General features: G+C 39.5%; 3 protein-coding genes and 1 non-coding gene across 4 annotated transcripts; 2 read left to right on the top strand and 2 right to left on the bottom strand.

The window, feature by feature from the left end:
• Positions 1-406: 406 nt before the first annotated feature.
• LOC142175536 (uncharacterized) lies at positions 407-796 on the top strand. Its single transcript, XM_075242505.1, has one exon. The coding sequence runs from the start codon at positions 407-409 to the stop codon at positions 794-796; it is 390 nt and encodes a 129-aa protein (XP_075098606.1).
• A 6,890-nt stretch (positions 797-7,686) lies between these two features.
• LOC142175531 (uncharacterized) lies at positions 7,687-8,267 on the bottom strand. The gene is made up of 2 exons (XM_075242498.1): positions 8,090-8,267; positions 7,687-8,006 (listed from the first exon to the last, which is right to left on the bottom strand). The coding sequence occupies exons 1-2, from the start codon at positions 8,265-8,267 to the stop codon at positions 7,687-7,689; spliced, it is 498 nt and encodes a 165-aa protein (XP_075098599.1).
• A 43,373-nt stretch (positions 8,268-51,640) lies between these two features.
• On the bottom strand, positions 51,641-52,647 carry LOC142175530 (uncharacterized). Its single transcript, XM_075242482.1, has 2 exons — positions 52,422-52,647; positions 51,641-52,371 (listed from the first exon to the last, which is right to left on the bottom strand). Exons 1-2 carry the CDS (start codon positions 52,645-52,647, stop codon positions 51,641-51,643), a joined length of 957 nt encoding a protein of 318 aa, XP_075098583.1.
• Positions 52,648-53,487: 840 nt separating this feature from the next.
• On the top strand, positions 53,488-53,592 carry LOC142179632 (small nucleolar RNA R71). Its single transcript, XR_012708176.1, has one exon. It is a non-coding gene; the product is annotated as a small nucleolar RNA R71 (small nucleolar RNA).
• Positions 53,593-61,139: the final 7,547 nt, after the last annotated feature.

The following is a 61,139-nucleotide window of genomic DNA, read 5'->3' as shown; positions in this document are numbered from 1 at the left end:
TTTAAATCAAGAACTTGGACTTCAAAGGGCAGGTGATACTCGGTGGGGTTCTTATTTTAAGACAGTGCGTAATTTTATTAGTTTATTCTCATCAATTGTTCATGTACTTGGAGTTCTTGCAATTGAGGGTTCAAATTATCATGAGAGATCAATGACAAAAAGTCTAGTGGATGACATAAGATCTTATGACTTTCTGTATATGTTACATTTGATGTTAAAAGTATTGACACTTACATATGATTTAAATATGGCTTTGCAAAAAAAAAAAGATCAAGATATTGTAAGTGCAATGAAGCTTGTTGGTTTTGCAAAGAGACAATTGCAAGATATGAGAGATTCTAGATAGAATTCTTTGTTAGAAGACGTCTCTTTATTTTGTGTCAAGCATGGTATTGTGATCCCCGAAATGGATATGAATTATGCTCGTGGAAAGTCAAAGCGTAAGAAATCAAGTGTTACATATTCTTATCATTTGCGTGTAGAGGTTTTCTATGCTATTATTGATTTGCAACTTTCGGAGCTTAACAGTCGTTTCAATGAAGTAAATACTGATCTACTTCTTGGTATGGCTAGTTTGAGTCCAGATAATTTTTTTGCAAATTATGATAAAGACAGGATTATGAAACTTGCTACACACTATCTAAATGAGTTTACTGATTCTATGCTTGAGGATCTTGGTTTTGAGCTTGACATCTATATTGACTATGTGCGAGAGGCGGGCAATGAATTTTCTAACTTGAAAAGATTTGGAGATCTTTCAGAGACATTGGTTAAAACAAATTTGCACAAGACTTGAAGACTTATTTATTTGCTTGTGAAGTTAAGTTTGATATTGCCTGTCGCTACTGCAACCGTAGACTTTTTGCCAAGTCAATATCAAACAAATTGCAGTAAAACGGAGGAATTAAAAATGGAGGGAAAGAGAGTCTACATGTAAAAGAAAAAGTTAAACATAATGTTGACACGTAACATAAAAAGAAATTTCAAGAAGCTTGATGTTTGTTGATAACTCCAAACATTTTCTTTTTAGTTTTTATTTTTTCTTAAATCCCATTATATCTTTTTTCACTAAGAATATATTCCAAATGATAACACTAAATACCATCCATACAAATTTATCGCCGTTCGATGACGTCGGGATTTGGCTTGACTTCGTCTACACCTTCATAGCTTTGGGCACAGTCATGGTAATTATGTATTTTAGGAGCACTAATAGGAATTATTTTGTTCCGTAAGTGCATTTCTATCCTTTCCCCAAGAAATATAGCATTTTGATAAATCAAGAAACATTTAAACTGAGCCCAAAATCATTACCTTAGGCCTATTTTATGTCAGTGATTTTTATCGGGAGAAATTCAAAAATAGCCATATTTACAAATGGTCATTCAAAAATAGTCACGATTTTAAAAGTAATCGAAATTTAGCCACTATTTATGTAAAGATAAATCTAAATAAAAATACTATTCAAAATCCGAAAAATACTTCAGCATAATATACTGGAACTCCAGTATATTATATTGGAGTTCCAACATAAGTATACTGGAACTCTAGTATATTATACTTATGCAGGAGTTAGTATATTATGTTGGAACTTTTTGCGTGTTGGAGTTCCAAGATAATATGCTGGAAGTTCATACACAGGTGCACCGATCTCCAGTATTTTATGCTGGAACTTTTCGTATTGCAGCAAAATAGTGACATTTTTTAATGACTTTGCAAACGTTGGTTATTTTTCAATGACCAGTGATGTTGTGCTTAAAGTATATATATATTTGTATGGATATCACCTCATATCTTCCTTTTTTTTTTGATTTAGGATGTGAAATGTGTTAATTTATGTTAATTTGATGTATTTTCATGTGTAGGAATGATCCGGGAGCAATCGGGGACGGGATGTGCAAAATTAGAGCCAAAACGGACGAAAATAGGGAAAGGGTATGTTTCAGCGCCAAGGTGGCACCCAGCCCTACCTGTGGCGCTAGAAACAGAATCAAAAATATTGGAGCGGCGTGGAGGGCGCCTGGTGCTAGCTAGGGCGCCAGTGACGTGAATTTTCTCCAATTTCGCCCTGGACAAGGTTATTTCGGCCCTAGACCTACCCAACACGTATAAAAGCAGGACTGAATTTATTTGTGAAGGAGAAACGCCACTTTGGAGGAAAAATACATACAAGAAACATCTGGGAGCAAGAACATCTCAAATTTCTTTATCTTTTCTAGTATTTTCAATTATTCAAAACTTATACAATTGTTTGGTAATATCATGTGTGGCTAAAACCCCATTTATTCTGGGGTTGTGATTTAACCATGAATATTGTTGTTTAACCTTGACTCAAACTTGATTACAATTCACTAATATATGGTTGTTTCTTCAATTCTGTGATTAATTGCTTAATTGTCTGGCCACCAGTTAGGTTCTATTTACTATCTATGCTATGCTTGGGAAAGCTGTGTTTAGATTAGAGAAGAATTGAAGAGAGCATGATCTTAACCCTTAGGGGGCAGATTTGTGGTTAGGATAAGAATATACCTAGTCAATGTGCTTAATTAAATATAGTAATCTTAATGCGTTCTTAATAGATTGATTTCATAGGAATATATGCGTTAATCTATTTTGAATAGGCGAGTAGTACTTTGGGAGAAGGCTATGAGAGCAATTATCGATTAATTAGCAACCATGAGTGAATTGTATGAGAGGGAGAGTTAACTAGAACACAATAGGATTGGTGAATCGATCACAACCCTAAAATATTTATCTCTATTGAATACATAATAATCAGTTTACTGCTTGATAATTTAGTTATTACTTAAAATTATAGTTTAGTATAATTACACTCTTGAACTCAAAGTTAGCTTGACTGAATAACAATATTGGTGAGTTAGTGGGTAGCTGATATAAATCTCTGTGGGTTCGGCACTCGATTTATCATTTTATTACTTATACAATCATGTATACTTGCGTGTGCGTTTGGGAGCAACAACCAGTCTGAAAACTAACTAGCTCGTGCTAATTTTACATTTTTATCGAGCTATACTACGTTAGAGGCCTAGTTCATGTTAAAAAGGTTTACCTTGAGTAAAGACGGCCCACTGATCAGCCTACATCTGCTCTCAAACGGGACAACTAAAACGGCCTGGGCTTTATAAATTTAATAGCTCAGTCCACGCCAACATTTGGAAAGGCTTTTAAGATCTTTGCCGATCAATGCCCCATCCTCTCTCTATATATATAACATGCAATTACTTTCAATCGACTGGCTAATTTTATATTTTGTCCTAATTTTTTCCACATCTTGGCACCACAATGATTCTAGGTTTTAGAATGCGGATAAAAAAAACATTAATCTAGACACATCCTCAAACTATATGATTTTTTCAATATATACATAAGCAATTCACTAATAAAGAATACGTAAATTGAAACTATTTATTGGCGAACTTGATGAATCACCTTAATCTTGTCTAAACTTTAGTTCTTTCTTTCACATTTCTAATGTAATAAAAACATAAATTGCCAGTTAAAGAAAGGTTGTATTTTCACATTTCCGTTTTCCATTACAGTGGAAAGTTAATTAATCATTATATCAGAAATTCTAAAATCTATACCCCAAGTATATAAAGGAAATGGACAGCCCTTTCTATAGGGCATCTTTGCCACTGCTTTTCAGGGGTCCAAACCTAATATGAACCATAGGTGTTAAATTCCATCATTATTGAGGGGAAGAAGCTCATGTAAGAAATCGAAGAAGAAGAGAAAGTAGAGGGAAAGTCGGTTATAACCGCTTTTCTAAAAAATGTTAGAAAAATACATAAACTCCCCCACATATATACATCAGCTCCTATCTCTACAACTAACTTCTAACACCTCTAACAAAAACTAATACAGTTGTACAAAACTATTAATCACGTGTGTATTTCTACACCCCCCTTCAAGCTAGGTGAGGTAAAAATATTTAAAACGCCTAGCTTGGACATCAAATGATAATGTTGAGCAGTCCCCAGTCCCTTAGTGAGTAAATCAACTTCTTGTTCTTCTGTTGGCACATATGTAGGACATATCAGCCCTTGCTGCACCTTTTCCCTTACGAAATGGCAATCTATCCCTATATGCTTGGTCCTTTCATGAAAAACTAGATTATTGGTTATTTGCATAGCTGCTTTACTATCCGTGTGGAGCTGAATTGGAGTTGAAATCTCTATTCCCAACTCTTTGAACATTCCTACCAGCCAAATCAGCTCAAAAACAGTCAAGGCCATGCTTCTATACTCAGATTCTGCTGAACTTCTTGCCACTGTGGTCTGCTTCTTAGATTTCCAAGAAATCAATGATCCATCAAACTTCACAAGATATCCAGTAACTGACCTTCTTGAGTTAGGACAGCTTGCCCCGTTTGCATCACAATACACATTAAGAGTCATGTTCCCAATTGAATTCATAAGAATCCCCAGGCCAAACTCATTCTTCACATACTTCACTACTCTGTATGTTGCTTCCAAGTGAGATTGCTTGGGAGCTTGCATGAATTGACTAATAAGCAATGTCAGGTCTTGTTAAGGTCAGATATAAGATCTTCCCAATCAATCTCTGATAGCCCCTCACATCTGTCAGTGTTGGATCATCATCCAAATGGCAATATTCATCATACTCAACAATTGTGAGCGTTTTATTCTGCTCCATTGGTGTAAGGCAGGTTTAGCACCAGATAATCACAGTTCTGCTATAACTTCTAAAGCATATTTTCTCTGTAAAAGAATTCCCTTTCCAGACCTGCATACCTCAATGCCTAGAAAATATTTCAAATTTCCCAAGTCCTTGATCTTGAAAGCCTTGTGCAGTTTATGCTTTGCTTCTTGAATTATTGCGATGCCACTCCCAGTGATAAGAAGGTCATCAACATATACTAGTATGATGACCTGCTGTCCATTTTCTTCCTTGATGAACAGAGAATGATCATGTTTGCTCTGAGTGAAACGTGCTTGTAAGAGAGATTCTATGAGCTTCAAGTTCCATTGTCTTGAAGTTTGCTTAAGGCCATAAAGGCATTTGAGCAATCTGCAGCCCTTAGAATCCCCCCTTGGCTGCTAAAACCAGGTGGTAACTGCATGTAAATATCTTCTTCAAGGTCACCTTGAAGAAAAGCATTGTAGACATCCATTTGAAAGAGTGGCCATTGATGCATAGCAGCCAGTGCAATAACAACTCTCACTGTAACCATCTTAACTACTGGAGAAAAGGTCTCCTGAGAGTCTATCCCTTCTTATTGGTTGTACCTCTTGGCAACAAGCCTTGCTTTAAATCTCTCAACTTCTCTAGTAGATCTGTATTTGATCTAGTATACCCATCTGCATCCAATAGGTACTTTACCTTTAGGAATATCCACTATCTTCCAAGTATTGTTCATACCCAAAGCATCCACTTCTGCCTTCATTGCTTCAACCCATATGGGTCCTTCATGGCTTTTGCGTATGATGCAGGTTCTATTTCCTGTGAGGTTGCTGTCAAATAAGATTGATAAGTGGCTGATAAAGTACTATAGCTTAGATAATTGGATATTCGATACATGCAGGCGGATGAAGATGCTCCGTTGAGTGGACAAACATAATCTTTCATCTAAATAGGTGGTTTGGAACCTCTATTGGATTTTTTGAGTTGTGCAACTTGAACATTTTCAGTGACCTCTGCAATTGGCATCTGCTCATGATGACCAGCTTTAGCAACTGGTGCTTGCCCAACAAGGTCTTGACCACTTTCTTGTTATATCAAGTCATGGTCATGCACAAAGTCCTGATTGACAGTCTCATGATCCTTTTCAGGCATATGAGTTTGTTATTGATGTAGGGAATGACCTTCTTCTCTTTGCTTCAGCTCTAAGAACATAGGGGTTTGTTGTGCATCATCCTTTCCCAGTTGCAAAGGAAAGATGTCCTCCTTAAAAGTAACATCTATACTAACAAAGAACTTTCTTTGCCTTAGGTCATACAACTTGTACCCCTTTTGAGACACTGAATATCCCATATGAACTGTAGTAATAGCTCTAGGAGAGAATTTATCCACCCTTTCAGTTACTGTGGCCAAACACAAACACCCAATAGTCCTTAAGTGTGCCATGTTGGGTGGTTTTTTGTGAAAGATCTCATATGAAGACTTCCCTGCTAGAATTGAAGAAAGCAATCGATTGATTAGATATACTGCAGCTAACACACTATCTCCCCAGAACTGCAAAGGAATAGAGCCTTGAAATCTCAAGGCTCTTGCCACCTCCAAGACATGTCTGTGTCTTCTCTCCACTACTCTATTTTGCTGTGGAATATGTGGACAACTACTTTGATGCAAAATGTCATTATCTGTCAAATAATCCCTGCATTCATGACTAAAACATTCTGCATCATTATCAGTTCTTAATACTTTCACAGTCTTGCCAAACTGTGTATGTACTATTTTAAGGAAAGAATTTAACACAACAATAGTGTCATTTTTCAACTTCATTAGAAAAATCCAAATCATCTTAGAATGTTTATCAACAAGAGTCAGAAAATATCTGTTTTCATTATAAGTAGGTACTTTATATGGACCCCAAATATCCACATGAATCAAATGAAAAATGTCTTCAGCTCTGTTTCTACTCAAAGGAAATGGCTTCCTTGTTTGCCTAGCTAAAGGACATATAGTACAATTATTGAGTTCACAATCAGAAAACTTCTTATTCTTAAAGAAATCTAATTGCTTCATGACTCTAACTGGCATATGCCCAAGTCCCTTATGCTAAGTAGTGAAGTCTACTTGCATTCCCTCTACCAGACAACTACTGACCCTTTGTGCCATTCTGTTTTTGTTGGATCCTTTTGGAATTGGGATATAGAGGCCAACTTTCTCCTTACCAATCCCCTTCACTCTCCCAGTGTATAGGTCCTAAAAGACACAAAATGTTAGGAAAAAATTAACTGAGCATTGCAGCTCTTTAGTTAATTTTGACATAAATAACAAGTTGTACTTGAAATCAGGCACGCATAATACATCATGTATCTCATCATGATATGTAAGATTGTAACTTACTTTACATATGACAGGCATAGTCTTACCATTTGGTAGATTTACATTACCTCCCTTGGAGTCAGGCAGACCAGTTATAGTTTTCAACATTTCATTGTTTGATTCCATATGATCAGTAGCACCGGTATCTATAATCCAAAAATCAGCTATAGTCTCTAATGACTGTAAATTAGCATTACCTGCCATATTTGCTGCATGCTCTTTTGACTTATCCTTGTTTATCATCTTCATGATCTGATTATATTGCTTATCTGTAAAGAAGTTCATCATCCCTTGGTTCATCCCAACATTATCCTCATTTACAGCAGCACTCTTACCAAAACTGTCATCACTCACATCCATGTTAGCTTGCCTATATTGTTGTTGTCTCTTTCCTTTAAAACCAGGTAGATATCCAACCAATTTGTAACAAGTTTCCCTTGTGTGTCCTTTGTTTCGACAATACTCACAATACAAATTATTGAACCTCCTAAACTTTGGCTGATTATCTTTCGAACTCATAAGGGCTATAGAATCATTCACTTCATTTGTTACATTATTATGTGAATTAATCTCAAACACTCTTCTTTGATTCTTCTCATTTATTACCATTGCATAGGCACGACTAACAGAAGGTGATGGGGATTGAAGTAGTATCTAACTTCTAATTGTATTATAAGACTCATTTAGACCCATTAAGAACTGAAAAAGTTTCTGCTGTTCCAAGTGTTTGATGAAATCCTTAGTACTAGCAGTAACATGGAGTGAAGATATCATAGAATTATATTCATCCCAAAGTGATTTCAACCTATAATGATATACTGAGATACTAGAGGTACCTTGAGAGATGGTAGCTATTTCACGTTGAAGGTTGTAGATCCTTGATCCATTGACCTTGTCAAATCGATCATGCAAATCTACCCAAACCTCATGAGCATCACTAGCGTATATAATTCCATTCACCAAATCTGGTGAAACTGTGTTCATGATCCACGTCAGTACAGTAGATTTCACTCGTTCCCACTTCTCTTCTAGATCTGCTGTAAATTGAGCTTTGTACAGCTCCCATCGATGAACCCTAGCTTGCGTTTTGCTCGCAACGCAATCACCATCGCCTTGCTCCAAACTGAGTAGTTTTCAGTTTCTTTGAGCTGTATCGATACAATGACATTGCTAGGATTATTGGAAGGTTGCAAATACAGAGGATGACAGGAATTATCAATGTCAAGATTCGCCATGGCTACTTTTCAGAAAAAGGCTTCAGATTTTCTATTGATGTTTTCAGAGTTTGAATTAACTAGTAATCCCTAACTTCGATTGATCTACTCGAGCTCTGATATCATGTTAAATTCCACCATTAATGAGTGTAATAATCTCACATAATAAAATCGAAGAAGACGAGAAAGTAGAGGGAAAGTCGGTTATAACCGCTTTTCTGAAAAATGTTAAAAAAATACATAACCCCCCCCCCCCACACACATATATATAGGCTCCTATATCTACAACTAACTTCTAACACCTCTAACAAAAATTAATACAGTTGTACAAAACTATTAATCACGTGTGTATTTCTACAATAGGCATATCGTGCACCAAATAACTTAACTTCTCCAAGCAAAAACTATGCATATTTTACAGATTATAACTTGATTTCACCAATTTTTTTCCTTTTGGGTTCATGGCATGTTTTGCGTTCACAAGTGATAGAGAATTTTGTCGCCATATCCACCCCTTTTTCTTTTCAGGAATACTAATGGCATTTTTATTCATTTCCTCATATTTTTCTTAGTTTTCTTAAGCCAATAATTGAAGGAAAAATGACATTGCTCATCTCAAAATAATAGCCGAAAAAATATATAATTTTTGTGTGTATATGTATGTATGTATGTATGTATGAATCTATCTCTATATATATATATATATACACACACACACACACACACACTCTTTTGCAGCTACCAAATGTAACCGCGGCCGAAGCTATTAACATCCGTTAGCCATAAAAATGTATTAAATTTGTGTATTTTTTTATATATAACATAAAATATATTAAAAATATTATTTTTTTCGATAATTATTTTAAGAGTGGCTATATACTGCCATTTTTTCTAAAATAAAAACTGTGCATCCCCTCTCAAAATAATAGCACAAAAAAATTATTTTTTGTTTATTTAAATGCAGTTTTAACCAGAATTCTGACGGAAACTTTCGACAAAATTTTTCTATCGGAAATACCAGTAGGAAACTAGTAGTTTTCTAGTAATGTCAGTACGTAAGGTAGAGTTAGAGTTTGTTATGACACAATATTCGTAATTATGCATAAGGTTGTTTACCCTAAAATCAGATAACAATTGAATTTATATGCGGTTTTAAAGACACGTGATATAACTTGGTACAAATTGAAAAGAAAAAATTAGAATTGAAATAGACAATTAATGAATAGATGCAGACCACACAAACTGAACAACCTTGGCACTCGAGTTCGGTCACCCTTGAACCAAATATGTATCAACTGGCTTAAGAACATAATACCAAGACAAGGATAACTAGAGAAAGACAGTATATTGCTTTGTATTGCGTGAATATGATGATTTTACAAATTATCAGACTCTTCTTTATATAGTAGGAGAGTCCTACTCTAAGTACAATTCTATATGAGGTAAGAAATCCCATGATTGGCTAATTAATCGGCCTCTTCTTGATACGTGCCGGGATTCGTGCCATGATCCTCGCCTGATTGCGGATATTTCGCCTTTCTATTCCTCGACTCAGTAAGCCTCCCTCGATCTATATCTTGTTTGGTCTCGATCTTGGTCAATCTATATCTCAGTCGATCTCGATCTTAATCGGTCTCAGGGCCACGAGTTCGGCAACCTAACTTTACATTATGGTTCGATATAAGACGAGGCTGAACTTTGGCTATCGCATTCCAGACTTAATCAGTCACAAAAGGGCAAGCCCAAATTTGACCGTATACAGATAGTCCCCTCGTCTCTTGGAGAGAAGTCAAAGAAAAACAATATAAATTTTTTCAATCCCCTATCGATACGCCATGACATAAGCGACGAGCCTGATTATGATGTAAGCGACAAGTGGGTACTGAAACGTCCTGCCAGTTCAATTACCGAGGCATTAAATGCTTGTCAGTTGCTAGTCGGCCACCATCAAATCTGAACCACCACCAGCAAGTTATAAGTACCGCCACCTTCTTCCACTTAAACTTTACGCTCAAAATTTCTTCTCATTGTTACTTCTCTTCTGAAATCTCTTTGCTTTGTAACTCTTGCTCCCATATCTCTTGAATCTTAAGCAAATGGCATATCATCCTAATTCCCTTCTCTTCTACTTTACAATGGCAAAAACTTCTAAAATCGTACTGCAAAGGAGACTACATCTTTTTCACGGCCTGCCGGCGATGGAGCTGCGGCGGAACCTCCCCTTGAGGATTTCGTTCCGGGAGGTTTCCCACTGGGTCAACAAACATGTTGTGGTACCTTCGCCTAGGGAGTCGATCACTACCCATGTGGAGGGTTTCCTAAGTGTTTACACTTACCCTTTCATGTTGGGTCCCTTAGACCTATCATCATCGCCTTCTGCAAAAGGTATGACGTGACCCTCAGCCAAATCCATCCTTCTTTCTTGAGAATAGTGATCCTCCTCCGATTCTTCGTGAGAAAAATCGAGGGATTTCATTTCACCCTTGATCACCTTATGTGCCTTTATAGTCTCTGACTCTATCGAGGAGGGTTGATCAAGCTTGTTTGTCGTGCCATTAAGGCCCTATTTTTGAGCATAGATGAATCTCATGACCGAGGTTAGATGGGCCGATTTGTACGAATAAGGACTTCAGACCTAATCTTGTCGAAGATATGTCATTTCCTAGGAAATGGAATATGAACCGTGAGTAGTACTTTGCCTTTTTCATTTTGTTGTTTTTACTTTTCCTCATCTATATTTTTTAGTGTTGTAGCTGTGGCCCAGGCGCCGGAGGTAATCCTCGATCTCAAGCAATGGGTCGAGAGCCTAATATTATGGAGACCGTACTCCGAGCGTGCTTGGATGGAATTATCAAAGGGTCGATAAGACGCCCGCAATAATGGTAAGCTTCTTTCTTTGAATGGTTATCATTCGGACCACTTTCTTGAGCTTACTCATCTTTTTTCCTTTGTAGGCCTCGGGAAGAATGTGGAAATGAGGCCCCCATCTAAAGAAGAAATCCTTTCCCAACCACCTGCTCCGAAGCAGGCCAAAGAGAAGAATAAAAAAGGGGATCCATGTTCCCCAAACTTGAAAAAGCAAAAGCCAAAGAAAAATCAAGCCCGTATACCCAAGGGGAGCACCATCGCTCTATCTTTGGACTCAGTCCATCGGTTAAGGGACGAGTCTGAAGATGAAGAGGAATCAAATTTGGTAGCCTGTGTGCGGGCTGGCACTTCGATACAAAAGCCCTCCATACCAGAGGAGGTTAATGAGGGAGCTTCGGCCGAGGTTCTCGAAGTAGAAAGCATTGAGGCAACTCTGTCCCAGGCTGAGATGGTCGAGCGAGAGATTAGGGGAGAGGCTTCCGAGTGGTTGAAGATGTTCCGAGGGCCGAGCTTGATGTGATCAATATTTCTGGGTCCCCTCAGATTTCGGACGCCATGATCCATAAGGCTAATATGTTGGAAGGTCACCCTTGCAAGGGTCCTCAAGGAATGGTCGATATCTATAGCTTCCTAGATAGGGTTGAGTTAGATGTTTTGGGAGATGCCATCAGACTTGGTAACTTATCGGTGCCGAAGAAAACATCATCCTCGGGCATTGCTGGGTCTTCGTCAAGCCCAAAACAGGTGGACTGATTCCCGGCCGCAAGTGTTAACCCTGACCATAGGTAGAATATAGCGTTTTCCGTACCGGAGGATGCCCGTGGCATCTCTCCCCCATGGGGATTGCCAGCTATCTGAGGTGCTTGGTGACGAGGAAGATCAAGTTGTGATTAATGCAGTGGGAGCCGCTTGCCTGTTCAACGAGGCCCAACATGCCCTAAATCGGGTAACTTCGAGAGTCATTCCATTATCTCTTTTAAACTTGGAGGCATAGGTAATTCTAACATTTTCTTCCTTGCTTGTAGGCTTTAGTGTCGCATCACAAGGCTTTCTTTCGAATCCAGGAGGAGCGTGAGGATGAGGTTCAGGACCTCACTCACAAAAATAACACATACAAGTTTCTCAGTGAGAAACTTCTGGCAGATTTAGTGACACTCGGGATGAGCATGCTAAGATGGCCGAATAGATATTGCGTGTGCTTCATGATAGTGAAGACGAATTGGAGATAACGACTAACAAACCAACTCTACAGGTTCAGTAGAGGATCGAACAGATCAGTGATCTTCAAAAACAAATAGATGCAATTCGAGCCGAGGCTGAAGAGTTCAAGAAGAATATGGATATCTTAGCGTCAAAAAAGGAGGCTGTCCAAGCAAAATTGGAGTCGGCTAAGTCCCATCTCCAAGTTGCAAGAGAGAGAACCTCAGTGCAAGCAAAGAAAATCGAGGAGCTTCAGTCCCAGTTAGCTAACTTGGCTAATGAGCTCGAGGCAGCCGAATCTGAGGTGGTCGCGGCCAACACATAAGCCAATGCTACTATGACCCACTATAAGGTTGATGTTGGGGCCATCCAGGCGCAAGCCAAAAGCATGGTGGATCATGTAAATTGGCAAGTTCGAAGGGAATCCCTCGAGAAAGTCCATGCTCAGGGCTTCAATATACAAGCTGCACTCGAGACACCAAAGTAGAGGAAGCTAGGGCTCGAAAGTTGGCCTTTCCCGAGGAAGACTCAGATAGTTTAAGTGAGTCCGAAGGTGGGAAAGATCTCGAGGATGGAGATGCTGCCTCTGATGATGACCAGGTTACTTAGGCCTTTAGGTTTTTTGTTTTTCTTTTGCATTCTTTTCAGGCCATTTCGGCCGTTGTAGATTTTGTATCAGGCCGATTTGGCCTTTGTTAAAAACTATTGTATATAAATATAAGGTTTTCTTTCCCTTTGAGCTCTCAATTTTTTTCCTTTTCTTTATCATTTGTATTCACAAAGGTTGGAATGCCTTAGCATGAAACAATAATGTTGTGTTCGAGGATTCGAACAAACCTTGCCTTTATTGCCTTTTTGGGTTAAGGCGTTATCGGGGTTCGATGTTACCAATGTTTTCTTTCGAAAATATCTTATGTTTGAGATTCTACTGAGGGTAGCCTTTAGAACCAGTTGTGAAAGAATTTTATTTTTTATTTTTCGAAGGCCTATTTTTGTTACGGATTTCGGACTTATTCGAACCGTGTTATATTTTCCGTAGCCTTTTAGTTCGGATGTAGCCCAGTGAGCTTGCTTTCTCGAGTTATCCAGGCTTGCCTAAGATAACAGTCCTCGAGTGGGTATGGCCGTGGCCTTTAAAATTCGTGGATTGCCTAAAAGGTCTTATGCCCTCGACGCTCAATAGTTCGATCTGTTCGAGATTATTTTTCGGATGGCAGTCCCGAGTATGGGAGTGATCATCTGAACTCTAGTTATAATTGGACCTTGAGCTCGTTTCCATAATAGATCGAAAGTATGGAATTGTAAAGTAGAAATTATTTTTCTAAGGCATGAGATAATTGCATGGAAAAATGCTTCTCTTTATTCTTGTGAAAAATGATTACACATGCATACATGTTTTGTGCCAGGGCTCGAGCAACCTATGTGGGCACAGTTCGTTTGACCGTTAGGCCCTTATAATGAATCTCACCTATCGAGTCCCCGCTATTATGAAGTAATTTCCTCGCAAAAAATTGACATCCAAGGGAAATGCCCCTAGTATTCGAGGTTGAATGTAAAGGAATCTCGGATACTATTAGTGCTGTCTTTGACACCGATTCATGATCGGACTTTGACTCTAAGTTAGCACGATCCATTTTTGCCTCATAAAAAATGTTGCCGAAAAACCCAATTGGGATAAAAATGGTTCAAGGGGAAAAGAGTGCAACGCATGCTTTCAGACCTAAAGGCTTCGTGCCGCCCCTTGTCGATAAGCTACAAGTGTTCGTCAAAAAATAGAAAGAATTGAAATAGGGTCATACCTCAGCAGTAATATCGTTTAAGATGAGTTACGTTCCAATTGTTCGGTAGTTGTTCTCCGTCCATCATTTTCGAGCTTATAGGACCATTTCCCTGTGATCTCGAGAATTTGGTATGGCCCTTCCCAGTTCGGACCCAATTTCCATTCGTTTGGATTTTAGGTGTTTAAGGTGACCTTCTTCAGCACTAAGTCCCCAACATTAAAATAGTGAAGGTTGACCCTTCGATTGTAATACCTTTTGATCCGTTGCTTTTGGGCAGCCAATTGAACAAGGGTGGCTTCACGCTGTTCATCCAATAGCTCCAGGCTCGTATTCATGGCCTCGTCATTTCCTTCGTCGCATATCAGAATCTGATGCTCGACTCCCTAACTTCAATCGATATTAAACTTTGGTTCCGTAAACCAATGAGAACAGGGTAGCCCTAGTACTGGACTTCGAAGTTGTGCGATACGTCTAGAGAACTTTGGGCAAGATCTCTCTCCATTTTCCCTTGGCATCGGTCAATCTTTTCTTGAGGTTTTGGATTATGGTTTTGTTAGTTGATTTTGGTTGTCCATTCTACTAGGGTGATAAGGTGTTGATCAAATCCTTTTGATCTTATGGTCTTCGAGTTGTCCCCTTGCTACCAATAAACAGTTTTCTGTTATCACATGCAATTTCGGATGGTATTCCAAATTGACATATGATATTGTCCCAAATGAAGTCGATGACTTCCTTCTCCCTAATCTTCTGGTAGGCCTGTACTTCAATCCACTTAGAGAAAAAGTCAGTCATAAACAAAACAAATTGAGCCTTACCTGGTGCCGATGGAAGAGGGCTGACGATGTCCATCCCCCACTTCATAAATGGCCACAGCGATAAAACCGAATGCAGCAGCTCCCTGGGTTGATGAATCATCGGAGCATGTCTTTGATATTTATCACATTTTTGCACAAACTCCTTCGCATCATTTTCCATATCAACCTAGTAATACCCGGCTCTGATTACCTTTCTAACCAATGATTCGATGCCTGAGTGGTTCCCACTTGTGCCTTCATGGACTTCCCTTAAAATGTACTCGGTATCTCCCGGTCCCAGACATATTGCTAGCGGACCGTCGAACGTTCTCCTGAGTAAGGTTCCATCTTCGTACAAGCTAAATCGAGTTGCGTTTATGCGCAGGGCTCTCGATTCCTTTAAATCTGAGGGAAGTTTTTCGGTCTTCAAATATTCTATGTATTTATTTCTCCAATCCTAAGTCAATCTTGTGGAGTTTATTTTGGTGTGACCTTCTTCTACTACTGAACTCATAAGTTGTATGACTGTCCCCGAGTTGAGCTTGTTGTCCTCGGCCGATGATCCACAGCTCACGAGGGCATCAGCCTCACTGTATTGATCTCAAGGCACGCGCTGCAAAGTCCACTCTTTGAACCGATATAATGTTACCTATAGCTTGTCTAGGTATCTTTGCATTCACTCATCTCATACTTTGAACGTTCCATTAACTTGGTTCACTACAAGGAGAGATTCACACTTAGCTTCGATCACCTCCACCCCTAAGCCTTTGGCCAGTTCGAGTCCTGCAATCATGGCCTCATATTTGGCCTCGTTGTTAGTCAATTTTATATTTCTAATAGAATATCTAACTATATTGCCTGTGGGTGGCTTCAGCATGATGCCAAGTCCGGACCCTTTTACATTCGAGGCACCGTCCATAAAGTGGGTCCAGATTCCCGAAGATGTTCCCGAGTTAATCAATAACTCTCTTTCGACTTCGGGTATTGGGGCCGGTGTAAAGTCGGCCAAGAAATCTGCCAAAATTTGAGATTTGATGGTTGTTCGGTGTTGATATTCGATATCGTAACACTAATTTCTATGGCCTTTTTGGCCAGCCGTCCCGATAGTTCGGGTTTATGCATTATATTTCGTAAATGGTAGGTTGTCACAACACATATAGGATGGCACTGAAAATACGGTTTCAGTTTCCTAGAGGCACTTAGCAAGGCGAGTGCCAATTTTTGTAGGTGAGGGTATCTAGTTCAGCCTCACCTAAGGTCCTACTGACATAATAAATTGGAAATTGCGTACCTTGTTCTTCTCGAACTAGGACTCCACTTACTGCTATTTCTGATACCGCTAGGTACAAGTATAGTCGTTAATCCCCCTTGATGTGTGAAGTAATGGTGGGCTCGACAAGTATCGCTTAAGTTCCTCTAAAGCCCGTTGACATTCTGGGGTCCATGTGAAATTGTTTTTCTTTTTCACCAACGAGAAAAACCTATGACTTTTATCGGATGAACTCGAGATGAGTCGCTACAAGGCTGTAATGGGCCCGATTATCCTTTGTACAACCTTCACATTATCCACTACCGTGATATCCTTGATAGCTTTGATCTTATCAGGGTTGATCTCGATCCCTCGATTAGATACCATGAATCTGAGAAACTTGCCGGTCCCGACCCCGAATGCACATTTTTTTGGATTCAGCTGCATGTTGTACTTCTTCAATATAATAGAGGTTTCCTGCAAATGCTTTAAATGGTCCTCTGCTCGAAGGGACTTAACTAGCATATCGTCAATATAAACTTTCATGGTTTTTCCTATTTGTTCTTCGAACATTCAGTTTACTAGTCGTTGGTAATTAGCACCGATATTTTTTAATCTGAATGGCATTTAGTTATAGCAGTATGTGCCATATTTAGTAATGAAATAGGTTTTTTCTTGGTTGCCTGGGTTCATCCGTATTTGGTTGTACCCGGAATAGGCATCGAGAAAACTTAGAGTCTCGTGGTCGGCCGTGGTGTCGATCATGCGATCAATGTTAGGAAAAGGGAAATAATCTTTGGGGCATGCTTTATTTAGGTCTTTATAATCTACACACATTCTAAGTTTGTTCTATTACTTAGGAACCACGACTATGTTTTCTAACTATTCCAGGTATTTGACCTCCCAGATGGATCCTATTTTAAGGAGTTTAGTTACCTCGTCCTTGATGAAGGCATGTTTGATCTCGGACTGGGGTCTACTTTTTTGTTTTACCGGGCGGAACTTCGGGTCCAAGCTTAGTTTGTAAGTAGTGATCTCTGGTGGGATCCCTGTTATACTGATATGGGACCAAAAAAAATAATCCATATTAGCTATAAGAAATTGAATGAGTTTTTTCCTGAGCTCGGAGTTACCCCGTGCCCAGGTATACCTTCCGATCGAGCAGATGTTCGATCAGCACGACATGCTCCAGTTCTTCGATCGTGATTTGGTAGTGTCATAATCATCGGGGGCGATAAAAGATCGAGGAACCCCGAAATCATCATCTTCGTCAATCCCTTGCTTGTCCGATTGGGTTGAAGCTGGCTTCGATGATTACTATTTGGCTTCCTATTTTGCTTTCGAACCTGAGTCCTTTGTCGATGAGAGTGTTGATATCAGAATTACTTCATCGACGACAAATATCTCCTTCATAGTAGGTTGTTCCCTATAAACCATCTTTATCCCCTCTGGTTTGGGAATTTTAATACCTTCTGAAGGGTCGAAGGTACGACCCTCATGTTGTGGATCCATGGTCTCCCGAACGGGGCATTGTATCTCATGTCCACCTCGATTACATTGAACTTGGTTTCCTGGGTTGTACCAACAACGTTTACCGGAAATGTTATTTCTCCCTTATTAGTTTCGTAAGCCATGTTGAATTCATTCAACACTCGGGCCGTTGGTATGAACTGGTCTTGCAAGCCGAATTGTTCTACGACCCTCGATCGAAAGATGTTGGCTGAGCTACCTGGATCAATTAGCACACGTTTAACTCTAGTTTTATTCATAAGTACATAGATTACCAGTGCATCATTATGAGGTTGCATGATTCCTTATGCGTCCTCATCGTTGAAATATAGAGTCCCTTCTGGTAAGTAATCCTGAGTTCGTTTTTCTCTTGTGATTGACATTTGGTGCGTTTCATCATTTGACCTTGAGGAACATCGACCCCTCCGATGATCATATAGATGACGTGCTGGGGTTCGTCTGGTCTATTTTGTTTGTTGGAATCCCTGTTTCTAAAGTGATTCTTGGCTCGTTCACTCAGAAATTCTCGAAGATGGTCGTCGTTGAATAAAGGGGCTACTTCCTCCCTCAATTATCGACAATCCTCTGTCTTGTGGCCATGTGTGCCATGATATTTGCATATTTGGTTGGGATCCCTTTGTGCTGGACCGGTTTGTAAAGGTCGAGGCCACTTGGTATCTTTGATGCATCCAATGGCTGATACAATGGCAGTTGCATCCACATTAAAGTTGTACTCCGACAATCGTGGTGCTTCTTTGGGACTGATAGATCTATCGCAGCCGTTTTTACTCATGAGTCCCCGTGAACTTTGACCTCGATCATTTCTCCTCTCATTCCGTGCAAAATTTCTCCCAGATCTGCTGCCTCTACGCTCTCTATTATAAGGCCGATATCGATCTAAGTTCTCGGTCTATATCCCTCTTGATTCTATCGATGGGTTTAATAGGATTAACGGACCCCGAAGGAACCCCAAGTTGTCTTCCTCAACCCTGATCCTTGAGTGATACCGATTATGCACATCAGCCCAAGTAACGATCGGGTATTCTATCAAACTACTTTAATTGTTGTAAAGCCATAGAGCTTCGAATGTTGAGCCCTTGAGGGAAAGATTGAACAACCCAATCATCAGCGACCGGTGGGAAGTCCATCCGTTCCATTTAGAATGAAGACACAAATTTCGTGAGCATTTCTTTCTCCTTCTGCCTTACTTTGAAAAAGTCCGACTTTCTGGTTTTGACCTTGATGGCCCCGACATGTGCCTTTACAAAAGAATCTGCAAGCATAGCAAATGAGTCAATAGAATTAGGTGGTAAATTATGGTACCATATCGTAGCTCCCTTCGATAGAATCTCCCTGAATTTCTTCAGCAAGACGGATTCGATCTCGTCATCTTCCAATTCATTTCCTGTGATAGCACACATGTAAGAGGTGACGTGTTCATTTGGATAAGTCATTCCATTATACTTAGGAATCTCGGGTATGCGTAACTTCTTGGGAATTAGCTTCAGAGCCGCACTCGGGGGGAAAGGTGTTTGTACGAAATTTTTGGAATCTAGTCCTTTCAATATTGGGGTGCCCCCGGGATTTAGTCGACCCCGTAGCTGTAGGTTTCCACCTTCCTGTCATTTTCCTCGATCTTCTTTTACCCTGTCTCGATTCACTTTATCAGTTCTTCGAGCATCTTTATGATAGCAGGACTGGTCTCCGATTCCTTCTCATTCGATTTCCTCTAAACCGGTTCGACATTGTGTACGATTTCCTGGGATGGCTCGAGTTCCACATGCTCGATGTGTAATTCTAGTTTTGGAGATGGGCTATTGCTGCCTACTAAGCCTGCAATATTTCAAAGATCACCCGCAGGTTAATTCCGCCATCTTCATCGCCACGTGCGCTCTGAGTAGCTGATCGGGCATCCCCGCGGATGCTACTTTCGGGATTGACGGCCATATTTCCATTGATGGCTACATGTGAACTGACGTCGATTAGATCTATAATGGGAATTCCATCAAGGCCAATAGGGGGTACAACATTTCCTGGTGCATATTCTCATTTTTGCCGTGGTGGCCTAGATCATTGTTAATATGTTGAGGTGATGACTGAGAGTTTGACATTTTTTAATCCTGTAATCAAAGATACTTCAAAGAACAAGTGTAAAATAGTGTGTGTCACGAAAGTTTGCACCAGGTAATCACTATTATCCTTAGCCCCACGATGGGTGCCAAACTGTTTACCATAAAATCGGATAACAATTGAATTTACACGCGGTTTTAAGAACATGTGATATAACTTGGTACTAATTGAGAAGAATATATTAGAATTGAAATAGACAATTGTGCACTGTGAAATTGGAGGGACCAATTTCCTCGTCATTATGATGCCCCACGAACACACTTCCCAAGGTTCGAGACCGGGGTCAAGTCTCACCCTCAAGGGTTGTCGAGGCAGTCTATATCAATAACTATATTAGATGGGAGAAAGTTTGTCAGGCTAGACTGAGGCTAGTCTGAGCCCGCATCATGACATTAGTTGGCTGTCGTATCCCTCTTCTTTTCTTTGTAATCAATGCGTATTGTACTATGGTGGGATTCCCCTCATATATAAAGAGGATCCTTTCCACTTTGTAGGCCTCTATTGCTTCAGTTGCTCCACACGATATATACAAGAACTTTCTATTTGCTCTCTAACACATTCTCTCGATATTATTGCTTTCATTTATTATCTTCATATTTGTTCATCATTTGTTGTTTATCATTGTCCAGAAAGAGCCTCCGTTAATTTTATTATAACTGTTAGTCACATAGCAACTGCCTTCGATAGCTCATAGTTGAGCTCCGAGATCGACCTCGAGGCCCCGAATCTACGAGCTCAAGGCCCCGATAGTTGGCCTAACAGTTTGATTTTCGCCCTATCCTTAACTCTCATTTGTTCCTAAGTCGCACAACATCGCATCAACTACTTAACAAACTAGCATAAAAATAGATCACGTATTTTTAGAGTCCCATAAACAAATTTAACTGTTATTACCATTTTCACGGTAAACAGTTTGGCGCCCACCGTGGGGCTAAAAATAATAGTGATTATTTTCTTGCTGGTTTCGTCACGTAATACAAGTTATCTTTCACATCTGTTCTTGTCCAAGATCTTCAAATTTCAGGTTGAAATGCCTAACTCATCAGATAGAGGTGAAAACAACTACCTGGAGAACCGGGGAGAAAATGGCGTGGATGTTCCAGCCCGGGCACCAAAAGAGATCCCTCGGCATGTCGTTCATATGATTATTGGAGGGATCAACATTCCCAAAGTGCCCATGATCAAGCGGACAAAATATCCGCCGCAATAGAAGGGCCTATCTGAGATCGCATGGTCGAAGATACCCTTGCGTTCAGCGAAGAAGATCTCGAGACCTTGACAAAACTGCACAACGACGCGTTGACAATCTCATTTCTTTTAAACAACGTCTGAGTTAAACATGTGCTCGTGGATCCAGGCAGCTCGACCAACGTAATCAGGTCATAGGTAGTAGAACAACTTGGGTTACTCGACTAGATCATACTTGCCTCCCAGGTCCTCCACGGTTTCAACATGACCGGCGAAGTAACAAAGGGAGAAATCACCCTCCCATTTGACACGTCCAGCACGGTTCGGAACACAAAGTTTCAAGTCATCAACGACGACATAAGGTATAATGCATTGCTTGGCAGGTCGTGGATACACAGCATGAGGGTAGTACTATCAACCTTGCACGAGATGATTAAATTTTAGACAAAGGATGGCATAATGACTGTATATGGAAAACAACGTGCATTGAAAGAAATGTTCGTGGTTTACCAAGAGGAGTCGATACCCGTACTCCCGACCTCAGACATGTCTAGGAACACACAGACCCCCGAGGATGACGAAGAAGATTTCCTCGCTCCTCGAACTTTCGTTGCCCCCGAAGAGTCAGATGCAATGAAATCGACGATCGAAGATCTGGAGCAAGTTGTTTTGGTCGAATACCTCCCCGATCGTAAGGTATACCTAGGAACGAGATTAACCCCCAAACTCAGGAAAAAATTCATCCAATTTCTTATCGATAATATTGACTGCTTCGCATGGTCCCACTTAGACATGACAGTTATCCCGCCAAAAATAACCTCCCACCGACTGAGTGTCGACCCCATCTTTAAACCGGTGAAGCAAAAAAGAAGACCCTAGTCCGAGATAAAACACGCATTCAACAAGGATGAGGTAACGAAACTCCTTAAAATAGGGTCCATTAGAGAGTAAAGTACCCCGAGTGGCTGGCCAACGTTGTAGTGGTACCCAAAAAGGGAAATAAGCTAAGAATGTGCGTAGAATATAAAGACTTAAATAAGGCGTGTCCTAAGGATTCGTTCCTAGTGCCTAACATTGATTGTCCGATCGATGCTATGGCCGGCCACGAGACCCTCACCTTTCTCGATGCCTATTCAGGGTACAATCAAATTCAGATGAACCCCGAAGACAGGGAGAAGACCATTCATCACAAAGTATGGCACCTACTGTTACAATGTAATGCCTTTCAGACTGAAAAATGCAGGGGCTATATATCGGCATCTAGTTAATAAAATGTTTGAGAGTCAAATAGGAAGATCCATGGAAGTTTATATTGACGACATGCTAGTTAAGTCCCTGCGCACAGATGACTATTTAACTCATTTGTAGGAAATATTCGACATCCTCAGAAGTTACAATATGAAGCTCAACCCCGAGAAATATGCCTTCGGAGTGGGTCCGGGCAAATTCTTAGGCTTCATGGTATAAAACAGGGGGATCGAGATTAACCTCGATAAAATCAAGGCCATCGAAGAAATTATGGTGATAAACAATGTAAAGGCCGTGCAACGGCTAAAAGGCCGGATAACGGCTCTAGGTAGATTCATATCTAGGTCATCCGATAGGAGCCATCATTTCTTCTCCTTACTCAAAAGAAAGAACAACTTCGAATGGACTCTAGAATGCCAACACGCCTTAGAAGAGCTGAAGCGATATCTGACTAGCCCACCTCTGTTCCACACGCCAAAGGAGGATGAAACATTATATCTACACTTGGACGTATCCGAGATAGCGGTAAGCGGCGTGCTAGTTCGAGAAGAGCAAGATACTCAATTCCCTGTTTATTACGTAAGTTGGACCCTAAGGGATGCTGAAACTAGGTACCCACACCTCGAGAAATTGGCTCTTGCGTTAGTAAGTGCATCACGAAAATTGAAACCCTATTTTCAATGCCAGCATATTTGTGTTCTAATGACATACCCCCTCCGGAGCATATTGCACAAACCCGAACTATCGGGTAGATTGGCCAAATGGGCCATCGAACTCGGGGGGTATAATATCGAGTATCAACCTCGAACAACCATCAAGTCCTAGATTCTGGCAAACTTCGTGGCTGATTTCTCGCCCTCCTTCATGCCCGATGTAGAAAAGGAACTTTTACTGAACTCAGGCACGTCTTTTGGGGTATGGACCCTGTTCATTGACGGTGCCACAAACGTGAGAGGTTCTGGACTAGGTATAGTCCTAAAGCCACCTACGGGCGGCGTAATCAGGCAATCCATAAAAACTGCAAAATTGACTAACAATTAGGCCGAGTACGAGGCTATGATTGCAGGTTTAGAACTGGCCAAAAGCTTGGGAGCTGAGACCATCGAAGAAAAATGCGATTCACTCTCGGTAGTGAGCCAAGTGAATGGGAGATACAAGGTCCGAGAAGATAGGATACAGAGATATTTGGACAAACCCCAAGTCGCATTACGCCGCTTCAAAGAATGGACTTTAGTACATGTACCTCGAGAGCGGCGAGGTCGATGCCCTTGCAAACCTGGGATCATCTATTGAAGAAGATGACCGATTCCCTGGGGCTGTCGTTTACCTATCTAAATTAGTAATCGAGGAAGGTCATGAGGAGATTAATTCCACCAGCCTAACATGGGTCTGGAGAAATAAATATATTGATTATTTGAAAAATGGAAAATTGCCCGAGGATCCAAAGGAATCGAGGGCCCTGCGAACCAAAGTACCCCAATTCTCGCTCGATGAAAACAAGACTTTGTACAGAAGAACTTTTGATGGCCCCCTAGCTGTATGTTTGGGGCTAGGGAATACAGATTATGTACTCTGAGAAATTCACGAGGGCATCTGCCGAAATCATTCTGGTGCCGATGCCTTAGTCCGAAAGGTAGTCAGAGCAGGACTATTGGGACAACATGGAAAAGGACACCAAAGAATTCGTCCGTAAGTGCGACAAATGCCAGAGATTTGCCCGATGATTCACCAACTCAGTGGAAGCTACTTTCGGTCTTACTATTTTGTTTATGACTAACTATTTCTCCAAATGGGTGGAAGCGCAGGCCTTCGAAAAGATAAGAGAAAAAGAAGTCATCAACTTCATCTGGGACCACATCATGTGCCGATTCGGGATTCCTTCCAAGATAACATGTGATAACGGGAAGCAATTCATTGGGAGCAAGGTAACACAATTCCTTGAGGATCACAAAATCAAGAGAATCCTATCGACGCCCTACCACCCGTGTGCGAACGACCAGGCCGAGTCCACAAATAAAACCATCATCCAAAACTTAAAAAAGAAACTGGAAAGTGCCAAGGGAAAGTGGAGGGAAATATTGCCAGAGGTGCTGTGGGCATACCGAACAACTTCAAAATCGAGCACAGGTGAAACAACTTTCTCTATAGTATACGGCACCGAGGCTTTGATACTAGTAGAGCTCGGGGAGCCGAGTGCCAGATTCCAACACGCCATTGAGAGCTCGAACAACGAGGCCATGACAACGGCCCTCGAATTTCTAGATGAAAGACGAGATGCCTCGCTGGTCTGAATGGCCGCCCAAAAGCAAAGGATCGAAAGATATTATAACAGGAGAACAAACCTCCGACATTTCGGAGTCGGGGACTTGGTTCTAAGGAAAGTCACCCATAACACCCAAAACCTTAACGAAGGAAAGCTAGGCCAAAATTGGGAAGGACCGTACCACACCCTTAGAGTAGTCGGCAAAGGGTCTTATAAGCTCGACACCATGGAGGGCGAACAACTTCCAAGCAACTGGAACATATCAATGCTAAAACGATATTATTACTAGGGAATCCGATGAAAAATTCAAGAACATCCTCTATCACCAGTTGCACTCTTTTTCTTCAACTGGATTTTGTCCCTAGAAGGGTTTTACCGGCAAGGTTTTTAACGAGGCAACGTCCATATGGCACCTAAAGGAGACCCAACAATTATTCGAGATTTCTTTTGCAATCCACTTCAAATACTACCCCCCGAAGGTCATCTACTCAGGAAAGCCAAGGCACCCAAAATGGGGACTCGATAGGGAAAGTAATGTACCGGGCCAAACGGTCGAACAAACCATGCCCATATATAGCAACCAAGCTTGAAACGGCAAAAACATGTGTACTTGTACAAGGTAATCAAAGAACACTTTTCATCAAAACACTTCACGTTTCAAAAGAAATTCGACGTTTCAGCAAAGAGGACTCCTCTGTCAAAAATGGCCCGAACACTCGGAGACTGGTATCAACAATTCGGCACCTGAACGACCCCCGGGTCAAAACTCCAAAATCATAAGCCTTCAACGAGGCAACACCAAGATCATAAAACGTTTCCAAAATCGAAGGTGTCATGAACACTCAGAGACTGACACCGAAATCTCAGAAAACACACGACCTCAGGGTCGGGATCTCCGAAATTGTAAGCCCTCAATGAGGCAATACAAAACTTACAAGTAACGACTTCTGAGCCAAGGTACCCTCGATGACTCGGGGAATGTCGCCAATCGCCATCTTTTGAAAAACCCGAGGCTGTAAGACCCCGAGCGAGCAGACTCGGTCTCGTAAGACCTACATAAGGCAGCAACTATAATGTAAGACCTCAAGCAAGGCATGAACTACACTTGTACCAAGTGATGATATCTGTAAGACCTTAAGTAAGGCATGAACAATACTTGTACCAAGTATCCAAAACTATAAGACCTCAAAGGCATGTAAATTTTGTAAGACCTCGCTAAAGGCATAAACCTGATCTCAAAGCTTCGGCTATATATCGAACGTGTAAGACACCTAAAAAGGCATACCCTTGATATAGATGCTAAAACTACCTCATTCGGGACTCAAAGGCTCCAGCCGAACACAAATGACTCCGATCACATGGTTGTACCAGTCGAACTAACACGACTTGGGGATGCCTGACCGTTGCTACAAAATCACAGACCTTCAATTACTTCAAATCTACTTCGGAAAGAATCGGTTAAATAGGCTACCCTCGATATAGGCAAAAGAGCTTCGACCATGTCAGCTCCTAAACATCGGCTTTGAGATACTCGACCTCTGAGCCAAAACCTCCCGAGGTGCTCGATCATCACCATATAATGGCTCATAATCGAGGTTTTTATTAAGCCATCGAAGAGTCAGGCAAACACTATTTCAAAAATCCTTATCGAGGGAAAGATAAAGCCCACATAAATAGTCGCATCGACCAAGCGCGTAAGAGCCATTGTTGCCAGCCTAATGAGCCTTAGGGCCACACACATAAAAGGTCGCATCGACCAAAAGCGTAAGAACCACTGTTGCCAGCCTGAAATCTGAAAACTTGAGGGTTAAAATGAGCTCGAGTTGTAACCTGATTCGGAGACTCGACTCAAAACAGTTAACCAAATATGCCTAAGGGAAAAAGCGTAAAAGCCATTATCACCAGCCCACACTAAAAGGCCACATTGGCCCAAGGCGTATGAGCCATTATTGCTAACCCACACAAAAATTGAGGGTCGAATGAGCTCGAGTCTGAACCCGACTCAGAGATTGAGCCCAAAATAGTTAGTTAAATATGCCTAAGAGCAAAGCGTAAGAGCCATTGTCGCCAGCCTAATAAGCCCCAAGGATATACACATAAAAGGTCGCTTCGACCCAAGGCATAAGAGCCATTATCCTCAGCCTAATGAGCCCCAGGGTCACCCACATAAAAGGTCGCTTCGGCCCAAGGCGTAAGAGCCATTATCGCCAACCCACACATAAGGTCGCTCCAACCCAACGCATAAGAGCCTAAGGGCCAGCTTGAAATTCTAGAAATTAGAGGGTCAGATGAACTCAAGTCGAGATCCGACTCGGAGACTGAGCTCCATCTAATAAAAATGCCTGAAAGCAAAGCACAAGAGCTCAAATGCCAGCTTACTCTAAGAAGGGGGAACCAACTCAGTATGTACGAGTCACTGTCACCAGTCTCGATGATAGCGAAGCCCGAGGGTCTAACCCGAAGATCGGGACCTTGGGTCGAAAGTCAATGTACATCATATAATATTTTCGAAAAGAAAAAAGGAAGGAAGGAATAGGAAATAAAAAGCCTTCTTATAATCTCCAGGGGGATGTTTACAAGTCTTGAAAAACCCCTTACAAAGAGAAAATCGAACAGAATCCTAATCTGCCATCGAACCTACATCTTTGATAAAGGCTGCACTCCGACAATTACGGGTCCTTCAGTGGCCCCTCTTCGACGACCTTTTCCCCTCAGGGGGCTCCACCTTCTTTTCTACCACCTTCTGAGCCACTGCTCGACGCACCTACGAAAGTAAACAAGGCAGCATCTCTCTTCTCCAGGGTCTCCACTCTCTCAAACTCGGCAGACAAACTGATATCTCCCACATGTATGTCCCTAAAGGTCTACCCCCGATATCCTGATCGAGCACGCTCCACTGTTCGAGTCAACCTCAGCTCGGCCCCCTCGGGTGCCCTTCCGGCTTGAGCGTTTGTCACAGTAGCATCTTCTCCATGCAAAGATATAAGCGTCTCGGCTTCGGTCTTGATCCTGGATAATGCAGCCACCAGCTCGCAATGGAGACCTCTGTACTTGCTACTATCCTCCCTCGCCTCACTACACTGAAGCCCAACTAAGATCACCTTCCCCTAGAGGGCATCCCTCTCGAAAGTTATCTCTCTCTCACGCCGTTTGAGTTCGGAGACTTCAGAGTCTCTGGACCGAAGCTCCTCCCTCAGTAGGGTGCCTTCCTTCTCAAACTATACAAATCAGATCTAAGATGTTAAAACACGGGGATCTGGCAAAACATTCAGATAAAGACAAACGAGGACTAGATAACCTATTCAGTAAGGATAGCCTTCTCACGCTCGAGATGGGTCACCTCAACCTAATACCGAGTGAAAGTCTGATTGTAAAGCGCCTTGGCCTAAAGCCACGAAAAAAGACAATTTAAAAAGACAAAGGTCGAGGCAACCGAGGCCCGAGCGACATATAGGGTCAACAAAGATTACCAACTCGCAAAGCCTGCTAATTTCACCAAAGACGAGGGAAGCATTGATCTCATGAACTCCCTCGTAAATGGTTGGGAGCCTTTCGAGCACATCTCCGGCTTAGACAGGCATCCCCGCATCGGGAGATTCTTCACATGAGGCATCTTGCACTCCTTTAAAAGGTAGGGTTGTTCCCTGAGGAGAATCAATCACGACCACGGCACTAGCAAGATCAGTTAGGATCATCCCTTGTCCATTCGGGGCCCCTAAATTAGGCTCCTCCAAACCACCTAACAAAGGCACCTCAGACCGAGGGGAACTCTGACCACCGACAGCTCGGGGCAGAACCCGATTCTCCCTTAGTTGTCTCTTCGCCACGAAGTGGGACCGCAATGGCATTAGTCTCTGGTTCGGAGGCATTATCTCCATGGCCCCAGGGTCGGCCAGGTTTATCCTTCCCTCAGGTGCTATCGAGAAGCTATTTTCCTCTTCACCCTTAACTCGAGGGTTTTCCACCATTTCCAGGGTTAGAGTTGTCGGGTCAGCCTTAGCTTCTTCCGCCTTAATCTTCTTAGATTCAAAAGGCCCGTCCAATGGATCCCTTTGTCTCTTCTTCCCTTCATCGGGTACCAAATCACTCCCCCCACCGGGTAACGCTCCCTTCATCAAGGGGACTTCCCCCAGACCTACACAAATGCAAGAGGTAAGCACAAGGAACGAGAGCGCTGCCAGTAACGATTTAAGTCGAAGAGGATGACTACAATAATGGTAGAGGCTCACCATGATCCTTAGCTTCCCACTGAGACTGGGATAAATTACACCACACTCGCTCAGCATACAGGAAAATCGAGTCCAGGTAGCCGATCCAATCGGGGAGGTCCGAAACCGCACCGGGGTAAAGTTTTGCGGCTGCATTAGCAAGAAAGGTTAAGTGTGTGGAAGAACTTATTCAAAGAGAAGCGAGGGAATGTTAGATAATGTGTTCACTTACGTTCCACATTCCACCTTTCGGGAAACGACATACTTCTCATTGAGATCAGGTCAGAAGTCCTTACTCGGACAAAGCGGATCATCCATCCACCATTCCCGGACTCCTCGATGCAGGCAAAGAGGGCCCTCGGGGCTCAGCAGCAGAGTTTGATTAGACCCCCACGGAAGAGATGGGGGCTGTACATCCTGACCAGATGATCAAGGGTGAAGGGCACCTCCCTGATCATGTTCACGTAGTACCTGATCATGTAAACAACACACCAGAATGAAGGATGAATCTGGCCAAGGGATACTTGGCATCGTTGGCAGAAGTCGAGAATCATGGGTTCGATCGAGGGCGAAGATGGCCCCACCATCCCTATAGTAAATGGATAAGTGTACACACTGAGGAAACCTTTTTGTGTGTCGTAATATCCTCCTCCCAAAAAGGGATCTCCACAAGCACCGCGTTCCCCCAACAACAATCAGCTTTCACTCTTCCGATGTCCGTTATCGAGCTAATATACTGAGTCACAGGCTCACTGCACCTCGGCTTCGAAGAAGGCCTCTCGGCCTTGAAATCAGAAGCCATCGCGAAAGATCCTGGAACACATTCCTCTGCACGAGGAGGCATTGTCACTTCACCATGAGAAAAAAAAGAAGAGGATGAGGACATATTCTCCTGGGAAACAGAGGCGAAGGTTTTCGCCATTGCTAGAAAATGGGAGAGAAAGGGGAGTCACGTTCCTAGAAAAGAACAAGGATAAAGGAAGAAGGAACCTTTTTGGGTTTTGGAAATGTAATGAGTTGGAAAGAACAAGGAATGGAATATTTATAGGAGCCGTGCGTGTGCATTGAAGAAAACCAAGGGGTAGCTAACTGCCATAATCAATGCGGAGACTTTCAAGGGCTATGTACACCGTCTTTTGGCACCTTAAGACTGCCATCACTACAAGAATATCCGAGGGGGAAAATGTTCAAAGTCGTTTCTTATCACTTTCACTCTAAGAAACGCGGAGACTATCTGTGCACGGTAAAATCGGAGGGACCAATTTCCTCGTCATTATGATGCCCCGCGAACACACTTTCCAAGGTTCGAGACTTAGGTCGAGTCTCGCCCTCGAGGGCTGTCGAGGCTTGGCCTCAGGGTAGTCTATATCAACGTCTATATTAGAGGGGAGAAAGTCTGTCAGGCTAGACTGAGGCTAGTCTGAGCCCGCATCATGACATCAGCTGGCTATCCCATCCCCATTGTTTTCTTTGTAATCAATGCTTATTGTACTATGGTGGGATTCCCCTCCTATATAAAGAGGATCCTTGCCACTTTGCAGGTCTCTGTTGCTTCAGTTGCTCCACACGATATATACAAGAACTTTCTATTTGCTCTCTAACACATTCTCTCGATATTATTGCTTTCATTTATTATCTTCATATTTGTTCATCATTTATTACTTATCATTGGCCATAAAGAGCCTCCGTTAATTTTATTAAAACTGTTAGTCACATAGCAACTGCCTTCGATAGCTCGTAGACGAGCTCCGAGATCGACCTCGAGGCCCCGATAGTTGGCCCAACAGTTTGATTTTCGCCCTATCCTTAACTCTCATTTGTTCCTAAGTCGCACACACATTGCATCAACTGCTTAACAAACTAGCATAAAAATAGATCACGTATTTTTAGAATCCCATAAATAAATTTAATTGTTATTACCATTTTCACGGTAAACAACAATCAAAGAATAGATGCAAACTACACAAATTGAACAGCCTTGGCCCTCGAGTTCGGTCACCCTTGAACCAAATATGTATCAACTGGCTTAAGAACAGAATAACAAGATAATGATAACTAGAGATGACAGTATATTGCTTTGTATTGCGTGAACATGATGATCTTACAATTGATCAGACTCCCCTTTATATAGTAGAGGAGTCCTACTCTAAGTACAATTCTATATGAGGTAAGAAATCTCATGATTGGCTAATTAATCGTCCTCTTCTTGATACGTGTCGGGATTCGCGCCGTGATCCTCGCCCGATTGCGGATATTTTATCTTTCCGTTATTCGACTCGGTAAGCCTCCCTCGATCTCTATCTTGTTCGGTCTCGATCTTGGTCGATCTCGATCTTAGTCGGTCTCAGGGCCACGAGTTCGACAACCTAACTTTGCATTGTGGTTCAATATAATACGAGGCTGAACTTTGGCTTATCGCGTTCCAGTCTCGATCAGTCATACAAAAACGGCAAGCCCGAATTTGACCGTATACATCAGTACGTACGGTAGGAGTACAGCTTGTTACATTTTATTCTTAATATGCAATAATCAGAGTTTGGACCACTTCTCATTTAGATGTATTATCATTATTATTATTATTATTATTATTATTATTATTATTATTATTATTATTATTATTATTATTATTATTATTTTTATTATTATTATTATTATTATTATTATTATTATTATTATTATTATTATTATTATTATTATTATTATTATTATTATCCACCCCCGGCTGGACTGTACTGAATCTCCTCATTTTTACTGCTCAAAAAGTTGAATGGGGAACTTCTCAATTCTGCGTACGGTAATATGAGTACGTATGATAGAATTAAAGATTATTACGCGTTATTTTAATATGCAGTAATCAGAATTTGGACCACTTCTCATTTGTATGTATTATTATTGTATACTTATGCATATGGTAATACAAGTTGTACGTACAGTACGATCAAAGTTTATTACCATCACGTATTTATTTATTTTTAATTTTATATATGCACCAATCAGAGTTTGGATCACTTCTCATTTATATGTATTATTCTTATTGTTAGCATGTGAAAATACAAGTATGGGCCGTAGAATTAAAGCTTGTTCCTGGTGTTATTCTTAAGAGAACTGACCAGAGTTTGTAGTTTGAAAGTTGTACTCAAAGTAGCATAGATTACGTAAAAACGTACAAATCAATGAGTTTAGAATGGATATATACTTATATTAATGGAGCTTCTACCTTGCCTTTGGTGTCAGCACAGATTCAACACATATACTTAATTACAAGTCTAATTAAGACTCAATATCTAACAATTTAAGAATCTTTTACACACCAAACCTCATCCGTTCATCAGGTGGAAAAGATACCATGTAGCCACTTTTATTGTTTAAAATATATCCAGTTTATAATATATTTAAAGATTAACCAATTCGCTCAAACTTCAGGACACAACGACGTTCTGAAGTTTAAACCTCAGGATATCGTATCCTAAAGTTCAAAAATTGTGTCCAAGAATTAGAATCTTATGTCCTGAATTTTAAATAAATAGTTCAGAAATTTAGGACACTTAGGGTGTGTTTGGTATAAAGGAAAATATTTTCCAAGAAAATATTTTCTTGGAAAACAACTAGTAATCTTATTTATTTTTTGGTGTTTGGTACGCAAATCAAGAAGAATATTTTCTCAAGAGTATTCATAAATAATTTTGATACAATAAACATGAAGCCATAAACTTTCGAACCAACAACCTTTCAAACCCACAAATTTCATAAACTTCTGAACCGCAAAACTTTCAAAACCGCAAAATTTCGAACCCGTAAACTTTGTAATTTCTAAACCCGTAAACTTCGAAACACATAAACCTCCGACCTCATAACTTTGGAACTTGTAAAATTTTGAACTTGTTTCCGGAAAGTGTTTTCCTTCATACCAAACACACCTTAGTCCTAAATTTTAAATCAGCAGCTAAAAAATTTAGGACACTAAGAGCCCGTTTGGACATAAGAAAATTTCCTTTTTTCGATTTTTTTCTTCTTCAAAATAGTATTTGCTTATCAAAATCTTACAATTTTTCAATCTTACTTGAAAATGCATTTTCAAATTAAAAAAACTAGTGAGAACCAATTTTCAATTAAATTGGATAGTTGCTATTTTTTACTTTTAGAAATTTACCCTATATTTATAAAATTTATAAAAAGACCCCATAAGTTATTAACCTAGGTAACCTTCAACTACCCACTTTCCCTTCCATAAAGTCAGAAACACAAAACGCAAGTAGCTTGTCTTCTTCTCACCAAAATGTGCAGATGCGTTTCCAACTAGTCCTAGTTGATTCTTGAACTCCGCCTACTAGAAGTTTGATTATATGATTATGATAAATATGTGGCTATGCCTGCTTTTATACCTTCTCTGTGTGTCAGTAGAATTAGAATATGTGATATTGATTGCACATCTTCTGTGTGTTGTAGTAAAGCAGAATATGATAACAATTAAACAATAGCATGTTTGATTGTTTGTTTCAAGTATGATAATCAAATTGGGGTGATTTTGATATTTTCTTTTACAAATTGTGGGGTATAAATCATGTTTCATGGTATTTTAGTAAACATAAACTCTAGCCGGAAGCTCTCTTCTCATGCTTTCAGCACAAGATAGTTAACCTGCACCGACGTGGATAATCATGGCAGGAGGGCGCGGACGAGGCTGTGGAAGGGGACGCGACGGAAGAACAAAGAAAGTTCCCCTAGTTACCTTTGGAAGCTCTGTGGGAGCGCGCATGCAACCGGAATCTACAAATGAGGAATCAGTATTAATTATGCCAATTCATCTTAGTGAATTGAGAAACCTTAATGACTCTGGATCGTCTTCGAAATCAGCTGGAACTGCTAAAAAACTTCAATTGAGCCTAGATATGGCTAGCGAGAAACGAAATGAGGTTGAAGTAACAACAATAACAAGTCCACTCAGTCGATGAAGAAAAGCCACAAGAATCCAATGGAACAGTACTACATACTACAGTACAACAACTAGAATAGCAATGGGTGAATCCATTTGCGAAGAACAGAATAATGGAGAACGGTATGGCTCTTTCCTATATTGCTCCTCAATTAGTTAATGGCAAAGTAGTGATTCAGCTGGAAAAAGAGGAAGTTGAACGAGAAACTAAAAAATGGAGAGGAGCCCTAATTGCATATGTAATTTAGGATTGCCCAGGGTATAATACTATGCGGCGATATATAGATCTAAAATGGAATAAAATTGCAAGTCCAGATCTGTTTATGCATGATGAAGGATACTATATCATCAAATTTCAATCTACAGATAATATTCAAAAAATCCTGTATACTGGCCCTTATACTATCAATAATCGACCTATCATTTTGAAACCTTGGATAGCAGATTTCGATTTTGATAAGGAGTTCCAAATTGAAATACCACTGTGGGTAAAATTTCCAAAGTTACCAATGAATTGCTGGGGAAATAACTGTTTGAGTAGGATTGCAAGTGCTATTGGGATACCTATGTATGCAGATGAATGCATGGCTAAACAGACGCGGGTTTCCTTTGCTCGAATGCTGGTAGAGGTCAATGTGAAAACCCCCTGCCAGATGGAATAGAAGTTATGGATCCTAATGGCAGAATTTTTCAACAAGCTGTGACATATGATTGGAACCCACTCTTCTACAACAAATGCCAAGTAATTGGCCATGTTTGCCCAAAGGAGCAAAGAAGAAATGAATAACAGGCAAAAAAGCAAGGAGGACCTAAGAAAGCCATCCAGATATGGGTAACAAAAGAACAAGTAACAGAGCAACAAAAAGACAACAATAAAGGGGCAGAGCATATTGTAGAACAAGAGGTGGACGGAAACAAAGAAGCAATTGATAAGAATATAAAAGATGCTAAACAAATACAAAAGACCGTAGTGATGCAGGAGCAACAATCCATCAGCATGCTATCACCCAGTGCAGGAAATGAGAATATTACACCTAACAAAGGGAAAGCAATAAGTAATGTACCTCAACTCAACTTGCAAGATTTCCTATCTTATTTTCAGTATCATCTAAGAATGACTTTGAAATGTTAAATAGAGGCTATGGTGGATCACAATCAGCACCTCCTAACAAAAGAGGTGAGATTACCTTTAATTAATGAATTGACTGTTCTGGAATGTAAGGGGTGCAAATAAAAGGTATAAGTAGAAGGAATTGAGGAAATACCTAAAGGCCAAACACATTACTTTAGCAGGATTTATTGAAACTAAGGTGAAAGAGCATAAAGCTCATAGTGTGAAAAACGTTGTGGCTACAAATTGGGAATTTCAAAATAACTATCTTAGTGCTACTAATGCCAGAATTTGGTTACTGTGGGACAGTAATTTATACACTGTTGATAAACTGAGAGAAGAGGCACAAATATTACATTGTCAAGTTACTATGACAACAACTGGTATGCCATGTGTAATAACTGTTATTTATAGGTATAACACATGTGAACAAAGAAAGAATTTCTGGGAAACACTAAAGGAATTGGCTCAAGGAATAAATATGCCATGCCTGATTGTTGGAGATTTTAATGCAGTTCTATACCCACAGGATTGACTCTTTGGAAATCCAGTTCAATATGCAGAGATCAAAGACTTCACTGAATGTATACATGAATTGCTACTAAATGAAGTTAAATGGACAGGTGATTAGTACACATAGACAAACAAGCAACAAAGCAGTGACATAATATGTAGCAGACTAGATAAGGCTTTTGGCAATCATGAATGGATGATGCAATGGGGTCACATAGTGATGGAGTATGATGTACCTCTAATTTCAGACTATTCCCCAATACTTTTTTCTCTGGAAACAAACCAAAGTAATGTCAAAGTACCTTTTAGATTTTTCAATTCCTGGGCTGAGCATAACAACTTTCTGGTCATAGTTGAAAAGGTTTGGCAGCAGAGATTCACTACTTGGAAGATGAAGAATATATGGATAAAACTGAAAGCCCTTAAACCATTGCTCAAGCAACTAAATAATGAGGAGTTTAAATACATCTCACAGAGAGTAGACAAAATAAGAAGTGACATAGTGGCAAGCCAAAAACAGTTGAATTGTCACTCGTTTGATAATCTTATGGAACAGGAAAAAGTTACTTTGCACAATCTGGAGAAATGGTCTTTGATTGAAGAAAGTATCATGAAGTAGAAATCAAGGGTCAAATGGATTCAGTTGGAGGATTCAAACACTAAATATTTTTCTGTTGTGGTCAAGGAAAGAAGTCAGAAAAAGCACATCAAGGAGATCACCTCCTTAGATGGAGTGAAACTTACTAAACCAAAAGATATTCAGGAGGAGATTGTGATGTTCTACAAATCATTGATGAGATCCTCAGCTCAGAACCTTCCAGCTATCAATAAACTCAACATGAAGAGAGGACCAACTCTAACTCAACAACAAAAGCTTGAACTAATTACAACAGTCACTGAGGAAGAAATACAAAGAAGACTTGATTCCATAGGTGAGGATAAGGCTCCAGGAATTGATGGGTATAATGCCACTTTCTTCAAAAATTCATGGGCCATAATTAAAGAAGAAGTGATAGGAGCAGTACAGGAATTCTTCAATACTGGGAAAATGTACAGAGCTATCAATTGTACAGCCATAACTCTGCTTCCAAAGAATGATAAGCCAACAACAGTTAAAGAATACAGACCAATTGCCTGTTGCACAGTCTTGTATAAATTGATCTCTAAGGTCATAGCAACAAGAATACAGAAGGTCATTGAATCCATTATTAGTGAATCACAAGCAGACTTTATATCTAGAAGAAAGATTGGAGATAATATCATCTTACCACATGAACTGATGAAAGCTTACACAAGAAAACATGTACCTCCAAGATGCATGAAAAAGATAGATTTGCAAAAAGCCTATAATTCAGTGGAGTGGATATATTTGAAACAGATCATGGTGGAACTAGGATTTCCTACACAATTCATCACATGGATCCTAGAATGTATGCAAACAGTTAATTATACTATATCGATTAATGGCGAACCATGAGAACCTTTCAATGCAGTTAAAGGACAGACAAGGAGATATCATGTCTCCTTTCCTCTTTACCATTGCAATGGAGTACTTGAGTAGGAGCCTAAAAGGAATGACAAATGTGGCAGGCTTTCATTATCATCCAAGATGTAGCAATCACACACTTTTGTTTTGCTAATGATCTGTTGCTCTTTGCCAGAGGTGACATCTCATCAGTGGCTGCTCTTCATCAGTGCTTTAATCAATTTTCAGAAGCCTCGAGTCTAAAAGAAAACTTAGGGAAAAGCTCAATATATTTTGGTGGAGTGAGTAGAGAAGACAGAGAAAGAATTCAGCATGAAATGGGTTTTTCTAAAGGTGATCTACCTTTTAAATACCTTAGGGTTTCTCTGTCGACCAAGAAACTTTCCCTAATACAGTGGCAACCACTTATAGAGAAGATAGTAGCAAGGATATCATCATGGACTTCAAAGAATAAAGCGGCTATAGCAAAAAATATATTGGTATTTAGCACACAAGTAGGATAAGCTGTGGATCAAATGGATACATGCATATTATATCAAAGGCCAAGCAATAAACTCTATGACTATACCTCAACAGGCATGCTGGATGGTTCGGAAGATTATGGAAGCTAGATCAATACTGGAAGATATACAATGCAATTTAAGGAATGGAAAGAGTATCACAAGGCAGATATACATACAACTGATTGGTGAGGAAATTAGAGTGCATGGAAATGCATGATATTTGGCAATGCTGCTCGACCAAAAGCAATATTTACACTATGATTGCAGCTACATGGCGGGCTTCTTACTGCTGATAGGCTAACCAAATGGGTAATCGAGATAAATACCCAATGTGTGATGTGTCAAAGCTCAGAGGAAACAAATGAGCACCTCTTTATCGAATGTGAATTTGCTAAAGAAGTATGACACATAATGAATCAATAGCACAAGAAAGACCAATGAATGCAAGGGGGTGGCAACAACATCAACAGGATATTATTAGTAGATCAAAGGGAGAACTCAAGCTGCACAGATTTTCAAGATGATATATACGGAATATGTCCATAGCATTTGGATAGCAATAAACATGAGAATTTTTGAAAAAATATACAGAAATAGCGAGTCATTAGCAAGAGATATTGCTTGTGTTTGTAGTGTGAGGGCTCCAACAAAAATTAGGAAACTAGTTCATATATTTAGATTCTAGAAAAGTTGTAGTAGTAGCTGTGTTAGTTAGCTACGGTTTTGTAAAAGTTTCTTGGTGATGAATAAAATATTTAGTTACCAAACAAAAAAATCATGTTTCATGATTTAGAAAAAAAGATATCCAAATATGTTGCAAAAATTATAACCAAACACAACTTCATCTTCAATTCAAATTTTAGTGAAATTCTAAATTTGAAAAAAATAATTAGAATTCATGTCCAAACGCCTACTAAGTCTTGAATGCCAAATAGCAGCTCAAAAATTCAGGATACTTGGTCATGAGGTTTGGACAAATTGACGAATCTTTAAATACATTGTAAATTATGAATATATTTTAAATAACATGCTTAAAAATGGCTACCGGTGCACCTCGCCCGTTCCTCAGCTACCATTATTGTTAATTACATACTTAGTAACTAACAATATATCCTTTAAAATAACAAAAGGAAGTACTTAAAACCATAATAATTCAGCTCATTTTTGCTGTAGTCGGTGCCAGAAGCCTAAGTGCTTCGAAGCTTCGTAATAAGGCTGATTATATGTTACTGTTAATTGAATGAAATTAGGTTATTAATCACGCTGTAAAACAAGGCCGAGTTACATTATCAATGTGGTTTGATTGGTTTTAACATGTTATATTTTTTAAAGTCATCTATCTAGCTACCAATGATATTTGGGGTTCAATTTAAATTCTTACAAATGTTAGTGTTTGAAAATCTAAATTATTTTTTAAAATTATCGCGAATAAATAAAATGATAAGACCACAAACTTGATTAATATAGCTGACCGGTAAGTGTATTTTATTATTATGAAGCATTTCTGACAAATGTTAGTGTTTGAAAATCTAACTTATTTTTTTAAATTATTGCGGATAATCAAATGATAAGAGCACAAGTTTGATTTTTTTTTTTTTTGGGTTTTCCATAGGTATTCGGTACCTATATTGAAGCCCGACTAAATCCGGATTTGCACCGAAAAGTCCTACATTGGGGGCAAAGCACTTCCTAATAAAGACGACTCCATACCTAGGGACTCGAACTCGAGACCTCTAATTAAGGATGACGGAGTATTTACCACTCTGTCACAATCCTTGTTGGTGCACAAACTTGATTAATATAGTTTACCGGTAAGTGTATCTTATTTTATTTTATTATTATGAAGCAGTGGTGTTTCTGCCACTGCTTTTTCAAGGGTCCAAAACTAATATGAACCATAGCGTGGTGAGATATTTGGAATTTTTTTGATGATTTTTATAGCACCGACAAATCCATGCACCTAATAGAACTTCATGAATTATGCATCTTTACACCTTTTTGTTTTCCTCCTGTTTTAGGATTCGATTAAATTTGAATTTATATCGAAAAATTTTACACCATAAGTAAAGCGCTCTATAATAAATAAGACTCTAAATTTAAAGCTCGAACCCAAGATCTTTAATTAAATATAAAAGATTACTTATCACTGCCTATTTTGCATTCAAGCGAGGGAGAATTGGTCGCTATCTGCCCCTTTGCTTTTGATCAAGGATTCTAATGGCCTTCACTTTTTTCTTTGTCAAAGAGAGATATTATTGTTTTGTCATATTTTTCTTATTTTTTATAAGTGAATAATTCAATAATCGACCTTTTGGCTTAGTATATACCAGCTACCTTTTAAATTATTGTAAAAGGTTTTGTGGATTCAGTTCGGACTTTGAGTAATATTCCCTCTTTGCCCAAAAAAAAGAAAACAAAAAAACAATTAAATAGCTTCACTCCAATATCCTTATGTATGGAGAAGTTGATTAAGAAAATTGGAAATTCTACCATTACTTAAGAAGCAGGAAATATAGCTATCTTAATTAGCTTGGCCTCAGAAATATTATAGGTTGATTAAATTTTCAAGATTTAATTTTTTTTAATTTTATTTTAGTGCAATTTAGAAGCAAAATTGACTAGAGCGGGTACTATTGTATGGAATAATATTTTTATTTGCTGGAGTACTACAAATCTAATATCCTTTGGCATTTAATATTTCAAGTTCATTAATTTAGTTATTGGCTAAGTACAATAATAAGGGCGTCGTACATCGCAAAACTAAAAAACTATTGGGTATTCTCTTTTTATCTATCCAAATTTTGGTGAACAGAATTACCTGGTACAGTAGTACTTATGCTAATGGGAAATAATAGATACCATGTATACTTTATTAAGGCATAAACTGCTCCGAACACCACAAATATAAAATAAATAAATACATAAATCAGATGTAATGGGCATCTTGATCAGCGTACGTTACCTAGAGATAATCAAACTACGTTTAGCAGAGCAATGGTGGGTCTTTTTAATATTTTTTCATAGTTAAGATTAAAGATACAATGATACAAGTACGTACGGTAGGATTACAATTATTTACGTGTTATTCTTATAATATAATGCAATAATCAATTCTCCCTCGACACATCCCTCAAAATTCGATTCAGCAAACTATTGGACTACTTATTTAAATATAATATTCTTATATATGCATATGGAAATACAAGTATGTACAGTAGGATTAAAGTCTATTACGTATTTTATATATATACGTAAATATAATAATCAGAGTTTGGACCACTTTTCATTTGTGTGTCGTATTTTTACACATATAATAATACAAGTACGTACAATAGAATTAAAGTTTGTTATGATGCAATATTTTTTATTAATTATGCATATGGTAATACCATTACGTACAGTTGGATTAAAGCTTGTTACATGTTATATATGCGATAATAATCAGAAGTTTAGACTACTTCGCGATCGTTTATATGAGTTGCATATGATAGTACAAGTACGTAGAATAGGATTAAAATTTGTTATGTGTACTTTTTATACATGCAATAATAAAAGTTTGGACAACTTCTCATTTAAACGTATTATTCTTACTCACATGGTAATTAATACAAGTATGTATATTAAGATTAAAGTGTGTTATTGTATATGCAGTACTCAGACTCTCGGAGTGTGAACTATTTTTCATTTATATTTATTCTTACGCATATTGTAATATAAGTACGTATGTACAGTACTGTTGAAATGTACATATTTTTCTTATATATACAGTAATCAGAGTTGAGACCACTTCTCATTCATACCATGTGATATTTTTAGGCTTGTAATATTACAAGTACGTACAGTGGAATTAAAGTTTATTATAGTATGTTAATTCTTATATATGCATTAATCAGAGTTTGGACCACTTCTCATTTATATATATATATTTAATGCATATAGTAAAGTAATACAAGTTATTCGTACAATACTATCAAAGTTTATAATACGTATTTTTTCTTATTTATGCAATCATCAAAGTCTGGACTACTTTTCATTTTATATGCAGTATTATTTTGAATGTGGTAATACAAGTGCGTACAATATAACTAAAGTTTATTTTGATCACTATTAATCTTAAGTATGCATCAATTAGAGTTAGGACAACTTTCAAATATATATGTATTTTTCTTACGAAAAAGTCATTTTAACCTTCTCTGTATCATTCTGCTTTTATCGAATTGTTGAAAAAATGATCACTTAAATGTAAATAGCACAAGGATAGTTAGTTAGCTAATTACAACCAGTAGTTAGAGTGCATAAATAGATGCATCTTACCCTATGTTGTTACATTGAATAAGAATCTCTAGATATTTTCTCTTCTCTATTCCCCTCCCCCCCCCTCAATTATATGCCCTTAGCTAGGGCTTCTTCACCTACAATTTAATAATTTAGCATGGTATCAGAGCCTTTAGATTAGTGATTCTAGTTTCTTTCTATTCGAGTTAGTTACTACATAAAAAATAATTAAATAAAAAATAAAAAAGAGAGAGAGAAGTACTTTAAAATCTTAATTCAGCTCATTTTTGTTGTGGTTGGTGCCAGAAACCCAAGTGCTGGGAAGCTTCGTAGTTCGTACTAATGATGATATGCTATAATATTCATTGAAACTAAGAGGCAAATCATAAACCACACAAGCTAAAATATATCTAGGTGATGCAAAAAATAAGATTTGAATTTTCATGATTTGAATAGACTCTGAAAACTAGAAATGAAGATTTCAAAAATATTTTACTCCTCATTCCTCAACACTTCTTCAATTTCATAAGAAAAATTCAATTCTTGCGCAGAAAAAGAAAATTGTGAAACAAACACCATTAAATTTCAAAAATTAACTTTACTTTTTCCAAAATATTTGCACAAACGCACCCCAAAGGTAGTGTTGGATTTATAGTGTCAGTGCAGGTTCACGTGAACTCAATAGCTTTTGCTCAAATTTTATATATGTATTTTTAAACCTACAAAATATTTATTATTATTTAATTGTTAACTCGGTTATTTTTATATAACTTGAGATCATTATATAGGAACTTATAAACTTTAAATTTCGATTCCCTCTGGCCAAAGGTAACTAGGTGAAAGTATGGAATTTTGTATTATCTTCCAACAAACATTAACATGGTTTTCGGCCAGGAAAAGCGATGTTGTGCTGGAGGAAAGAGGACCAATATTTGATGCTTTTCCCCCAAGTTTGAGAACAATGTAAAAAGTGGGCACTTTCACTTCTCATGTAATTAAGCGTGACTCCAAGACATATGTCTGCCGTTCTTAATTACAATTTTTTTATATCAAACCCGACTCGAACACATAATATTCAAATTATGGATTCACTTCTAATATATTTCAGCTGCCTTGTTAAATAGTAAAAGGATTTTGCCCATAAAGCTGAAGTAGTTCACCACTTTAATGTCATGTCAAGTACACTATTAGAAATTCAGCAAAAATCGACCAAGAAAAACCGACTAACTTTGATCGGTAAAAAAATCGGCCAAAAACCGATCAAAGTTGGTCGGTTTTTTAAAATATTTTAATTTTAATTTTTTTTACGAAACCGACCAATGGCGCAAAAATACGGGAAACTATTTTTGAGCCCCGCGATATTTATTTTTCAAGAAACCGACAAACTTTGGTCGGTTTTTGCAATTAAAATAAATAAAAATTAATATTAAACAATCGACCAACTTTGGTCGGTTATTTTCGTGCGAAATAAATAAAAAGACAGTCTTAAAACAAAATGCACCAATGGTCTAGTGGTAGAATATCATCCCGCCACAGTACACACCCCTCCGCGATTCCCAAACGGTGAATCTTTTGATTACATAATTAAAATACCGACCAACTTTGATTGTTTTTTTTTTTGCAAATTTTTTTTGAAATTAATTTACCGACCAACTTTGGTTGGTAATTAACGACCAACTTTGGTTTACAAACGTGACCACTAAAATAGCGACCAAGCCTGTTTGGACGGGTTTTGGTCGGTATTTTGTATAAACAAACCAACGTTGATTGCTTTTTGTGATCGCTAAAACCCGAATTTCTAGTAGTGGTACCAAGAGGAATGACACTATCAACATTTGTAAAATCAAACCGTTTAATTTTTTAACTAATTTTTTCTTCTTTTTTTTATTGTTAAGCTCAAATTGTCAGAAAATACTCTTAACATGGGATGATATTGTCCGCTTTAAATCAAACTTATATGATTTTTTCAAAATACATCATACCATTAAGAGTATCCCAAACACCTTAATTATATGTAACTTCATAATGTGTTACTGTCATGCAAGGAGACATATCATGTTAATCTTCTTTTTATAGAATCAATTTTATCGGATGTTTCTAAACTGACCGGCCAAATTTGAAGTTTGAAAATTGTATGTACTCAAAATTTTAAAACATTAATTATAGAGACCTGAGGTGCTTTTTTTAAAACAGTTTTTTTCGTTTGTTAATAATAGTATAATTAGGAATACTAAAATACAAGTACGGTTGTTGCTCCCAAACGCACACACAAGTATACGTGGTCGACATGTAATATAATGATAAGTTGAGTGTCGAACCCACAGAGACCTGTGTAAACTACTCACTAAATTGCTAAAATTGTTATTCAATCCAGCTAAAATCAACATCCAATAATATAATTATATTATACTACGATTCTAAACAATAACTAAATTATCAAGTAACGAGTTGATTATTGTGTATTCAGTAAAGACAAATATTACAAGGTTGTGATCGATTCATCATTCATATTGTGTTCTAATTAACTCTCCCTTTCATATAATTCACCCATGGTTGCTAATTAATCGATCAATGCTCTCATAGCCTTCTCCCGAAGTACTACTCACCTATTCTCAATAGATTAACGCATATATTCTTATGAAATCAATCTATTAAGAACGCATTAAGATCACGATATTTAATTAAGCACGGTGACTAGGTATATTCCTATCCTAACCACAAATCCTCTCCCCCTAAGGGTTAAGATCATCCTCTCTTCAATTCTTCTCTAATCTAAACATGGCTTTCCCAAGCATAGCATAGATAGTAAATAGAACCTAACTGCTGGCCAGACAATTAAGAAATTAAACACAGAATTGAAGAAACAACCATATATTGGTGAATTATAATCAAGGCTAAGTTAATGTCAAACAACAATATTCATGGCTAAATCACAACCCTAGAACAATGGGTGTTTAGTCACTCATGATGTAATCAAACAATTGCATAGGTTTTGATTAATTGAAAAATACTAGAAAAGATGAAGAATTCTGAGATGTCCTTGCTCCTCAATGTTTCTTGCGTGTATTTTTGCTCCAAAGTGCATCTCTCCCTCCAAAATTAGGCTTAGTCTTCCTTTTATACGTGTTGGATAAGTTTAGGGTCGAATAAACCGTGTCCCAGGCAAAATAGGACACAATTCGCATCACTGGCGCCCATCCCGGCGCCAGGCGCCCTCCATAGCGCCCCCAAATTTGTGCATACTGTTTTTGGCGCCACTATGCCTGTGGCGCCCAACTGGCTTCCTTTTTCGATTTTGTTCATTTTAGCTTCAAATCTTGCACGTTTTACCCCCAATTGCTCCCGAATCATTCCTACAAGTAAAAACACTTCAAATTAATATAATTCATAGCATTTAACATCCCAAATTCACGAAACAAGTGTAAGATATGAGGCGATATACATAAAAATATATATACTTTAAGCTAAACATCAACACCCCACTCTTAGACTCTTGCTCGTCCTCGAGCAATGGGACAATCTAATAAACCCCCAAATACGTACAAAGTTCAATCATAGAGGAGCACCTTAACTTTTAACCACACACTATACTCTTGACTATAATCAATACCGGCACACAAGCATGAACACACAAAATTTCACATTCTTCCCGTTTAAGCATGCCCAAATATAACCCTTCAATTCAATCAATTTCAACAACTTATTTGTCACCACCCAACCTCAAAAGCCAACTTGCAACCACTAAGCACCTTCAATTCATGCACTTACCCAACATGAAAGTTTACAGCATTACCAATCATTCATGAGATCATGTGCCCTTACCAACAAACAAAAGAGTGAATATAGTAGTCCACACATTCAAATATACTTTTGAATATAAATTAAGGACATCTCACAATTTGAACAAAATTCGCTCACTCTCACAATGAATTCATATGCATCCCGTGGTCGTACCATAAGCTTGCCTGTACTATATATCTTTACTAATTTAAGCTAGCCAAATCTAGGATCAATTAGGAATTTAAGGTTGTAATGTAGGCTAAGGGACAAGTATGATATATTTAGAAATAGTGACTAACCCTCCTAAGCACTTTAATACACTACATTCACAATTCAAGCACATATTCTTCTCAACCAATTCACTTGCCAAAAACGATATGCAACCAGCCCTTACTTTTCAATTAAGTACTTCTATATTTCCACTAGCACAAATCAATAAGAATTGGAGGTGTGTATTTTTCTACATTATTTGAACTATCACATTTTTTTCTTTCTTTTCTTGCAATTTTTCTTTTCCTTTCTCTCTCTCTCTTTTTTCTTTCACACACTCCATACATTAAAGTTCATCGGTTGGTGACTTTTGATTTCAACTTTAGTGCACCAACGGGCCCTTCCATGGTTCCATTCAAAAGCTACTCTCCAATCTCCAACCTTACTTCTTTTAGCGACTAAGTGCCTTAGGAGGTAAAGGTTCAATCAATATCAAATTAAGAACAAAATAGGGGATGACTTGTAATGTGGGTGCCAAAAGAAAGGTCTATAGGCTCAAAGAGGCTAGCAACGGAAAATTCTATTATTATGTGACAAGCACATCCATGATCAAGCAAATAAATGCCTACGTCATCTCCTAGATTAGCACAACTTACAATTTCGCTTCAATTAACACACGGGGCAAGTTCTAGACTACACATGATAGCATAGACAATCACGAATCCTCACACACATGTTGCATATAACTCAATCAAGACGGTTCTGTTCAACTCTCAAGTCAAGCAAACACAATTCAATGAGAAATTTAAGCAACATTGCACTATGCGGCATACAAGCCAAATAACTGAGAAAATGCATCACAAAATAGGCTATTTACTTTGCTTAGGCTTCACAATTCAAACCAACTACACGGGAAAACAGAATGTATGTTATAGCCTAATGTGCCAGCATCAACCATGTCAATGAGGATCTCAGAACAACTTGGTCCCTTCCTAAACTGCTCCTAAAAAGAAATTAAAGTGCCCGGTTCGAGCTACATCCTTGGAAAGGAACCGGTGCCCAAAGAAAAACCAAGGAATACTACCTATCTATTTTAAAAAAATAAAAAAAAACAAAAATCTTTTTGGTGTTTTTATATCGAACTTTTATTCCTCAAGAAAATTGTCCAAAAGATCCATCGTCAGAAAAAGTCTGAGCTTTTTCAAGTTTTTTTTAATGTTTTTTTTTTCATTTAAAGCAAGTAATACGACACTAGACTAACTACACTAGAACTACTAAAAGAAACAAAACAAAACAAGTTGATACAAAATATACAACTACAACACAGGTAGTATTCCTCCCACCCCACACTTGAACTATGCATAGCCCTCGATGCAAGTAAAATTGAAAAACAGAGTAGGGTGAAAAGAAAAACTCCCTGTCAATCAGAGTCCACTCCCCCAGCAGTGCTGGGGTCATCATCATCCGGTCCGAAAGGCACTAAAGTCATGGGCCCCGTAGCACCATTGCCATCCTCATCCTCAGTATCCAAGCCTTTGGCAGAGTTGGTGTCCTCAAACGGGTGAACAGGGCGGCCCGGTGCAATCCCCAACATCTCCTTGGACTTGCTGGACAAGTCATCACGCAAATGCATACGCTCCTCGTCTGTAATGCTAGCCCTGCTCATGAGCAAGTTCAAAGTGTTATAAATGTACCTGTTGAAATTCTCTTCTCGCTCCATCCGTGCAGCGGGGGTGAGTTTGGATGATGCCTCCACCACCGATGTGATGTCCATAAGCCCTGACGATGCCTCCACCACCTCATCATGTCCGGGGTACTCTGGTACTCCGCAAAACATCATATACTGAGTAAGTAAATTGCCAAAGAAGAACCGCTGAATCTGTCGCCCAAACCTTGTGCGGGCCATCTCATTGAGCATGATGTCAGCTACATTAATTGGTCAGCCTATCATCAGGGAGAAGATGAGACACACTCTAGCTCGAGTGCAGTCACTGTTGTGCTCCGCCGGCATTAGTCTCGCCTGCACAAAGTTCTGCCACACTTTGGCAGTGTTGTTGAAGTCTGAGCGGACCATAGAGAGGTGAATGTTGCCTTGCTTCCGTATCCACTTAGCATTGGACTCTACGCCACAAAGAGTGTGACGTATTTTCTCATATTTTGGCTTTCGGATCAATCGTTGGAGTCTTCTTAGATCGGCATTCTCAACCCCCAAATAGTCAAACAAATACTCCCTACCCAGCGGCACATCCTTTCCTTGTACACGTGAAGTGCTTCTTTGAGAATCCCAGTTAGCATATAGTTCTTGTACCATGCTCAGGTTTGCAGGCCCCGGGCATTCCAAGAACTTGTCCATCTTTAAAGCTCGCAGCCTGTCAAGTATCTCCGGGAAGTTCCTCTCTAAGGCTGTGGTATTAATCCCCATATCAGAAACGTACCGACCAGACGACACAAAGTCTCTGTGCCAAGCTATAGCAGCAGCATCAACCAAGTCCAAACGAGGCCTCAGCCTTAATGGCACTTGCTGAGATCCCTCGGCGACCTGTTTCCCCTTAGATTGCCGTGAAGAGCTTTCTCTCTACTTGCGCTTTTTGGTCGCTGGAGAGGTGGTAGAGGACTTTCCAATGCCTTTGCCTTTGCTAGTGCTATCACGAGCCATAGTATCCTGGACCCCCCAACTTGGCGCCTGGTGCCCTGCCTGGCGCTTGGATTTTCGAACCTCGCTGTTTTTGGCGCCCCAGGCAGCGCTGGGCGCTGTTCTCGAGAATTATTTTTTTTGAATGAACATCTCGATCCCCCGAGCCCTATATATCCCCAATTTACACGTACTACACCATTACATCTAAAATTTCTATACCTATAAAGAAAATGCAATACTCTACCTATTCTAAAAGAAAAATTAAGAAGTTAAACTAGGAAAGCAATAAAAAATTAGGTTGCCTCCCAACAAGCACCTGATTAAACGTCGCGGCACGACGCAGAGTCTCGCTTACTCATCAGCGAGTACAACCTTGGTCTTCTCACGAATAATCATTCCTCCACAATAATGCTTGACTCTATGACCATTCACCAAGAATTTCCTCTCACCATTTAAAGCTCGCAGCTCGATTGCACCATAAGGAGTGACTCTCACCACCTCAAAAGGACCTGACCATCTCGACTTTAGCTTCCCAGGGAACAACCGTAGTCTAGAATTGAATAATAATACCTGTTGGCCTAGCTCAAAGTGACGCGGATTGATATTCTTGTCATGCCATCCTTTTGTCTTTTCTTTAAATAGCTTAGCATTTTCATAAGAGTGCAGCCTGAACTCGTCTAACTCATTCAACTGCATAAGTCTTTTCTCACCTACGGCCTCAAGGTCCATGTTCAGCTTCTTAATGGCCCAGTATGCCTTGTGTTCAAGCTCAACGGGCAAGTGACATGCCTTCCCATAAACCAGCTTGTAAGGGGACGCTCCAATTGGCATTTTATATGCAGTCCTATATGCCCATAGGGCATCATCCAACTTTGCAGCCCAATCCTTCCTATTCACACTCACCGTCTTCTCCAATATTTGCTTGATTTCTCTGTTTGACACCTTAGCTTGCCCACTTGTTTGAGGATGATATGCTGTAGCAACTCTGTGGCGAACTCAATATTTAGCTAGAAGGTTATTCAACAATCTATTGCAAAAATGAGTCCCTTCATCACTAATTAAGGCACGTGGAGTCCCAAATCTTGAGAATATGTTCTTTTTCACAAAAGCAGCTACCACCATGGCATCATTCGTTGGCAAATCAATTGCCTCCACCCATTTTGACACGTAGTCAACTGCTAGCAAAATGTATTTGTTTCTTCTGGATGGTGGAAATGGCCCCATAAAATCTATCCCCCACACATAAAAAAGCTCAACTTCTAGAATGTTATTTAAAGGCATCTCATGCCTCCTTGTGATTGTTCCCATTCTCTGACATTGGTCACACTTCTTAACGAATGCATGGGCATCCTTGAATAAAGTCGACCAAAAAAGACCGGATTGTAGCACCTTTGCAGCTGTTCTATCTCCTCCATGATGGCCCCCATAAGTTGATGCGTGACAATCATACAATACTAATTCCACCTCTTTTTCAGGAATGCATCTCCTCATCAACTGATTAGCACATTACTTATACAAATAGGGCTCATCCTAGTAGTAGAAGTTCACATCATGTAAAAATCTCTTTCTAGCTTTAGATTGGATTTTGAGAGGAAGTACCCCGCTCACAAGATAATTCACATAGTCTGCATACCATGGGGGAGGGTCTTGGGTTATAGCAAAAAATTGCTCATCAGGAAATACTTCTTTAATTTGGCCACCCTCCTCCACATGATCGTGATTTTCCAACCTTGACAGATGGTCAGCTACTTGATTCTCTGTCCCCTTTCGATCTCGTATTTCTACATCAAATTCCTACAGCAATAAAACCCAGCGCATCAATCTAGCCTTAGATTCATTTTTTGTAAATAAATACCTGATTGCTACATGATCGGTTTAGACTATGACTTTCGTTCCCACCAAGTATGCCCGAAATTTCTCAAAGGCCTACACTACAGCTAACAACTCCTTCTCAGTGGTGGTGTAATTCAGCTGTACATCATCAAGAGTCTTACTCGCATAGTAGATGGAACAAAATACCTTGTTCTTCTTCTAGCCTAGAACTGCCCAATAGCAAGGTCACTCGCATCACACATAAGTTCAAATGGTAAGGACCAATCAGGTGCCACAATAATGGGAGCAGTCACCAACTTCTTTTTAAGTTCTTCAAATTCCTTGAGGCAAGCATCATCAAAGTTGAAAGTTACATCTTTTTCAAGCAGCATGCACAAATGAGTAGCAATTTTTGAAAAATCTTTAATAAAGCGTCGATAGAAACCCGCGTGTCCCAAGAAACTCCGAACGCCCTTCACTGAAATAGGTGGAGGTAATTTTTCAACTGCCTCCACCTTCGCTTTATCAACTTCAATGCCACTCCTAGATACTCTGTGACCCAACACGATGCCTTCTTGTACCATAAAATGACACTTTTTCCCAATTCAGTACCAGATTTGTTTCTTCACAACGGGCTAGCACCTTGTTTAAATTCCTCAAGCAATCATCATAAGAAGACCCAAAAACTAAAAAATCATCCATAAACACTTCCACGAATTTTTCCACCATGTCGGTGAAAATAGCCATCATACACCTCTAGAAAGTGGCTGGTGCATTACAAAGACCAAACGGCATTTGCTTGAAGGCGAAAGTGCCATAAGGACAAGTAAAAATAGTCTTTTCATGATCCTCTGGGCATATGCCAATCTGATTGTATCCTGAATAACCATCAAGGAAGTAGTAATATTCATGCCCGGCTAACCTGTCCAGCATTTGGTCGATGAATGGAAGTGGGAAGTGATCCTTGTGAGTTACCTTGTTGAGCCTTATATAATCAATGCAGACTCTCCATCCCATAACAGTGCGAGTGGGGATCAATTTATTTTTCTCGTTCTCAACTACAGTCATTCCTTCCTTTTTGGGCACACATTGAACCGGGCTTACCCAGTTGCTATCAGAAATAGGAATGATACCTGCATCGAGCAACTTGATTACTTCCTTTTTCACCACCTCTTTCATAATGGGATTTAATCTCCTTTGCTGCTCCACACTGGGGCAGTGTCAGTCCTCTAAAAAGATTTTATGCATGCAGAACGATGGACTAATACCCTTGATGTCAACTATAGTCCACCCAATGGCCTTTTTATGCTCGCGGAGGACTCTGAGCAATTTTTCTTCTTGAGTGCTGGTCAAACTGGATGAAATAATCATGGGCAATGTCTCAGAGTTCCCCAAATAAGCATAGCGCAGATGCGCTGGAAGGGGCTTGAGTTCTAGCTTCGAAGCTTCTTCAATAGATGGCCTGGGAAAGGTCAAAGTAACAGGCCTGTCTAACTCTTCAAATTTTCTAAACCCCTGTACATAACTGCAGGACATATCTAGTACTTGCTTAATTTCTTCTATCATTTCATCTTCACTATTTTCTACATCCCCAATCAATACTTGTTCAACAGGATCTACAGGGCTCATATAGGGTACTAACGATGTGGCATCACTCTCCACCACAGAGATCATGAATAACTCTTCATAGTGGGCTGGTCACTTGAGTGCTCTATAAACATTGAAGACCTCCACTCGATCACCCACTCTCATTGTCATCCTTCCTTCGCAGACATCAATAATAGCTCGGCCCGTGGCTAAGAATGGATGCCCCAAAATAAATGGAACTTCCTGATCAGGCTTGTAATCCAGGATAACGAAATCAGCAGGGAATATGAAAGAACCCACTTGAACTAACACATCTTCAATAACTCCCTCAAGATGAGCAAGGGAGCGATCAGCTAACTGTAAGATAACTGTTGTTGGGCGTGGCTCACCCAACCCCAACTGTCTGAACACAGATAGCGGCATCAAATTGATGCTTGCTCCAAGATCACATAAAGCTCGCCCAACGGCATATTTACCAATCGAGATTTGGATAGTGAAACTACCTGGATCCTTCAATTTCTGAGGTAACTTGCCTTGAATTCTGGAACTGCACTCCTCAGTGAGTGCCACAGTCTCGAACTCGGTTAGCCTTCTTTTATTTGCCACAATGTCCTTGATGTACTTTGCATATTTGGGTACTTCTTGTAAGATGTCAACCAATGGAATATTAATTTGCGCCTGCTTCAAGATATCAAGAAACTTTTTATATGCAGCATTATATCTTAATTTCTGCAATCTTTGAGGGAATGGAGGTGGTGGCCTTGCAACCAATTGTGGGGGTTTCTCAGCCACCGCCTCTCCAGCTGGCTTATCTGGCTCCTTAGCTTTCTCTGATGTTGATTCTATAGTGGTTGGCCTCTCATGAAAAGTCACATGTTTCCTCTTTTTAGACTGAACTTCCTATGGTTGTCTCCATTCCTCAACGACACAGCATGAAGGGCCGCCCTAGGATTTGCTTCAGTGTCACTTGGAAGAGCTCCAGTTGGTCTTGCGTTTTGAGCACTGGCAAGCTGTCCCATTTGACGCTCAAAATTTCTCACTGTTGTGGCGAGGGCTTGCTGTTCAACCATCACTTTCTGAGAGAGGGCTTGCTGTTCAGTAATCACTTTTTTCAACATGTCTTCAAGGTGACTTGAAGGACTCGCTTATTGTTCAACCTGAGGTGGTCTATATTGCTGTTGAGGTGCTTGAGGCCTGTATTGATCCTGATTGCCCTAGTTTCCACCCCAAGAGAAGTTTGGGTGGTTCCTCCATTTGAGATTATAAGTGTTCCCATATTGGTTTGTTTGGCCCCTGTTTGAATTACCCACAAAGTAGACAGACTTTGGGTTTGCGGGGCATATGTCGTTCGTGTGCCCCTCTCCACATATTTCACAAAAAGCTTGAACCTATTGTACATGTAGCTTGTTGATACTCAAGTTCATCTGGTTGACTTGATTGGTCAGTGTAGAAATCTGTGCTGATAATGCTGAGACAATAACTAACTCAAGAACCCCTGTAGACTTTTGCACTGTGTATCTGCCCATCTCTCCTTGCCAATCCGAATTGCTCTTGGAGAATTTGTTCAATAATGCATATATCTCGTCAAAGCTTTTCTCCAACACTTGACCCCCAGCTGCAGCATCTACCATGATCTTTGATTCAGAATGTAGCCATATGGAGAGCTTTTTGCGGGGAAACTTGCAAGTACAGTTTGGGGGGAGGCGGGCGTCGACCCTACCTTATGAGTATTCGGACTATAACAGTTCCGATGAACAGTCACTCACTTTTGACAGTTATACGATTCCATAAGATGATCCAGAATTGGGTCAATCACGTTTATTAGAAGTCGAGAATAGAGTGGTTGTATTCCCAGAAAGGATAGTCGTGATGTCCCTTCATGGCCGGCCTTTTCAGTATGGAGCCGAAGGCGAGGGTTTCCCTTCTATAAAAGTGTGAGCTAACACTTCATTCGTCTGATTGTAATGAGGACAGACTCTGAGTATCCCCTTGAACCTTTCCCAAGCTGAGTATAAAGGTTCTCCCGCTTTCTGTTTGAAGGCAACTATCTCACTTCTAATTTTTGCAGTTTTACCATAAGGGAAGAACCTTGCCAGAAATTTTCTCGCCAAATCATTCCATGTTATAATTGAATTAGCTGGTTTTGCCTTTAACCATTGCTTAGCCTCGCCCAACAGAGAGAATGGAAAAAGTGTGAGCCTCACATAATCTGGAGTAACCCCATTAGTGATATAAGTATCACTAATCTCTAAGAAGTTCAGAATATGCTGCTATGGATCCTCGTGTGGAAGACCCATAAATTCCCCGTTTGCATGAAGCAGCTGGATCATGCTCTGTTTCAGCTCAAAGTGCCCAGTGATCCTGGGCTTCACTATACTGGAGGTGACATTAGCAATGCTGGGCATTGCCACCTCCTAAACAGCCATGGGTTGCTCTTCTGCCATGTCCACAGGAAATTGAACAAGTGCCTGAATATTATTCGTGTCCCTTGCTTCCCTCAACCTCCTGTGAAATGTTCTCTCAGGTTTAGGATCAAAGCCTTGAAGTCGGTCTTGGATTCTGACCCTACGCATTCAATCAAAGTTCCTGAGATCTGAGCAACAATCAAGTAACGTTAGACTTGATGAAATAAACAATTAAAGCAAAAACTATCAAGTAGTTGATATTCAAGTCTCCGGCAACGGCACCAAAAACTTGTTGCTCCCAAACGCACACGCAAGTATACGTGGTCGACAAGTAATATAATGATAAGTTGAGTGTCGAACCCACAGAGACTTGTGTAAACTACTCACTAAATTGCTAAAATTGTTATTCAATCCAGCTAAAATTAGCATCCAATAATATGATTATATTATACTACGATTCTAAACAATAACTAAATTATCAAGTAACGAGTTGATTGTTGTGTATTCAGTAAAGAAAAATATTCCAGGGTTGTGATCGATTCACCATTCATATTGTGTTCTAATTAACTCTCCCTTTCATATAATTCACTCGTGGTTGCTAATTAATCAATAAATGCTCTCATAGCCTTCTCCCGAAGTACTACTCACCTATTCTCAATAGATTAACGCCTATATTCCTATGAAATCAATCTATTAAGAAAGCACTAAGATCACAATATTTAATTAAGCACGGTGACTAGGTATATTCCTATCCTAACCACACATCCTCTCCCCCTAAGGGTTAAGATCATGCTCTCTTCAATTCTTCTTAATCTAAACACGGCTTTCCCAAGCATAGCATAGATAGTAAATAGAACCTAACTGCTAGCCAGTCAATTAAGCAAATAAACACAGAATTGAAGAAACAACCATATATTGGTGAATTATAATCAAGGTTAAGCTAATGTCAAACAACAATACTCATGGCTAAATCACAACCCCAGAACAATGGGTGTTTAGTCAATCATGATGTAATCAAACAATTGCATAAGTTTTGATTAATTGAAAAATACTAGAAGAGATGAAGAATTCCGAGATGTTCTTGCTTCTCAATGTTTCTTGCGTGTATTTTTTCTCCAAAGTGCGTCTCTCCCTCCAAAATTAGGCTTAGTATTCCTTTTATACTTGTTGGATAAGTTTAGGGTCGAATAAACCGTGTCTCGGGCGAAATAGGACACAATTCGTGTCACCGACGCCCAGCCTGGCGCCCTCCATAGCACCCCCAAATTTGTGCATACTGTTTTTGGCGCCAGGCGCTGCCTGTGGCGCCCAACTAGCTTCCTTTTTCGATTTTGTTCGTTTTAGCTTCAAATCTGGCACGTTTTTCCCCAATTGCTCCTGAATCATTCCTACAAGTAAAAACACTTCAAATTTATATAATTCATAGCATTTAACATCCCAAATTCACGAAACAAGAGTAAGATATGAGGCGATATACATAAAAATATATATACTTTAAGCTAAACATCAACGGTAGTACTAAACTTTTGACCACTTCAGAATTTATACGTTTTATCCTTAATTAATTGCGGTGGAATCATGTTAATATTCTTTATATGTTAGTTTTATTGGAAACGAACTAACTACAGTTTGAAGTTTGAAAATCGTACATAAAGTAGCGCTATGATAACGTAAAAAGGTACAAATCTATGATCTTAGATTAATGCTTATGTTAATGGAGTTTCCAACTAGGATTTGGTGTCAAGACAGACTCGGCACATGTCATACTTAATCAGTGTCTACAAATCAATTATTTACAAGTCATGTCTCAAATCTAACTATTTTGGAATGAGTTTAGGTTTCGTGTATTGACCGCATAAATAAGTCTTCCTCTATCAGGTTTAATTTATTTATAAAAATAGATAACTCTCTATATTAAGTTTATTATGGTAACATAGAAAATAGATTAATAACTTGTTATAATCAATTAAATTGAATCGATAATATGCATCTTGGTTGCTATACTTAAATCATTGTTTCCAATCCGATAAAATAACTTTTTTATTGGGGAATGTCGATAATTTAAGTAGGGAGGGCCAACTGCTCAGCTGTTCAAGCGCAATAGGAACCAAACTATCTTACGATGTTCTAAACCCGGAAGGCAAAGATCCATAGGAGAACAACTATCAGTATTAGCTCACCAGTAACTTGCCAAATGACTACAAGATCATCGGTCTACTCTAGGGAGCTACCTCTCCACCTGGTGAATCTTCATAACAGAGTGCTAGGTCTGTAACACCGAAACGCTACACCTTCAACATAAACTTAACATGCTAAGGTACCTCGGTTGAAGCTGGACTTAGAAAGGATTAGCAGCAGGCCTCCAATGATTGCAAAGAAGGACTTTTTCCTCACCCGCCCATTTGACTTGGTGTGGAGTGTGGCCACACATGGGGAGGGGGGAGGACAAAAGGGGTGAAAGCAGGGACAGAGCTAGAGTACCGGGAGTATGTTCGATCGAACCCATTAATTTTGGTTTAAATTATTTGTCTTTGTATACGGATTAAATCAGGGACAATGTCCACCCCGATTTCCCAATGAGAGAACTAAGGAGGAGCACAGGCAGGAGATTGCAATCGAGGTCAGATACCCTTTGTATTGAGAACTTGGAAGAGCAAACGGTATATCCGATGTCGGACATGGTAAAACAACGCGCCCCGAGCCGAGCATAAGTTCTAGACCTCGGGAGGCACGTTCAATGGTTATGCATGATGGGTAGAGGGCAGTAATACTCGCCCTCAACCGGATATCATGACGCGAATCTCGCTCGATGTCGATTATGGATCAACAATTACTAGGAAATGAATATCTTTACCCTTTTTAGACTTATACTAGGATTGAAACTCTTGTACTATATAAAAGGGAAGTTTTTCTTTTGTAACACACAAATCTACAATAAAGCCTATTTTCTGCCTTTTAGCTATTGTAAAAGACTTTACCCATTTGTTCTGTTCTTCATTCACGACTAGGCTCGAACCGAGGGTTTAATCAAGGATGAGGTCACTGTTCAATCTAAGATCAAGCATGGTCGTTGTAAGCACGTGATTTTTGCTTCACGAGCAATCACTCCAAAAGAAAATAAAAATAGTGACAAATGGTTTCGCTGTACAATTGTTCGAGTTTTCGTGACATGTGTTATTAATCATTTGTGGATCTGTTCATTTTTTGCATTTAATCATTAACAAACAAAATACAAAATATGTATGTTAGGATGATTAAAACATAATTCGGTCAGTAAAAGAAAATTCAAAAATATATATATGTGCATCGTTCGTTCTAGGCTTTTAGTTCACTTACTTAAATATTTTTGTGATAATTGTGTTAAAATGTTGCATTGTTGTTTAGTTTTAATTTCGTTATTTTTTTTTTTTGTTATTTTTATTTTTTATTTTTTGTTTTAAAAGAAAAATGAAATTAGAAAACAAAGAGTGAAGGAAATCGGTTGGGCCCAAAAGAAATGAAACAAAAACAGGCCCAACCAGCACTCAGACCCAGTCCAAAACCGGCTGCCTAAGCAGCAATTCAAACGACGCCGTATGAGGGCGTTCGATCTAAGCCATCCGTCCAGGCCAATCCAACGGCTCAGGACCCCCTTCAGCAACCCGTGTTCAAACCCGACCCAATAACCAGTCTGACCCAACCCCTTACTTAAACCAAACGACCCCGTTTAACTACCAAACGACCCCGTCTCATTTCTCACCATCAGATCTAAGCCGTTGAGATCATCTGATCTAACGGCTCAGATCCGGTCCCCTCCCCATATATAAACTCAACCCTTCACCCCACGCCCCCTATCCGAACCCCACCCCTCACTCGTCTCCTTCCCCAAGCTGAAACCCCCAAACCCTAGCAAGCCGCCCTAATTTCCCTTCCACCAAAACCCGGCGGCATGAACGCCGGTGGCCACCTCCCGAACACCCTAAGACCCCCTCACTCCCCTGAACACGAATCCACTAACCACGAACCTCGAATCATCTCCTATCGTCTCGAATCTGGATTTGAAGATTCGAGACAAAACTCGATCTACACCAAACCTCACCATCTTTGTATCAGACACTCCCCTGACCTTCCTCGTGACCAAACCAAGCTTGGTTTGGTCCGAATCTACCCACAACTCCCTAAAAATCAGATCTGAAAATCCAGACCTTAGAACACATGCACCTGGGGAATCCAGCCAGTTTTGACAAGGGTTTGAGGTCTAATAGACCTTAATCAAGGTGTTCTCATGTGAGAACACCCTGATTAAAGTTTGTTCGGCCTCAAGAGTTCGAAGTTGAGTCTGATTTGGGTCCATTTTGATTTCAAACTTTGTCGGTAAGTTTTTTCTTTCCCTTTTCGTTTATATTAACTGCTGATTAAGTCATTAGCATGCTTTGTGGTAATTGTTTGTTATTTTCTGATAGTTTCTTAATTTCTTTCATCTCTGTAAAGACCTTTTGTTTGGTCGATTGTCTTCTGTTTGTGTTCTGAATACACTCTGTGATAAACATGATCGTCAGTTAGATTAGTCGTCAAATGAATTAATTCATATAGGCCCAGTAATTTAACAAAAGTTGTCTGATACCCTTTAGGTCCCTGAACGTATTGTTTATATGAGCGACTGGTTATTACCTGTTATAATTAGTATAGTCGACTCGATAAATGTCGTCGATTAGTTTTCTATAACTAATGAGTCGAATGAGCTAATAATGTCGCATGACTAATTGTACCTTGTCACTGACTGGATGCCCAACATTGTCTGAAATGGTTTGTTTGCATTGTAAAAATGACTGAAAAGGTTCAGTCCAGGCAGTCTTGAATTTGAACTTTCATCAGTTCAAAAATGCCCTGATGCTGCAATAGGCAGGGGCAGTAATAATCAAGGTTGACAGGGGTAGTCTGGGGTTTGAAAAGAACAAAAATGATTAGTTTAAATGAGCTGACAAGTAGGGTACTAATTTGGGATTAAACTAATACCAATGGGGAACAAGACATAAGATCATGGGGCTTAAAATGAATAATAAAATGAGCCCATAACTCTTGATTAAACAAAACCAGGCGTGGGGAACAAAAGGCTGGCACCAAAAGATGCTTAGGCATGGGCTTAAAAGAGTATGGGCAGTCTGCAAATAGAAGGGGGGCAGCCTAGCTACACTGAGTCATTTGGCTTATAAATAGGCCATTTGAGAACTTAAAAGGGCTGGACTTTTGGTTTTCAGAGAGAGAGAAAACAAGAGTGGCATTTTTAGTCTTAAGGCTGGACTTTTGAGTCTTCAGAGAAGAAAAACAAGAAACATAAAGTCTCAGAATATTGTAACCAAACACTGTCTGAAAATTACATAAGAGTTTATGTTGGTTTAGCTGTCTTGGCCAATTGCTGTTGGTTGCCTGTTTGAGCTGCTTGTGATTGTTGAACTGCTGGGGGTGTTTACATTGAATACTCTGTTGTTTCTGCTGGTTCATTACTCTGTTTCTGGGATTGTTGTTTGTTGCTCGACTACTCGGGAGCTTCATCATTGTTGGTTGATTTTTGTTGCTGTGTTGTTGCTGTGTATCTGCTGTTGCTGTGTTTACTGCATACTGCCCAGCTGATCATCCCTTTCTTCTTTGTCCTCTATACCAGGTACACAACCAATGCACTGTCAAGAAATGTAATTGAAAAATGAGCATGAATACAAATGAAAGATCTTGAAGGATGACTCTTACACATAGATTGTTACATTAAATATTCATGTAATGTGTAATGGTTTTTACATTTTTGTTCTGGGTACTAAAGACAGTCTTCATGCCTATAAATGTCAATGCATGGTAGTTGAATGCTAGAATGTGCATATAGGTTGATGATGAGAGTATGCCCAAGGCAGTAGGTAGTATCTCCTACTTAGTTCAATGGTGTAGTATGAGCCTGTGATATAGTCCAAGCATGAAATCCGTACACTGTAAATAAGTTCTTTCCTTTCTAATAAATTGCCATGTATAACCCTTAAAATCATGTTTTAAGATAAAGAGCACAAATTCAGGGCCTCAACCTCATGAAGGTCGAGCCCAGGTCAAAACAGACCAGGCAGGCCCGCATCGAACAAGCAGTGGCCCAGGTCTGGCCTATCACGCATGGGCTGGATTTGGGCCCATGATTATTTGTTCGGCTGATTGCACATGCAGCCTCATTTCTGATTTTCAAGCTTTTCTGAATGTTGCTACAAACAATTCGCAAACATGTAATTAATTAGGACTATCTACTGTTTTCAATTGATAGAGACAAACACGACAAGAAACGTAGTTGCTATAGGATATCCTTTAAAAATAAGAACGAGATGAGCCTCGATGAAAATAAACAAAACGCGCAGATGCGGGGCCCTTGTTAAATGTATATTATTGAAGCATTTAGTTTTCCAGGACGAGTTGTTTAGCAAATCTCACAATCCTCCTAAAATAACAATACGTTAGACTCTTTAGGACGCTCCTTAATAAATCTTACATTCATAAACTCGGGTGCACATTGATGTGACCCAAATCCAAATCTCAACGGAGTCAAAATGTGTTTCTAATCACGGGTACATTGATTGTGACGTGGTTCGAGATGCGTGTCCATGACGTTGCAAATTCATTTTTGAAAATAAGAATGAGATGAGCCTCGCCAGATAAAATACAAATTGCGGGGCCCTCAGTAAATGTTTGCTTTAAAAATTATCTGGACTTCGGGATGGACCGTTTAGTCAAATTCCACGGTCTTACCCAAAATAAATACGCTAGTCGCTTTAGGCGCGCCTTTAATAATTTAATTTCCTTAAACTCGGGTGCACATTGATGTGACCCAAATCCAAATCTCAACGGAGTCAAAGTGTGTCGACGACCACGGGTACATTGATTGTAACGCGGTTCGAGATACATTTTCACGACGTTGCAAGTCCTATAAAAATAACAGTGAATGATAAAAGCGGTTAAAAGATAAAATTGGCACATAAGTTCATACTTGTATAAAATCAGATAATCAAGCCGAATATAACAATTGAGCGACCGTGCTAGAACCACGGAACTCGGGAATGCCTAACACCTTCTCCCGGGTTAACAGAATTCCTTATCCAGATTTCTGGTACGCAGACCATAATATAGAGTCATTATTTTCCTCGATTCGGGATTAAAATTGGTGACTTGGGACACCCTAAACCTCCCAAGTGGCGACTCTG

This window comes from Nicotiana tabacum, chromosome 3 (assembly GCF_000715075.1).
Source record: "Nicotiana tabacum cultivar K326 chromosome 3, ASM71507v2, whole genome shotgun sequence".
Taxonomy (NCBI): Eukaryota; Viridiplantae; Streptophyta; class Magnoliopsida; order Solanales; family Solanaceae; genus Nicotiana; species Nicotiana tabacum.
The sequence above is the reverse complement of the archived record's forward strand: the minus strand, read 5'-3'. Positions and strand labels throughout refer to the sequence as shown.

What these genes read in the sequence shown, in the direction of transcription:
- LOC142175531 (XM_075242498.1), bottom strand. Translation starts at nt 8,267, where the DNA reads ATGGCGAATCTTGACATTGATAATTCCTGTCATCCTCTGTATTTGCAA. An exon ending in AGGGTTCATCGATGGGAGCT is followed by an intron (nt 8,007 to 8,089) that starts GTACAAAGCTCA and finishes TCATGAACACAG; the next exon opens with TTTCACCAGATTTGGTGAAT.
- LOC142175530 (XM_075242482.1), bottom strand. Translation starts at nt 52,647, where the DNA reads ATGTTGAAAAAAGTGATTACTGAACAGCAAGCCCTCTCTCAGAAAGTG. An exon ending in AGACAACCATAGGAAGTTCA is followed by an intron (nt 52,372 to 52,421) that starts GTCTAAAAAGAG and finishes CAACCACTATAG; the next exon opens with AATCAACATCAGAGAAAGCT.
- LOC142175536 (XM_075242505.1), top strand. Translation starts at nt 407, where the DNA reads ATGGATATGAATTATGCTCGTGGAAAGTCAAAGCGTAAGAAATCAAGT.